General features: G+C 47.0%; 1 protein-coding gene and 2 pseudogenes across 1 annotated transcript; 2 read left to right on the forward strand and 1 right to left on the reverse strand.

Annotated features, from left to right (window-relative positions):
* Positions 1-12,107: 12,107 nt before the first annotated feature.
* On the forward strand, positions 12,108-24,432 carry LOC117052621 (annotated as a pseudogene).
* Positions 24,433-31,341: 6,909 nt separating this feature from the next.
* Positions 31,342-36,168, forward strand: LOC117052622 (annotated as a pseudogene).
* Positions 36,169-43,156: 6,988 nt separating this feature from the next.
* LOC117052649 (uncharacterized protein K02A2.6-like) lies at positions 43,157-45,412 on the reverse strand (the record flags this gene model as incomplete). Its single annotated transcript, XM_033159655.1, has 1 exon — positions 43,157-45,412. A coding segment is annotated over one exon (2,256 nt), but the record flags the coding sequence as incomplete, so codon positions are not given.
* Positions 45,413-69,128: the final 23,716 nt, after the last annotated feature.

Here is a 69,128-nt window from a genome sequence, read left to right on the forward strand (position 1 = left end):
TATTTTTATTAGTGTTGTATGATCAATGGTTTGAATTTATACTTTTGTAATATTTGTGTTTTTAATGTGCTCTACCCTTTTAAGGCATATTTTATATATTAAGAAGTATAGAAATGGTTTAAAGGTAAAATAAAAAATGAAACCATTAGCCTATGCAAGATTATTCCTAATTTGTATGTGTTCAGCTCACCTCCTCTTCCTGGGTTGCAAGGGAAGCCAGATTGCTATTAACCTCCTGACATCTATTCACAGCAGCTGACCATGATTCTTTGTCATTGGAAAACAAATAGATGTTCCATTTAAAGACCTTCCATCCTGAATTAAGCTTCTGCCGAATATCATCTTTGATCCAAGCCAGAAATACAGGAACCACAGAAAAAGAGCAAAACAGAAGGAGATTTAGTGTGTAGTAGTTTCTGTGCAGATATTTCTGGTGTTTTTCTTCTAAATAATAAATTAGAAACTCAAATGAATTACATGCATCTATTTCCTAACACTCTCTCATAATGTATTTAAAGTAGCAGCTTATAAGTACACGAGAAGAGCTCTGCAGGATCAGGTCAAAATGGGCCCATGTAGGCACTGTGCTCTAAACCACTGAGCCTCTTGGGCTTGCCGATTAGAAGGTCGGCAGTTCAAATCCCCGCGACAGGGTGAGCTCCTGTTGCTTGGTCCCAGCTCCTGCCAACGTAGCAGTTCGAAAGCATGCCAAAAAATGCAAGTAGATAAATAGGTACTGCTCCAGCGAGAAGGTAAACGGCATTTCTGTGCGCTGCTCTGGTTCACCAGAAGTGGCTTAGTCATGCTGGCCACATGAACTGAGAAAACTGGCTGCGGCAAACGCGGCTCCATCGGCCTGTAAAGCGAGATGAGTGCCGCAACCCCGGAGTCGTCTGCGACTGGACTTAACTGTCAGGGATCCTTTACCTTTTTTAGTCCAGCAACCTGCTTTCACAACAGCCAACCAGATACCTCCTTGGGAAGCCCACAAGCAGGACCTGAGCACAACAGGACCCTCCTCACTTGTGATTCTTAGCAACTGGGCCTCAGAGGCATCCCTGCCTCGAGAACGTGGCCCTGGTTTCACTATGGAATGGCATGGTGAACTAGGCAGCTGCCATTATGACTCCCAAGCCTCCTCTCCAGTGTTGTGGAGCTGACTGGCTCCTTGGTATTCTGGTGAGCATAGTGCTATGAAGTGAGCCAGATGAAGACTAGACCACAGGTGACTCAAGACTTCTTCTTCTTCATTTGTACCCCACCAGGGGTGAACGAAGGCATCATGACAAGTGGGGGGGGTGTCACTGCATGCGGCAGCACTATGTACGACACATGCACTGTTTGTAGCGATGGCGCACATGCACTGAGGTTTGCTGCCGGCGCCATACGGACAGTGCCGGGATCTTCTTCTGCAACCGCGGATGGAAGATATTCCACATGCGGCTGTGGCGGCGCAATGGCTGTTCGCACCTCTGAGAGCCCCCGTGGGGTGCCTTCTTGTCACCCCGCAGTCATGGCACCCGGGGCGCAACACCCTCCCCCCATTGTGATGCCACTGTACCCCACCCATCTGACTGGATTGCCCCAGCCACTCTGGGCAGCTTCCAGCATATAAAAAACATAGGTAAAGGTAAAAGGACCCCGGGGCATTAGGTCCAGTTGCGGATGACTCCGGGGTTGCGGCAATCATCGTGCTTTATTGGCCGAGGGAGCCAGTGTACAGCTTCCGGGTCAAGTGGCCAGAATGATTAAGCCGCTTCTGGCGAACCAGAGCGTGCACGGAACGCCATTTACCTTCCCGCCGGAGTGGTACCTTTTTATCTACTTGCACTTTGTGCTTTCAAACTGCTATGTTGGCAGGAGCAGGGACCAAGCAACGGGAGCTCACCCCGTTGCGGGGATTCGAACCGCCGACCTTCTGATCAGCAAGCCCTAGGCTCTCTGGTTTAACCCACAGTGCCACCCGCGTCCTATAAAAACATAGTAAAACATTAAACCTTAAAAGCTTCCCTATACAGGGCTGCCTTCAGATTTTTCCTAAATGTTATATAATTACTCATCTCCTTAACATCTGGTGAGAGGGCATTCCATAGGGTGGGTGCCACTACTAAAAGGCTCTCTGCCTAGTTCCCCGTAGCTTCGCTTCTCGCAATGAGGGAACCACCAGTAGGCCCTCGGAGCTGGACCTCAGTGTCTGGGCTGAATGATGGGGGTGGACGCTCCTTCAGGTATACAGGTCCGAGGCCATTTAGGGCCATTTAGACTTGCACTGAAGTAATCCAAACACTGCTTGGAGAACATAACCATACCTACCACAGGTGAGTGCAAGCTCCAAAGAAGGATCATTGGGCAGCTTGTACTGCATTCTCTGGTTGATGACTAGTGAAGTTATTTTAGATGGTTCAGAAATAAATGGCTCCCACTGTGGGGAAGGACCTTTGGAGCATCTGAGGAACCACTGTGCCCAAGTGACTATAGACATTGCGGATAATGCCACAGCTTCAGCGTGACCTTGACTCTGCAGTTGCTGTAGTTGCAGGTGAAGTACCCAGTGCCAGAGTCTGTGATGTGGACAAAGTGCTACTGCAGGGGTCAACAAAGCTGTTAGTGCAGGGGTCAGCAAAGTTTTTCAACAGGGGGCCAGTCCACTGTTCCTCAGACCTTGTGGAGGGCTGGACTATATTTTTTTTGGGGGGGGGGAGAACGAATTCCTATGCCCCACAAATAATCCAGAGATGCACTTTAAATAAACACACATTCTACTCATGTAAAAACACACTGATTCCTGGACTGTGCACGGACCAGATTTCATAGAATCATAGAATCATAGAGTTGGAAGAGACCACAAGGGCCATCCAGTCCAACCCCCTGCCAAGCAGGAAACACCATCAAAGCATTCCTGACAGATGGCTGTCAAGCCTCTGCTTAAAGACCTCCAAAGAAGGAGACTCCACCACACTCCTTGGTAGCAAATTCCACTGCCGAACAGCAATCACTGTCAGGTAGTTCCTCCTAGTGTTTAGGTGGAATCTTCTTTCTTGTAGTTTGAATCCATTGCCCCGTGTCCGCTTCTCTGGAGCAGCAGAAAACAACCTTTCACCCTCCTCTATGACATCCTTTGATATATTTGAAAATGGCTATCATATCACCCCTTAACCTTCAGTGTGGGCCAGTGTGGTGTAGTGGTTAAGAGTGGTAGACTCGTAATCTGGGGAACCAGGTTCATGTCTCCACTCCTCCACATGCAGCTGCTGGGTGACCTTGGGCTAGTCACACTTCTTTGAAGTCTCTCAGCCCCACTCACCTCACAGAGTGTTTGTTGTGGGGGAGGAAGGGAAAGGAGAATGTTAGCCGCTTTGAGACTCCTTCGGGTAGTGAAAAGCGGGATATCAAATCCAAACTCCTCCTCCTCCTCCTCTTCTTCTTCTTCTTCTTCTTCTTCTTATTCTTCTCCAGGCTAAACATACCCAGCTCCCTAAGCCGTTCCTCATAAGGCATCGTTTCCAGGCCTTTGACCATTTTGGTTGCCCTCTTCTGGACACATTCCAGCTTATCAGTATCCTTCTTGAACTGTGGTGCCCAGAACTGGACACAGTATTCCAGGTGAGGTCTGACCAGAGAAGAGCTTAGAAGGCAATTGGGCTGGATACGGTCCCTGGGCCTTCGTTTGCCTACCCATGTGCTAGTGACTATATGCCTGGCCACTTGCCTTGACTTCTGTCCCTCTTTGCTTATTAACCTAACAAAGTGGTTAATGCTTCATTGCATGAGGAGATGGTCCCTGCTGCCTTGAAAGAGGTGGTGGTGTGACCACTAGTCACGGACCCCTTAGACCAGGGTTTCCCAAACTTGGGTTTCCAGCTACAGCTCCCACCATCTCTAGCTAGCAGGACCAGTGGTCAGGGATGATGGGAGTTGTAGTCCCAAAACAGCTGGAGACCCAAGTTTGGGAAACCCTGCCTTACTTAAATCTATTCTGACCCATCACTAATACCTTCAGCGGTGGGGGGGGGGAGGTGATGAGAAAAGTAGTGGTGAGGCAGCTACAGGGATTCTTGGATGATACAGATTTAGATCCGTTCGAATCTGGATTCAGGCCTGGTCATGAGACAGTCACCCTTGATTACATTGAGGAGTGACCTCTGCAAGAGAGCAGAACAAAGGGAGCACTGTGAGGAGTGAGCTGAAACGGTTACACGAACCCCTTGCAACATCAAAGGTTATGGACCCATTAATTAGCCTTTCTGCAAGCGTCGATGCAAGGAAAGGGCTGCTGGCCACAGCAATAAATCCAGCTGGGAGTGCTGCCAGGGCTGGCTACGTGCTCGCTGGTGAACAGGCCTTTCTCCAGAGCCGGTGCGGCTGAATTCTACGGTCATGAGTAGAACCCCCGGGGGAGAATGGCTGCTGCTGAGGGTGCCGAGTCCTTTTCCTGCCCTTTTGCCCCACTGAATGGGCACAATTTCCTGGAATGGCAGGTGAAATGTAAAGCCTGGATACTTGCCAGGGGGCTTTCAGATTGCCTGCAAGGTGCCCCAGTTGCTGCAGTTGCTGGGGCTGGTGCTGCTGCAGGCTGCCCAACGCAGGGATGAGAGGGCCAGAGGGATGTTCATCATGTCCCTGGAGGGTTCCCAATTGCCCCTGGTGGCGGGTTTGGACAGTGCCCATGGCATTTGGACTGCTTTGCAGAATACTTACATGAGACAAGGCAGCTGTATAATCTAAGGCTGTTGCCTGGGCAAAGCGTCCAAGAGCATGTGCAGGAGGTGATCGCCACGTTAGAAAAGCTGAGGCTTTTGGGCATTGCCTATACTGAGGAGCAGGAGGCCTACATTCTACTCAGTTCTGTTTTTGATGAGTATGAGAGCCTTTGCCTTACTCTGGAAGCTATGCCAGCCGCAGATATTAATCTGCGGTTTATCACTGGACACTTGACGGAAGAGCAGAATAAGTGGCGCAGAGACATGGGCAATCGTCCTGCTGGAGGCTGCCCTGTTCCCAGGAGTGTGGGGGCGGCTAGGAGCAAAGCCCATGATGAGTCTACTGTGCAAGCCTATGCTACTACACGTCGCTGCTATATTTGTAACTCGAGTAGCCACCTGCATAAACAATGCACTGCCAGAGGCGCTGCCAAGGTCGACGCGCAGATAAAGGTTCTGGCAAGCCTGGGAACTACCAGGGGTGGCAAAGGTGGGGGCACTGGAGGAGGAGGCCCACGTCATCTTGCTGCTGCCATGGCTACCGTCAAGGACGTTCCTGTTGCTAAGTTACAGTATCTGATCGACTCTGGATCTTCCCACCATTTGGTGACACCTGGTGGCCACGTCCGGAGGGGGGGGGGGGAAGGGTGGGGGGGGGGGGGGAACTGCAAGGACATTGCTGGAGGCAAGCAGGTTTCCCTTGCTGATGGTTCCAAGAAAAAGCTACAGACTGAAGCAACTGTATTTGTTGATTTCTTACAGGCTGATCTTCAATACTTTGTTCTTCCAGGCATGAAGTTGTGTTTGCTGTCTGTGTCTTCTCTTTTAAGGGATGGGTATAAGGTTCACTTTGAAAATGATGTCTGTACCGTCTCTAAGGGGGGTAAACTGTTGGTCAGTGTTCCATGCAATGATGATGGGGTTTTTGTCTTGGAAACAGTAACAGTACATCTGACACAGCCCAGGCACTGTGTGCGAACATGCTGATGCATCGTGATTGCTTGCATTTGTGGTACAGGAGATTTTCTCACAGGTGTTGGCAGTACATCAAGAAGGCACCAGGTAACACTGAAGGCTGCGAGTTTTCGCCATGCTCACGGTTTCTCAATTGTGCAGCATGCAAACAGGCCAAAGTGAAGACGTGCCATTACCCCAGGTCAGATAGGGTCACCACTGAATGTTTTGCTCTGGTTCATGCAGACGTCTGTGGACCCATGCAGACTGCCAGCATGGGCGGAGCCAAATACATTCTAACCCTGACCAACGACCACTCGAGAGTGGGCTGGACTGTTCCCCCCACACAAGGGGGAGGCGGCCAGCATGATCAATGAGTGGGTCATGGCGGTTGAACTTGAGTTTTCCTGCAAAGTCCGCAGCTTTCAGTCCGACCGAGGTTCAGAATTCCTTGGGTCCGCACTGCAGGGGTTTTTCATCAGAAAGGCATCAAGCACAGGTTGTCAGCTCCATATGCTCCTCCTCAGAACGGGGTTGCTGAAAGGAGGAACAGGACGCTGCAAGAGGCGGTGTCAGTCATGCTTTTCGATGCTCAGTTGCCTCAGAAGTACTGGGCAGAAGCATGGAAGTGTGCCTCTTTCTGCTTGAACCGAACCTACAGTTCGGTGATAGGAGACACGCCCTACGCTCTGTTGTATGGCAAGAAGCCAAAGGTCCATTTTCTGAGAGTTTTCGGTTGCGAGGCTTATGTGCTTCTTCCCAAAGCCAAGCGCCGGAAAGGTGGTCCTAGGTCCCGAAGATGATCTTCGTCGGGTACGAGCCAGCCTCCAAGGCCTGGAGGTTCACTTTCCCTGAGGGGAGGGACCAGTCAGGGATAGTGCTCAGCAGCAGTGCTGAGTTCTGTGAGCAAGAGGGGTGGAAGCGCATTCATGGAAATCCAGAAGTTCTCACGGATGTTCTGGAAGGTCCTGAAGACGTGGGACAAGCAGGTGCGCCACCTGCTGCTGGTGGTGGTCCAGGTGGTGGTCCGGCTGGTGGACCGGGTCTAGCTGGCGGACCAGCCCCGCTGTTGGTCCAGCTCTGGGAGGTGGTGGTGCTGCCACTCCTGGCCCTTCTGGTGGTTTGGGCCGAGCTCCCGGCCATGGCCAGGTTGCACCACAATGGGGAGCTACTCCGAAGCAAGAGCCGAGGAGTGCACCCATCTCTCCAGTGGCCAGGACTGGAAGACAGTTCAAGTGCAGTAGGACGTCTCCAGAAGCTGGTCCAGGGGAACGGCCCAAGTGGAGCAGGTCAGTAGGAGAGTCGCCAGACACCAGGGACTCACAGGCAGAGTCCAGCTCATCTGGGTCAGAGGGGGAATCCGAGGTAACTGCGGCGGTCCCAGAGGACCACGAAAGGAATCCCTCCTGACAGGTTCACAGCCACTAGCGTGTGGGCTTGTATGGCTCAGTGTGAGCCAGAGAGCTTCGAGGAAGTGCTGCAATTGCCAGAGTCAGAAGCCACGAAGTGGCACGAGGCAATGCAGAAGGAGATGGACTCCATGAAGGCACTGAAGGTGTTCTCCACAATGACGCTGCCCGAGGGCGAGCATGCGGTGAGCAGTTGCTGGGTGTTTAGGCTTAAACCCACAGCACTGGAGAGCCTCAGTACAAAGCTAGGCTAGTAGCCAGAGGTTTCACACAGAGGAAGGGCTTGCATTACACAGAGATGTATGCGCTGACTTCTAGGAGTGAAACTCTCTGCTTTTTGTTAGCTGTAGCTGCTCAGAGAGGCTTTGTAGTGCATCACTTCGATGTTGACGTCGCTTATCTGAACTTGTCTTTGGAGGAGGTTCTGTACATGCTACCTCCACCAGGGTTTGAGGGCAATAAGCCGACTGTTGTGTGGAGGCTACACAAATCCATCTATGGCCTACGTCAGTCCGCCAGAAACTGGAATTTGTGTCTCCATGAAGCTTTGGAAAGCATGGGTTTCCAGGGGAGTCTTGCTGACAATTGTCTTTACCTGGCGGGTTCCAGCCAGGAGCAAACTCTGGTGCTTTGTTACGTTGATGACATCATCTGCCTTACTAAGTCAGAGAGTCAGGTGCAGGAGTTTGCAGAGGAGCTTAGTAAGCATTTCAAGCTCAAAGAACTAGGTCCAGTGAATGTCTACCTAGGAGTCAAGATTGACACGACAGAAGACGGCAGTTTCTTGCTGAGTCAGGAAAGCAAGATTGAGCAGTTGCTCGAGAAGTTCAGGATGTCTGACTGTGCCAGTGTCAGAACACCCATGGAGACTTGTTTCATAAAGGACAGTCAGTCCAGGAACACTCTGCGTTCCAGAGCCCTGAGGTGTTCCAGTCAGCTCTAGGAAGTCTGTTATATACTCTCCAGTGGAGCAGACCAGATATAGCCTTTGCTGTAATCTGCTCAGCAAGGAGGCTGCACAGCCCAGTGTGCATGCCTGGAATGGCATCAAGAGGGTGCTTAGGTACCTGCAAGGTTCCAGAGATTGGCATCTCAAACTGTCAGCAGAAGGTGGAGCACAGCTCTCTTGCTGGTCTGACAGTAGCTGGGCCAATTCTGGATGACAGGAAGTCAGTGTCTGGACTCGTCGTCAAGTACGGGGAGGCTCTGGTCGGGTGGAAGTCCAGAAAGCAGAGTCTTCTTGCCCTCTCCTCTCAGAAGTTGAATTCAGTGCGTTATCTGAGTCTGTAAGGAGATGGAGTTTTACAAGTGTTTGGTCCAGGAGGTCAATGGGGAGTGTTGCCTACCCATCACGGTTTGGGAGGACAACCAGCCCTGCCATGAAAGTGGCAGAGACTGGGCAGTACAAGTCCAGAACCAAACATTTGGACATCCGGTTTCGGAACGTTTGTCAGAGTATCCAGACAGGCTTTGTGGAAGCTGAAGTACTGTCCAAGCCAAGAGAACCTAGCGGATGGGTTCACCAAACCTTTTGAGGTTCCAACGTCATTGGGAATTCTGTGATGGTTTGTATCTCATGTAGGTTACGACCTACACTGTGCCCTGTGTGCCGGACGAGAGGGGTGTGAGGAGTGAGCTGAAAGGGTTACACTCAGCTCCAAGCTGCGTCAGGCTCACAGGATGTGACGTTCTGATGTGACGTTCTGTTCTGTTATGTTTGTAGTACTGGTGCTTTTCCCAGTCTTCTCCGTTGCTGTTTCACGGAGGGCAGACATGCCGGCTCTTTCTCTGGGAGTGTGATTTAGCTTTGCTGTAATAAAACTGCTTTGCTGAAAGAAGCAAGAGTCGTTCTGAGGTTCGTGACAGACTGTATTCTCCAGACATTTTTGCAGCAGGTTAGCTTCCGGGAAGCTGCGTATTCAACTCTGCTAAATTGAAGGAATTTCGAACTGCGCAACAGAAGCCTACCGGGCTCCATTCCAGCCAAGATTATGGTTTCTGGATGTGGGGGTTTTACTGCACGAACCCCTCGCAACATCAAAAGGCACAACCTAGCTCCCGTTTCTTGATCTCTTTGTGGCTTTTGATACTACTGCCCATGGGATCCTTCTGGGCCAGCTCCATGGAATGGGAATGGGGGTGCACTTTACTGCAGTGGTCCAGAGAGTAGCATTGAACAAGTGCTTTTTGCCCTCCTAGTGGTTATTTTTATTTTATTTATATTATTTATTCAATTTATATACCACCTTTTATCAAAAGATCCCAGGTCAGTGTACAACACTAAAAACACATTACAGAACGTCAGTGATAAAAACATAATTTAAAGCAGGGGTAGGCAACCTAAGGCCCATGGGCCGGATGCAGCCCAATCACCTTCTCAATCTGGCCAGTGGACAGTCTGGGAATCAGCGAGTTTTAACATGAGTAGAATGTGTCCTTTTATTCAAAATGCATCTCTGTGTTATTTGTGGGGCATAGGAATTCGTTCATTTTCCCCCCTTCAAAATATAGCCCCCCCCATGGTCTGAGGGATGGTAGACTGTCCCACGACTGAAAAAGATTGCTGTCCCCTGATTTAAAGCATACCGACAGACAGCCTAATAATAAAACAATCATAATAACAACAGTCCTCTAACCCACACTTTCACGAGCCACAGATTATTTAACAGCCATTGGCCTGGGTAAAGGAATGTTTTTGCCTGGCACCTAAAGACATGTAATGATGGCACCAGGTGAGCCACTCTGGGGAGCAACCACAGAAAAGGAATGTTTTCTTTTTGCCACCCTTCGCACACACTCTGGGATGGGGGGACCAGTAGAAGGGCCTCAGAAGTACAAGCTCAGGGTCAGGGTCAGTTTGCATGGGGAGAGGCAATCCTATTGAAGTCCTGAGCCAGGTAAGGCTTTATAGGTCAACACCAACACTTTGAATTGGGCCCGGAAACTACGCAGCAACCAATGCTGTTGTGCCAGGATTGGTATTATATGCTCAAACCGTCTTGTTCTGGTGAGCAATCTGGCCATTGCATTTTGCACCAGCTGGAGTTTCCAAAACAGTCTTCAGAGGCAGTCCAAGTATAACACTTGCAGTAATCCAATCTAGGGGTACCAGGGCGTAGGATGCAGACGTCAGGCTATCCCTGTCCAACAAAATAAAATAAAAAATTTCTTAGCACCTTAGAGACCAACTCAGTTAGGGATGCAGCTGGGCCACCAGCCGAAGCTGACAGAAGGCATTCCACACACCAAGCCCATTTGGACCTCAAGAGACAGGTGGTTACCACTATTGAGTGCCACAGGGCACTATTTTAACCCCAATATAAGTATCTAAAGAAGTGTGCATGCACACAGAAGCTCATACCAAGAACAAACTTAGTTGGCCTCTAAGATGCTACTGGAAGGAATTTTTTATTTTATTTTTGTTTTTGTTTTAACCCAAATATTATTCAATGTTTATATGAAGCTGCTGGGAGTGGCCATTTGGAGTTTTGGGGAAAGGTGCCATCAGCTCTATTTCTCAATAACATGTGAATCAGCAGAAGCCAGGACAGGGCCTTGACTGGTGCCTGGACACAGAGATGAGATGGATGAGAGGAAATAAGCCAAGCATGAATCCTGGAATACAACAGCACTGTGTGGGAGTAGTTCACTTGGCCATGAAATTGGTACAACTGCCTGTCCTGGGTGGATTTGCAATCCTTCTAAAGGAGCAGGTATGCAACTAGAGGTGCTTCTGGGTTGAGCTTTGTCACTAGAGGAACAACTCCATAGCTAGAAGTGCCTTTTACCAGCTGTCCTTGGCTACCCCAAGCAGCCCACCCCCACACATTCAAGAGCCATGTAGAAAAGTGACCTTCAGGAGGCGCAGCCTCAGGGAAGGCTCATTTTCCACTCTGATTCTTCAGCATGGTGGTCTCAGCATCACTTACCAATTTCAAGTTGCAGTTCTTCGTTTAGCAGAGTCAAATTGACAAAGTAGTCTGATAAGTTCACAACCATTGCAAATTTCCCATAATCTAAAAGGTTTACAAGAATCCAGGTCAAGATCTTAAATCACAATCTACATCTATTTCAAATCACCTCCCTACATCCTGCCATGCAGGGGAGCATCAGGCTTAATAGGCCCATGGGCACATTTGCATATGCTGAGAAAATCAGGACACGGGCCTTGTGCCTCCTTCCCAAAGTCTGGGAAGCTTCTGCCCACCAACTCCAGAATCCTGTTCTCACAGTGGCCAACAGTGGGAAACTGGCAAGCAGGATCTGAGCAGAAGAGAAACCCCCCCCCCCCCGTCCTGTGGCTTCAGAAGTATTTCTGCCTCCAAGTGTGGAGGCAAAGCAGTGTTAGCAAATCAGCTAGGCGCTGGGTGCATTTTACACCATTTGCAACCAAGTGAAGATGCCCGGACTCCAGGACAGCAACTGATGTCTCCACCACCTGGAGGTGCATGACTGGGGAAGAAAATGTGATGCTCTGACAGGGTGCAAGAGCTCTCCCACTTCCTTACAAAGCTGGGCAAAAGCTTCCCAGGCTTTGGGGAGGAAGAGAGAGGGCTCTTGCACCCTGCCAGAGCATTGCGCCTTCTTCTTAAGCGCTTGCCAGCTTTATAGCTCGGTGGTGCTGGTGGTAGGAAAGCAATGGTTCCCATGTTTCTTTGGGGGAAGTCAAGCACTTTAAATGTGTGCTGAATGAGATTTAAATGTATGTAAAGTAAAAGGTAAAGGTAAAGGACCCCTGGACAGTTAAGACCAGTCAAAGGTGACTATGGGGTGCGGAGCTCATCTTGCTTTTCAGGCCGAGGGAGCCAGCGTTTGTCCACAGACAGCTTTCCAGGTCATGTGGCCAGCAAGACTAAACCACTATTGGTGTGGATATGACCTTGTGCTCCTCATCAGCGTAAATTGAAGGGGTACTACTTTGATGGGGTCCCTGGCAAAAATTTTTCAACCCAGCCTTGCCCATCTCCTATTTTGAGTATTTAAGGGCCAAATGCCCATGTGTGCATGCCAGAAGAAGCATGCAAAGCCCAGGGGAGGCGCAGATATGGTGAACACGGCCAGGTGCAGCTTAGAGGACCAGGAGCAAAGTAGCTTATGATGAGCCTTGTTGTGTATTAATTAAGACATTCTGCCAGCCGGGTTGAGTGATGTCATTGGTCAGTTTAAGAGTACAAGCACAATCCACAGCCTGATTGGGTCCCGCCGGAAAGTTCGAATATTATTGGTTCCCGCTTAAATGTATCTATCCTCTCTGTACCAGTGTGCCTTTAAATAGAGCTCCCCCTGCACCCATTCCCCAGTCTTGTCCTGTCCTGTGGTTACCTTACAATAAAGAGCTGTTCATGAAGAAGTGTCGCTGGATTTATTGTTCCACGAACCCAAGACACAACATATTGGCGACGAAGGTGGGATTCAGGCTGTCTGAGGGCTTTCGACCCTAGCGACCTGATTGTGGTGACAAGACTCCCTGTGACTGACAGGGACAGATCAGTCCCACTGAATATGGCAGCGTCACGGTTCATGGAACCATTTCAACCCGGAGCAACGGAGGCGTGGGATGCTTACCTCGAACGTTTCAAATTCAGTGGGCTGCAAAAGGGGTCACTGATGAGGATAAAAAGAAGGCATTGTTCCTGAGTTGCTGCGGGGCAGAGACCTTTGAGTTGGCTCGGGCAATTCTGGCCCCCACAACACTGCGGGAGGCATCGTTCACGAATATCACGGAACACCTCTCGATGCACCTTAATCCTACAGCATCTAAGATGACATGGCGCATCGAATTCCATAAAAGACAACAATGACCTGGAGAGACGGTGGCAGTTTTTCTCACCGAATTAAGGAAGCTGGCAAGACACTGCAAGTTTGCCAACTTGGAAGAAGCCCTGCTGGATCGGTTTGTGTGCGGTCTTTGCAGCAGCAAAGGCCGCAGGCGGATTGCAGCAAAACAAGACATGGATTTCACTACGGCGCTCCAAGAGGCAATTGCAACAGAAAATGCTGAGAGAGAGGAGCAAAACCCGGGCCAGCGAGCTGAAAAGAGAGCTGGAGAGACAACCCACACCATGGACGACCAGGAAGTCAGCCCTAACCAAAGCCCGGTGCGGAGAATAGAGATGATGCGACAAGAAAGCACAGCAAATAAAGACCATCGGGGGGTATGCCCTGGCTATGGCGGATCACCTGAGAGAAGAAATTGCCGGTTCCGAGAAGCAACGTGCCATGTTTGGGAAAAACGGGGCACATAGCAAGGGTCTGCAGGTCGAGTGGCACGTCTGGGTCCATGAAACCAAGGGGTCAGAGGATGTCCACAGCGGACTCACCAACTTGACGACTGCAATTACCTCACACAAATTGAGGGCAAAACTGTGCCATTTCCAGCCCAAGGAAAACCAGCTGTGTGGGTCCTAATTGAAGGAAAGCCGTGTAACATGGAGGTGGATTCCGGATCTGGATTCTCCATAGTTCGGATGACATGGCCAGAGCGTTATTCCCTAGAGGTAAGCTTCCTCTGTTGGAGCCTTTCCCGGCTACCCTACAATCCTATTGTGCCGGCCGCATAGACATTATGGGTATGTGCACAGTTAACGTACAGTTCCGTGAGAGGAAAGTCGTATTAAAGCTATTGATCGCAAAAGGGAAGCGCACTAGCCTGCTGGGCACGGACTGGTTCCTGGCCTTAGGTCTGGGAATCTCAGGGCTCCACACGGTCCAGATAGCTCCCGAGACATTTGCCACCCTGTACAAGGAATTTGGGGAACTATTCAATGGAGAGTTAGGATGTTATAAAGGGGCTCCAATTGACCTAGAACTGGATCCGGGGGTTGCACCAATCTGCCTCAAACCCAGGCGGGTTCCATTTGCGCTACAGCCTCAAATAGAGACTGAATTGAGAAGCTAATACAGCAAGGGGTGCTTTCACCAGTGGATTCGCACCCATTGTCACGCTCCTGAAGGCTAATGGAGAAATACGAATTTGTGCGGATTACAAATGTACGATTAATAAGGCTATCAGGGGCAACTCTTACCCGATTCCAGTAGTGTCCCAACTATTAGCGAAGCTGGCTGGGGGCAAGCTGTTTGCAAAGATTGACTTGGCACAGGCATACCAGCAGCTTCCGGTGACTCCGTCGTCCGCAGAAATCCAGACAATTGTGACTCACAAGGGCGCCTTTAAGGTGAATAGGCTACAGTTTGGGGTTTTGCGTGGTGCCTGGCATATTTCAAAGTCTAATGGAGCGCCTATTAAGGGGCCTGCCGGGAGTCCTTCCGTATTTTGATGATGTGTTAATGCGGGAAAGGATGCTCAAGAGCTACTGGGACGCATCCAGAAAGTTCTGTGCAAATTCAGGGATGCAGGTCTAAAACTAAAGAAGGAGAAATGCAGTTTCGGGTGGCAGCTGTGAACTTCTTAGGATACAGAATTGATGCTGCTGGTATCCACCCCATGGAGGACAAGATTAAGGGCTATCGCCGCAGCACTGACACCTAGTAACAAGGCTGAGCTGCAGTCCTTCTTGGGCCTCATCAATTTCTATCACGCCTTCGTGCCACACAAGGCATCGATAGCCGAACCATTGCATCGGCTGCTACAAAAGAAGTGTGCGTGGTGTTGGGGACAACTGCAACAGAGAGCTTTTGATACGGTGCAGGGCATGCTGTCGAAGGGCAGTACACTTGCCCACTACGCTGCTGCTAAACCATTGGTGCTGGCGTGTGATGCCTCACAATATAGCGTGGGGGCTGTCCTGAGTCACAGGGAGGCGGACGGGTCGGAGTGTCCAATCTCCTTCTATTCCAGAACCTTGAACACCACGGAGCGGAAACTATGCCCAGATTGATAAGGAGGCACTGGCTATAGTCACAGGAATCAGAATTTCCATGACTATGTGTACGGCCACCCTTTCATAATTCAAACGGACAAGCCTTTGTTGGGTCTTTTAGCCCTCATAAACAAACGCCTCAATTTTTGTCCCCACGCATGCTCCAATGGTCCATCTTTTTGAATGGATTTCAATACGAACTGTGTCATGTGAAGGGTAAGCTGTTGTGCCATGTGGATGCACTAAGTCGTCTACCACTACCTGGAGCAGCTGACGACGACCCAGCCCCGGCCGAGCACATCATGATGATGGAGACACTTCCCGGACCACCCGTGACAGCCATCGAAATCGCTGTGAGAACAAGGAGGGACCCCGTCCTCGCCCGTGTCCTTGTTTGGGTGGGGAGGGGATGGCCAAGGGGGACACAGGAAGAGAAATTTAGACCCTTCACGGCGAGACAAAACGAGCTGTCCCTCCATAAGGGTTGCATATTGTGGGGTGACAGGGTGATTATTCCAGGCTCCCTACAGAATGAGGTGTTAGACACACTACACATGGGTCATCCTGGCATGGTTCGGATGAAATCCTTAGCCAGGTGCTATGTGTGGTGGCTAAGCATGGACAAGGACATTGAACAATGGGTGCGCACCTGTCAGGCATGCCAGGAGGTGCACCCAGAAATGCCCAGGGCACCAGTGCATTGGTGGGAGCGGGCCAAGAACCCTTGGAGCCGGCTTCATGTAGATTTTGCAGGGCCTTATCAGGGAAAGGTGTTCTTGATCGTAGTAGACGCCTACTCGAAGTGGCTTGAGGTTTCGATTGTTCCCAACATGTCCTCAGCTGCTGTAATCAGGGCCCTTCGCATTTTGTTTGCGACGCATGGGTTACCCGAGACCATTGTGTCAGACAACAGGGCGGCTTTTGTGTCCCAAGATTTCAGGGCATTCCTGGCTGATAATTTCATGAGAGGTGTAACGTCAGCTCCCTTTCACCCGTCCTCGAACGGACAAGCTGAACGGATGGTACGCATAGCCAAGGGTTCAATAGCACACCTTCTGGAAGGAGATTGGTCTGCTCGCATTGCGAGGATGTTGTTCCTGCAGCACATGACACCGTGTGTATCTACAGGCAAGTCACCTGCAGAGTTATTAATGGGGAGGAGGTTAGCCACAATTCTAGACTTCGTCCACCCTGACAAGGTGCCAGGCCGCTCTGCAAGAGAGCCACCGGCTGCCGAGGGTGATAGAACCCGATACCTGACATCGGAGGATATGGTTTGGGTCCGGAACTATGCAAGGGGGCCAGCATTGGGTGCCGGGGGTGGTCACCCGACCAGTGGGCCAGTGTCATATTTTGTGACGTTAGAGGATGGCAGAGTAATGCGCCGCCACATTGACCAGCTAAGGCACCGGGTTCCGAGCAGGGTGAGCACGAATGGGGAGGAGTCGCGCACAACTCTGCTGGCATTCAGTGAATCACAGCAGTCAGGCCAGGAAGGCTCCGGGCTATAGGAGGTGGAGGGCTCAGAGAGTCAGGAAGCTGAGATCACCACAGGTGAACCTAACCCGGTGACAGCTGGTAAGCCTAGGGAGTCAGCTAGTGAAACTGTTCCTGTTGAAGTACCTGATGTTACTGGGGAGGGAAGTCTGACACGGATAGTCCTAAGAGTGACACATCGGGGGTTAGGCGATCCGGTAGGATTCGAAGAGCACCGCAACACTTGAAAGATTACGGTGCATGGTATCAACATGGTGCGGGGGAGTGTTGTGTATTAATTAAGACATTCTGTCAGCCGGGTGGAGTAATGTCATTGGTCAGTTTAAGAGTGCAAGCACAATCCACAGCCTGATTGGGTCCCGCCGGAAAGTTCGAATATTATTGGTATCTATCCTCTCTGTACCAGTGTGCCTTTAAATAGAGCTTCCCCTGCCCCCCATTCCCCAGTCTTGTCCTGTCCTGTTGGTTACCTTACAATAAAGAGCAGTTCACGAAGAAGTGTCACTGGATTTATTGTTCCACGAACCCAAGACACAACAAGCCTCTTACTCAGTCAGGGTTCTTTGGTTGTGGGAAGTATTAGCACCAGTCTAGATGCTTAATTTTACACAATGCTTACAGTATAGCATCACTCTCAGGCACTGTAGGGAATTAATATGGCACATAGATGCAGACATCTGGTGCTGCTTTGATCATTGAGCTGCAGGTGACTGTGGTAGACCCTGAGGAAGGGTCTTAAGCAGGGATTTCTGAGCTCCACAGGGAACCATCTGTTATATAAGCATAAATAGACAACACATTTTTTCCCAGAAAAATCTGCAATATAGATAGATGATAGATAGATAGATAGATAGATTTTATTTTTAAAATGCTGAGTCAGTCCATTACAGGTTTTGTGACGAAAGTCATTTCCAGCCTAAAATATGTCTGGGATTCACTTCCAGACCAGCGCTGTTAGCTAATGGGTCACAGTCTGTGCTCCTATCAGCTCGAGGCAGACAAGCAGCAGGATAAGATTACAGAGCAAAAGGGGAAAGCCAAGGTGAGGCTACTCCAGCACTCAAGAGGATGGGTAGGCAACTAAGGCCCAGGGGCCAGATCCGGCCCAATTGCCTTCTAAATCTGGCACGTGGATGGTCCGGGAATCAGCATGTTTTTACATGAGTAGAATGTGTGCTCTTATTTAAAATGCATCTCTGGGTTATTTGTGGGGCATGGGAATTCATTCTTTTCTTCTTCTTCTTCTTCAAAATATATTCTGGCCCCTCACAAGATCTGAGAGACAGTGGATTGGCCCCTTGCTGAAAAAGTTTGCTGACCCCTGCTCAGGAGGGTGTCTTGAGTGGTGTTACTTTTTATAGCACCATAAGAGGTTTCCTTTGCAAAGGTAAAAAGGCAAAGAAAGAAGAAACTTTGTGGCAAGGCAACTGAAGTGAAGTGGGAAAAAGTAGGGAGAAAGGGGGAGAACCTCAGCTCTTCAATCATAAAGCTTTCTTATCTGCCATCACCTGAATACCCGTGCAAGAAGGCGCTGGGCTACTCCGTTAAGATAAGGAAATAGCAGAGGAAAAAAACCGCAGTTCGGAGTCGGATTTATGTGGAACATTAAGTAAACTAAAAAGCGCTGTAGTTAACAGACTAATTAGCTAATAAAACAATTAAATAAGGTTGGGAAAGTCGGAAAGAGGGGATTTAACCCCATGTGGCTGCAATCTGTAAACCCCATGTGGCTGCACCAAGATTCCTTAAAAAAACTGACACAAGCTGATTAAAGGTGTAATACAAAGAAGAAAAGGAGCAGGTTGGGAAAAGACCGGACATAAGCGTTTTCAATTAAAGAGAGAAAGAGACTCGGAGATATATACACAGGGGAAACAGCAGCAACCTTGGAATGAAGTGCAGTTCCGGAGAAGGAGAGACAAGATTCTTTAACATTCTTTAACTGGAGATTTCGGGGGGTGAATGCTGACTACGAAAGAAACATCAGTAAGGAAAACAGTACGCTCTGCTGGGGTTAAAAGAATGAGCAGAGGAGTGACATCAGTGGTTGCAAAGACATCAGTGGGGAACAGGCAGAAGAAAGGAAAAGACAAAGGAATGAAGACAGAGAAAGTGAGAAGAAAAACTTGCAACGGAGGCCTGGGCCTGGACAAAGGACAAAGGAGCAGATGACTCAGCAGAGTTAAGCCGGAACTTAGCAGAAGTGATGTCACGATAAGCACACCAGGAAACGGAAACAATGAGAAGCAAGCTTTACTGAACAAAGAGAGAACACGGAAGACATAAATACTCCTTAAGGTCGAGACTCACATCTAGTGGACAAAAGTAATAAAACACAGCAAATTCTCTCCCCTCCCTCCCCAAACACCAAAACATGAGTCAAAGGCAACGGATTGAGTGATTTTAAATACACTAAATAATTAATTTAATTCAATCTAATTAATTCTAACACCCTGGTTAATTGATCTCCGAAACTAGATGAAGCCTTAAAAAAATATTTTAGCCCTCAAGGAACGACCCACCGTTTATTTAATTAATTAATTAAAGGGGGGATATATTTATCCAATTTATTGAATATATTTGATTTGTCTACTTATAAGTTGTGGGAATGTCCTCTAAGAAGAACCAATATACGCTAAGCTTTGCAGAAGCAGCAGCACCCAGCATCCAACCGAAGAGGCCATCAACAATTGAAGGAGACTGCAACACAGACTAAAAGGAACTGATTTTAATGAGAAAACTTATGTGAAAACCTTAAAATATAAGAGGATAACATCAAGGAAAACATCAAAGCATTGGGTGGCAATGGGAGGGGTTTGAGAAAAATGCAACCTTAATCCTAGACTTAACACAACAAATGAATGATCTAACAAATAAAAACAAAGAAATGGAAAAAAACGATTCTTGAGATTAAAGTAAAGTAACAAAACAAGAAGACATGGTGTCTAATGAACAAAAGGTGAGGAAAATTTAAGGAAAAAACCCACAGAAGAAATTAATGAGTTAAGAAAGGTCCAAGAAGAAATCTTAGATGCTATGGCTATACTTGAGATGCGTCAAAAGGAACAAATTCTGTGTTTTAGAGGAATAGAAGAACAACAGGATGAAGACACCTAGAAGAGATTAATCAAAGAACTCTCGACCTGGTTAGGAGTGTTGGAAGATGACCTGGTCATGGACTTTGATAAGATTTTCAGAATTAAACTTAGCAAATCTAAACATAAAAAGTGGCCAAGGGACTGCTTAGTCTTTCTAAACTCAAGACTTCTAAGAGACAAGATATTAGAAAAAATAAAAAATAATAAAAAATAGACGGTCAAAGCTAAGAATTGATGACAAGATAGTGGAAATAATGAAGGAAATACCAAAATGCCTGCTGAAGAAGAGACACAATTATAAAACATTATCTACCGCCTTGAGAAAAAATGGTATACCATTCAGTTGGGAATTCCCTGAGGGGATTAACCTTGACTTTTAAAGGTAGAAGGAAAAGTTTTTTTTTTTTAAATAAAAATGCTTTATTTTAATGTTTCAAATTATAATACATACACATATTTCCGACAAAACATACACAACCTACATACATTTTCCAACATCTTAAAAACCAAACACTCCATCATACTTTCCTTATCTTCATCACACTCTACCCACCACCTTCCAACACCCCACACCCCACCCTGTGCATGACTTCCAGTCAACTCAGCTATAATTTCTTTCTGTTTCTCCTCTTTCTTTCTTCTAACACACTATTATTCCAATTTCTCGTTTATTTACAGTTCCCCTTTGTTGTCTAACTTATTTAATATCCAATAGTTGTAACGGAACTTGTTCATTATAATAGGAGATTTGACTTTTCAACATAATTTTTCAAGTATCCTCTGAACGCTTTCCAATCTTTGTCTGCCCTTTCTTTTGTGGTCCTTCCAATTTCTTCCATTATTTTAGACATATTGTGATATTCTAGAAGTTTGGCGAGCCATTCTGTTTTTGTTGGGATTGCTCCACTTTTCCAATTTTTTGCTATCAGTAACCTTGCGGCTACTGTTGCATATAAGTATAATGTTTTATCTTCCTTCTTTAAACTGTCTGGTACTATTCCCAGTAGGAAACCTTCTGGTGTTTTTTTAAAAGAGTATTTAAACATTCTTTTCATCTCGTTATATACAGTTTCCCAAAATCGGACTATGTTGGGGCAATTCCACCATATGTGTATCATGGTGCCTTTTCCTGCATTGCATCGCCAGCAGACATCTCCGCAGTTTTTATTTATTTTGGCTATTTTTCTGGTGTTAAGTACCACCTGTGTTGTATTTTCAAATAATTTTCTTTCAATATATTACATCTAGTAAAATTCATATCTTCTTTCCATAATTTTTCCCATTGCTCTAACATAATATTCTTTCCAATATCTATTGCCCATTTAATCATTGATTCTTTAACTAATTCATCCTTTGTCTCCCATTCTAACAACAAATTATATAATTTGGATATATTTTTTGAAGTTTCTTGTAATAAATATTTGCTAAATTTAGAAGTTCCTTTTTCAAATCCTATTTTTTTATCTTTTTGTAATCTGTATTTAATTTGGGTGTACTGAAACCAGTCTGTAATATATGCCTTTATTTCTTCATAATCTTTTAACTTTAATAAGAAGGAAAAGTTTTAGATCAGTGGCAGACACGGGAATCTTCTGGAGGAAACATAGAAAAGAATTAGGAAGTGAAGCCACCTTGGAAGTACAGGAAGAAAGTTCAGAATAGTAGATATATATTCAGATAGGAACCTAATCTCAGGTTTGATGTTGGTTAGTATAAAGGTTAAGAGCTAAGGAAATTATTCTTATTGCTGTGTAGGCCAATATAAAGGTTAGGAGCTAAGGAAATTATTTTTATTGCTGTGAATTGTTAACTTTCTAATAAACTGGATGGATCTCAAATGTATATCATGGAACGTTAATGAGCTGAATAGTAAATCTAAAAGAAACAAAATAGAACATAAGTTTTAAAAAAAGAAATGGGATATTATATGCCTTCAAGAAACCCATATAAATAGAAAACACAGAAGATTTTTAATCAATAAAAGATTGGGTTCAGAATTTATTTCTGCAGGCTTAGAGAAGAAGGGTGGAGTAGTGATATATGTTAACCCTGCCCTAGAACCAAAATTACTATTCAGAACAAAATAAAAAATAAAAAATTCCTTCCAGTAGCACCTTAGAGACCAACTGTGTTTGTTCTTGGTATGAGCTTTCATGTGCATGCACACGTCTTCAGATTCAAAGACAAGGAAGGCAGAATATTAGGAGTCAAAATAACATATGGGAAAGAGAAATTAATTATTATAGGAATTTATGCCCCAAATAGTGAGAAATCAGAATTTTCTAAGAATTTAGAAGAAAAAATCTGGGTTCATAATAATGAAAATATAATTCTTGTAGTCGAAACAAAATAGGGTTAGGGTTAGGGTATCTGAAGAAGTGTGCATGCACATGAAAGCTCATACCAAGAACAAACACAGTTGGTCTCTAAGGTGCTACTGAAAAGAATTTTCTATTTTGTTTCGACTATGGCAGACCAACACGGATACCCACCTGTAACTAATTCTTGTAGAATACTTTAATGGTGTGGCCTCTGTAGATTTAGACAGAACAGAAAGAGATAAGGTTATGAATAGTGGGAAGCCACCTCCTACAATTTTTCAATTAGTAGAGAATCTAGATCTTTGTGACATATGGCGGATTAAACATCCAAATGGGAAATATATTACATACTTTTCAGAATCCCAAAAATTGGGAGGTAGAATAGATAATATCTGGGTTTCCAAGAAAATTGTATTAAGAATAAATAAAGCAGAAATTTTGCCCAAAGTAATGTCAGACCACAACCCGACTATGCTGGAAATAACACAGAAGAAGGAATATATGAAAAGGTGGATATTAAATGACAGTATCTTGAATGATGAAGAAAGCCAAAAATACATCAGATTTTTTTTTTCCAAATTAATAACAAACAAGGGATGGACATTAACATAGTTTGGGATGCCAGTAAGGCATATATGAGGGGGTTCTGGATCCAACAATCTGCTATGAAAAAGAAAAACAAAGATCAAAATTTCAACGTAATGTTAAAAGAAATAAGACAGAATGAAAAAGAACTGGCAAAAAAACCCCTAAGAATGAGGAAGCTAAAGTAAGGATTAGGATATTACAAATGCATGTTGAGAGTCTATTAAATAAAGAAGTTGTAAATAAAATTAAATGGCTCAAACAAAAGACTTTTGAATCAGCAAATAAACCAGGTAAAATGTTAGCATGCTTACTTAACAAGAAACAGAAGGATAAAATAATAAGTAGCATAATAGAATAAGGAGAAATCACAAATGACCCAGAAAAAATTAAAAAGTGTTTCGTGAATTATTACAAAAAGTTATATAAAACAGAAAAGATTGATGAAAAGAAAATAGGAAAATTTCTTATAAACAATAGACTGCCAAACATAACAGAGGAAGAACAGAAATCCTTATATGTCCCTATTAATATTAGTGAAATAAAAGAAGGAATTGTGACTTCTAAAAGTGGTAAAGCCTCTGGTCCATGTGGTATATCTATAATGTATTGTTAAAAAATGGAAGAGACAATATTACTGGAGCTGGAAAAATTATGAACAAAAATTTAGAATGGGGACAAGTGCCAGAATCATGGCAAGAGGCCCTAATTACATTGATAATGAAATATGGATCCAATTTAGAGGAAATTATAGACATATCTCCCTTCTAAATTCAGATTATAAATTATTTGTAAAAAAATTGCTAACAGATTGAAAAAGATCCTGGCAAGATTAATAAATAAAGATCAGTCAGGGTTCCTATCCATTCTGAAGGAAATCAGCCACGAGTGCTCACTGGAAGGCATAGCTGTCAACTTTTCCCCTTTTTAAAGGGAAATTCCCTTATTCTGAATAGGATTCCTCGCAAGAAAAGGGAAAATTGACAGCTATGCTGGAAGGACAAATCCTGAAACTGAGGCTCCAAGACTTTGGCCACCTCATGAGAAGAGAAGACTCCCTGGAAAAGACCCTGATGTTGGGAAAGATGGAGGGCACAAGGAGAAGGGGACGACAGAGGATGAGATGGTTGGACAGTGTTCTCGAAGCTACTAACATGAGTTTGGCCAAACTGTGAGAGGCAGTGAAGGATAGGCGTGCCTGGCGTGCTCTGGTCCATGGGGTCACGAAGAGTCGGACACGACTGAACGACTGAACAACAACAACAAAGATGCAAACATAAAAGGATATTGACTAGGCAGAACATGATCACTTAATTTTAAATCAATGTAGGCTTTGCATTTATTGATCACAGATAATTGAGAAAGAATGTTGGTAGACAAGTAATGAATAGCATAACTAATAAAGAAACTAATGGACGTTGAGGGATGGCAATCTGTAACCACATGCTCTTATAATGGGGTGGGTTGATCGGCACTGGCTGAGGAAGAGGGGTGCGGGGGGAGCGCGCCGCCCCCGGCAGCGCTATCCCAGTGGGTGCCATTGTGGCTACCCCCGCCCACGCTGGGCACCACACCCCCATGAGTGGCGTGCCACGCCCCTGGGACCCTCACCAGCCACGCCACCATTTGCTCTCCACCCACTGGTGCCAGAGCATGAAGCTCCGCCACTGCTGATTGGAAGAGCCTAAGGATGTCTGATTGGTTTAGAATGACAACTGTGGGTTGCAATTGCTATGGGAAGTGTGCTATAATTATTTGGTTGGTTATTTGTAATCACATGTCTAGGTTAGAAGTGTTTAAGAGTAGATGTTTGTGAAGATCATTTCAGTCTCCCTCAGAATTTTTAGGAGGCCGACCCGATGGACTCCTTTATTCAGTAAAGTCCTATCTTTTCACTTGGAGCCTCCAACCCTGTCTTTCGGGTTTCTGTGAGGGACACATCCAGGCTAGGAAACTTAAAAAAATAAAAAATAAATCTCTAACACAATCACATTTCATTGGCAATCCATCCTTTCCCCCTGCAGCTTTTCTTCCAGCTGAGCAATTGAAATAGGCTTTTATTGTTGTGAACCACTATGCTATATTTTTATGATATAGTGGTGAATCAACATTCTTAGAAATGAAAAAATACTGGGGGAAACAACCCTAAGCAGTGTTGGGGAGACACATGAAGAGACAGAAGCTTTCTGAAAACTGACCAAAACAAATTGCTTACCGTTCAGACTGCTCCACTTTGGGTAGTAGGTATTAGCAAAATCCCGAATCCTCTGGTGTGCTGCTAACTTTTGCGAATGCTTTTTATAATTGAGAACATCTAAAATGAAAGGAGGAATGGAAGAGTGGGCATACCAACACACTAGTTTTATGCCAGCTGGAAGTGTGGCTGTACCCTGTGTATACCTTGGCCCTGAATGCCTGAAGCGGCTTGTGTGCAGAGCAGGTGGAAGGAGGAGGAGAGGTCAGGTCGGGGCGACAAAGGGGGCCAAGCTGTGGTGGAATTGCACCATGCTAGACCGGGTGGGCAGTGCCTGAGGAGGGGCACCAGCGAGAGGGAAGGAAGAAGGGGGTAAGGGAGGGAGAGGTTGCTCCTTCCCCCTTCTGCCTGTTGCTGTTCACGCTGGGCCAGGCTCCTCATCAGTCACACCAACAGCAACGCAAGCACCATTTGGGGCTGGCTGAGCTCAAATATGGGGGGGAAAGGCGTCCCGTTTGAAGTCCGAACAGGACAGGGGACTCTTTCATCTAAAACAAGGGCGATCCCATTTTTCTAGGGACAGGTGGTATCACTGCTGATTGCAACATGAATCTACATCTGCCTAGTTCAGGGGTAGGCAACGTAAGGACCATGGGCCACAAGGGGCCCACGGGGGTCGTTTAACTGGCCCACGAGCCACCTCCGAACCGAGCCGCCCACTCAGCGAGTCCCCGCGTGCTGTGCTAAACCGGCGCAGTGCGGCGCGGGGACTTGCTTCTGTGTTGGCAGAAATAGCATCTGCGCAGAAGTTCAAAATTGCAGGTGCAGATGCCAGAAATCGTGGGCCCACGGAGGGATCTCCGCTGGAGTGAACCGGCCCAGGCAAGGTAAAGCTTGCCGACGCCTGGCCTAGTTGGTCGCTAAAAGTCTCTGAGCTGTTCAAGGGTGTGTGTGTGTGTGTGTGTGTGTGTGTGTGTAATTGGACTCTCATCTCGTTCACTGAAATCAAAGGGAAGAAAAGGGGCTTCTTCTAGATGCCATTTCTCTCTCTCTCTCTCTCTCTCTCTTTTCAAGGGTTCTTTACACTGAAGTTAAACCAGCCAAGGAGATTTTTAGGAGGGAGTGTTCCTTTGCTAGAAGAGTTAAACTTACACACTGTGACCAATGCAACTGTGCCGAGGAAGAGGATCGTGGCACAGCAAGCGGCGGCAGCTTTACCCACAGGGGAGTTGACCCATGTTATTCCCCGTTTCCAAAGATCGTCGGTCTTACCTTAGAGGACAAGAGGACAGAAAACCCCACTTTTACCACCCCACAGGAAAGCGATAGGCACAGTCATTGCAAAACAGAACTGCACACCCTGCCCATCATAGTGATGACAGGTGGATGTGACTTTGAGGGGAAATCCATCATGAGCAAAATTGGACTCCTTGATGGGCCAAGATTGGCTTGCAGGCCAGAGGTTCTGCACCACTGGTTTAGGGGGACACCTGGGCTCTCAACAGCTTTCTCCTTGGAGAGCTGACTAGACGCCCAATAGCTAAGCAGTATCACACTCCTCAGTTGCAGGCAACTCCACAGGAGGCCAGGAAGCCTGCACCAAATCCTTTGCACTGCACAACATGCACTTACTTTGAGTCTTGATACCTGCCTACTCTTAGCAAAAGCAATGCTCCCACATCATCTCTGACAAACCTCCCTCACAGTGTTGCTATGGTGAGAAAGGAAAAGGAAGAGTTGTGCACATTGCCTTGAAGTCCTGGGAGGAAGGACCAGATGGAAAAGAGGTGAATGGCTTGGAAGTCTGTGACCTACAGCGCCAAATCCATTATGCGCATGCAAGCGCGCACACTATTGTGGGTTTGATTCCTATATGAGCCACTTGCAAATTCCTGCATTGCAGAGTGCCGGGGTGGCAGTGGGGTTGGACTAAATTATCCTTGGGGTCCCCTCTGACTCTACCACTCTGTGATTCTGTGTGACCCTTTTTCAAGGACATCAAGGCAGTGAACCTCATTCCTCTTCTTCCTGTTAATGATTACAACAAGCTGCAGGCACCAGCAGCTTTTTAAGCAGAAGCTCCATGGCCATCTGTCATGGATGCTTTAGCTGAGATTCCAGCATTGCAGGGAGTTGGACTAGATGACCCTTGGGGTTCCTTCCAACTCTATGATTTTATGAAAAATATTAAATGTCAAGGAAATGTTTGTGTAGATACCCTACCTCATATTCCCATGCTGTAATATGAATTTGGTTAATTTTCTCCCTCTCTCTCTTAATCAATATATCATATATTTGGGAGGGGGAATAATTTAGGATTGCAGTTTTAGCATGAAACATACCATGACTTCCCTTTCAGAGATTTTACCAATTGGGACACACCTGGCTAGGAATACATTTTCTCCTATCTATGCCTTCCTACCCCACAATTGTTTTTCTTATGGTGCCCCCACTGGAATTTCCTTCCATGTGCTATGGAGCATACGGACCCTTGGCTGCTGGTTGTGCTGGTGCATTCTTGGCAGCAGTTTCGGGCTTTTTACGTTGAGGAGGGTTCTTTCCCCCTTTCCCCTTTTTACCTGAAAAAAGAGCAATGGAAACCTAATGTATACATGCTTATCTTTTTTTTTTTTAAAAAAAAGCTTTATTAAGTTCTAAAACAATTACAAAAAAGAGACATAAAAATACATTTATACATATATACGTAAAGTTATGTGTAAAGCAGTAAACAAAAAACAAAAACAAAAGACAATCAGTGCCCCCCCATATCAGCTTCCAGCCTTCCTGTTATTGCTTGTACTATGTTTTTTTGTATAACTAATTTTTCCCCCTTCTTACTTAACTTACTCTTGAGACCCTCTTAAACATTTGTTAGAAGATTGGCTCTTTCCACTATGTTTCCCATATAGTTCTTAAAAGATTCCCAATCTCTTTCTACTGCTTCATTTGTCACTCCTTTTACTTCTCCTATTTTTCTGGCCAAGTTCTGATATCCTAATAATTTTATTTGCCAATCTTCCAAGTTTGCTATTATTGCACTCTTCCAATTTTTTGCGATCAGGAGCCTTGTTGCCGTTGTGGCATACATTAATAATCATTTGTCCTTTTCTTTTATTTCATCCCCCAAGATTCCTAGTAAAAATATTTCGGGATTTTTTTTAAAGGAGTATTTGACTATTTTTTTTTATTTCATTATATATTTTTTCCCATTTTTTTATTTCTTTGCAATTCCACCAAACGTGCATGAATGAACCCAGTTCTTTATTACATCTACAGCAGGTATTATTGCTGCCCTAGTAAATCTTAGACAATTTCATCGGTGTTGGGTACCATTGATATTGCATCTTGAGTATGTTTTCTTTTAACTCATAGTTGGGGGTGAATTTTATGTCTTGATAATTTTATGTCCATATTGATAAGCATGTATATATATATATATAAAAGCTGGAAGTGATGGCAGACCTGGGCCCCTGAGGAACATGCTGCTCACTGCTGCCCAGGAAGAGCAGGGTTACCACTGCCTGATCCTCTCCAGCCCCCCTTCCCCTTCCCCACCACCTTCAGCATCATAGGGTTTCCCCAGGCCACCTCCAGTTGCCTCTGATTCTGCCCCTGATTCTGGACTGCTCTCTGCCACCGACTCTCCCTGCTCACTAAAGCTTGTTGCCAGAGGCGTAGGAAGGTCAGGTGGTACCCGGTGTGGAAAATTTCTTGTCACCCCCCATTGATTCCCCACCACCACCTGGAAAAATGGTTTTATGAAGTCGGGCTCAGGGTGGCTAACATCAGATACATAACATTGGTATAAAATCAAACAATAATTAAATTACCTCCTAAAAACATCTCAAAATCAAATTAAAGTCTAATTAGATGGCTTTCCACAGGGTTAGGGTTGGGAACAGTAAGTGCTCCACTGAACTGAAATTTCAGCCTTCATGACATAGGAAAACAGCCAAGTAAACAGCTATTTTGGTGGAGGAGGGTCAGGATATTAACCGATATGCATGAAATTTCATATATAGCTATATAATCCCTAGTGTAGTAAGATAAGACCTTTGGAGCAGGCATTTTTTTTTAAAATAATAGGGCAGTAATTGTTCCTTGATAATTTGTCACCCCCTCCATTATGGAACATGGGGCGGACCGCCCCCTTGCTACGCCCCTGCTTGTTGCTTCTTCATCTTCCAACACCTCCTCCTCCCAGTCTGCCCCCTCTTCTCCCTCTGACCACTCATCGTCACCCCACCACCAACCCCCTGGCTCTCAGCCTTGTTCCCTTGGCAGTTCACTAGTTGGTACCTCCCGCCACCCCTCTGCATCTAGGCAGTCCATGACATTTCCCTTCCCTGAGGAGTTCTACCAGGGCGACACTGGGACTCCATTGCCAGCCCCTGGACTAGCTGTAACAGGAAGGGAGGCAGGTTGGTGGGGCTGGCTGAAGGGAAGTGCCCCGTTTGCCTAAAAGAATCAGCTTCCTCTGGGGGCCCAAATGGGAGCAGAGAAGCTCCAGCTTAGCATTCTACAAGCACATCCCTCCCTTGAGAGGCAATGGCGCAGAAGGGAGCCACCTCCACCTTCTCAGGGAGGAGCTGCAGCCAGAGACAAAATGACCCGCATGCCTGTGAGAAGGAAGAGGGAAAAGAGCACAAACAACTTACCCGCCTTGGCCATTTTAGGTTGTCATTTTGATCGCTGTCTCTGGTTGTGGATTGTTGTTCTCTATTCTTTCCCTACAATCACATAATGTGGGCAGGGTATGGAAGAGGAGGAGGAGGAGGAGGAGGAGGAGGAGGAGGAGGAGGAGGAGGAGGAGTTTGGATTTGAAACCCCGCTTTTGTTGCTGTTGTTCAGTCGTTCAGTCGTGTCCGACTCTTCGTGACCCCATGGACTCTTCGGGTTTATCACTACTCTTTGGGTAGTGATTACCCCGCTTTATCACTACCCAAAGGAGTCTCCAAGTGGCTAACATTCTCCTCAGTGGCATAGGGAGCCGCTTTGCCACCCGGAGCGGCAAACATGGGAGCACCCCCCTGGGGGCGGGGCGCCATTCCCTAGCGCGTGTGCACTGACGTTATGATGCACGCACAACATCCAGGGTGGAGTGCCCATGTGCAGACATGCACACTCCACCCAAGATGCCGGGCACGAGCAGCCGGCACCCCTTCCGTGCAGGCACGGTGACGGCAACCTTTAAGGTTGCACAGGCATTTGTGCTGCTACTTGTGCGCTGCAGCCTTAGAAGTTGGCACTGCCGCATGGAAGGGGTGCCAGGCAGCGGCTTGGGAGTGTGGGGTGGTGGTGGCGCCGAGTGTCACCCTCCCCCCAGGCTGGCACCCGGGGCGCTCTGCCCCCATCGCCCCCCTCGGTACACCACTGATTCTCCTTTCCCTTCCTCCCCCACAACAAGCACTCTGTGAGGTGAGTGGGGCTGAGAGACTTCAGAGAAGTGTGACTAGCCCAAGGTCACCCAGAAGCTGCATGTGGAGGAGCGGCGAAGTGAACCTGGTTCAGCAGATTACAGCTCTACCACTCTTAACCACTACACCACCCTGGCTCTCCACTGGAGTGGAGAAAGAATTTCTTGGGACAAATATAGCATTTGAAAACCGGTCGCATGAGTTCTCCATATGTCGCGAAGTTGGCATTAAGAAAAAAGACTTTCCACACCCCACAATCAGTGGCGGAGCTGGGGGCTTTGGCACCTGGAGCAGGGGGGAGTGGGGTGGGGTGGCACGCCACCCACGCGAGCATCCCAATGGGGGTAGGGTAGAGGTAGAGCAAAAGCAACAGGCAAAGGTGGGTGTGGGGTGGGGAGCAGGAGGGTGGCTAGGCTTTTCGCAGACAAAGATAAAGCCAAACCACCCTCCCGCTCCCCACTCCCCACCCGCCTTTACCTGTTGCTTTGGCAATATACATCCTGTACACTCCTGGAATGTTAATCAAAGTGCCCCCTCCTCCTCCCTCCCCTCCACCCCCTGCCCTTCCCCTTCCAATAAATCAGAGCAAACAGCAGAGGAGAAGAGGTTGCTTTTATCCCTTAGCAACAATCCAATCCATTTGTCCGTGAGCCGCTGAAGCAAGTGAGCCCAGTGCGGGACGAAGTGCCTCTTCACTTCTTCTCCCCCCCCCCAAACACAGCCAGTTACTGCAACCCAGAGCGAAACTTTACTTAACAAAACCAGGAGAATAACTAAGGGACCCCCTCACACTCCTCTCTCCCTACATTCATAAGGCCACTACTGTGGGCAGATGTTGCAAGAGGAACCAAGCATTCGGTCTGCAGTGAAGCCGGATCCAAGCCCTGGTTCTCTCAAAGAGCAAAAGGGAAGAAATGGCCGTAAAACAGAGGCTGGGGTGGGGTGGGGTGGGGTGGGGTGAGGAAGAGCTCCAAAAGCACAGCCCATGAAACTGGCCAGAGAGAAATGGAAGGACAGCATCTGCCCACCCTTTCTGCACCCCTAAGAAAAGAAGAAGGGGAGCGCCTCTAGGAGGGTGTGTGCTCGGTGTTGTGTACTGAATTGCAGGCACAGCACAGTAACAGAGCAGCCAGGAAATAGTTAAAGGAGGTAGTGATTGCTTTTAATTAGCTTCACCTGGGTTGGCTGTGCTAGCCCAAGTGCCTATATATAGCAGCAGGGTTTGTGTTTGTGTGTGTCTTTTACTTGCTTGCTGCCATGAATAAATATGTTACTATTCTATCACTGGCTGGACTCACTTTATAACACTGGCGACGAAGGTGGGATCTAGCCAGTGAAGTGCCGCCATGACAGAGACCAACAGCAACGCCCGGGAGGGATCGGCTGGTAATATGGCAACACGTGGCTCAATTGAGGAATTTAATGTCAATGAGCCAGGAGAATGGAGTGATTATTGTGACAGACTTAAGTTTTACCTCCGTGCTAATAGAATTACCAGTGCTGAGGAGCGAAGGGATACGTTCCTCAGTGTGTGCGGAAAGGCTACTTTTAAATTAGCAAAGAACCTTATCTCCCCGGCCACGCTTGAGTCAAAGACTTTTGAGGAATTGACTGCAGTGCTTGGGAACCATTTTGAGCCGGCGCCTTCACAATTGGCCTGCCGGCAGATGTTTTACCAGCGGTACCAGCAGAGTGGAGAGTCGGCGTCATCGTTTGTGGCCGCCTTGAGGGAACTCACCCGCTGTTGTGAGTTCCACGATCTGGAGGAGATGCTGAGGGATCGTTTTGTGTGTGGCCTGTGTGATGAGAGGCTGCAGAGGGAATTGGTTGCCAAGAAGTCTTTGACCTTCCAGGAAGCTTATGACTTTGTCATCTCCCAGGAGGGGGCAGACCACACAGTTCGAGAGCTCCGTGGTGGACAGGCGACTGGTGTGCATGCGGTGGAGACTGATGACACAGAGGAAGGCACGTCGGACGAGGTAACGGGGGGAGCATTGAAGGTGTTTCAGTCCTCCCGTCGGCAGCAAGGAAGTCGACAGCTTGATCACCGCCGACTGCTGGCCCAGTCGCCCCCAAGAGCTGTGGCAGTTGCGGAAAAGCACACGAACGACGGTTTTGCAGGTTCCGCAACGCCCAGTGTCGGAAGTGTAAGAGGATGGGCCATATTGCCCGAGTTTGTCGGGCTGGAGACCGAGTGCTGCAAGATGGAGTGGAGAGAGATCGAGGGACTGGAGATCGTTCAAGAGAGAGACTGGGGTGCTGGGGCTCAGAGCCTGAGATTGTGGGTCAGTGTTCTTCGACCCGTATTCAGCCCCAAAGTGATAGTGTACGGCCACCACCAAGGATCACAAAAGTGGTTCGCATAGAGGGGGTGCCCTGTGAACTGGAAGTGGACTCTGGGTCGGGGTTCACGATTGTTTCAGAGCCCACTTTCCGCAGTTTTTGCCCTCAAGCGGGCCGTGATTGTCTTCGGCCCCTAGATTTCTTTTTAAGAGACTTTAATCAGAATCCGGTGCCCGTCCTAGGTGTTGGGGATTTTCGCGTCCAGCACAGAAAATTTAAAGGCAAACTGCGAATTGTGGTTGCAGGGGGCCGGCGGCCGGACTTATTGGGGCGTGATTGGTTTGAGGCCTTCGGCATCCGCCTAGAGGGGGCCCACAGAATAGAGTCGGCACTGTCTTCTTTTGAGGCATTGTGCCAGGAGTTCGCAGCTGTTTTTGACAGACAATTGGGACGATACACAGGGCCACCGGTGTCCTTCGATCTGGACCCGGCTGTTTGCCCTATCCGACTGAAGCCGCGCCGTGTGCCCTTTGCATTGAAGCCGAGGATCGATGAAGAGTTGGACAAGCTTGTGGAGCAGGGGGTGCTGGAGCCCGTCTCGCATGCCCGCTGGGAGACCCCAATCGTGTGCCCCTTGAAGGCAAACGGCGCAGTACGGATCTGCGCGGATTACAAGTGCACTCTGAATAAGGCGCTGCAGCAAAATGCCTACCCGGTGCCAGTGGTAAGCCACGTGCTCGCGTCCCTGGCAGGGGGGCAGATTTTTGCAAAATTAGACTTGGCGCAGGCCTACCAACAGCTCCCGGTAGACGACGCCACAGCGGAGGCGCAGACAATTGTTACTCACCGGGGAGCATTAAGCGTTTGCAGTTTGGGGTCAGTGTGGCCCCAGGAATTTTTCAGGGACTGATGGAGCGACTACTTAAGGGAATCCCGGGGGTAATTCCCTATTTTGATGATATACTAGTTGCCGGGGTGTCCTCAGAGGAACTGATTTCCCGCCTCCGTGAAGTTCTGGCCCGCCTTGCAAAAGCTGGCCTTAAGGTTAAGCAGGAGAAGTGCTTCTTGGGAGTTCCCCAAGTAGAGTTCCTGGGGTTCCTGGTTGACGCCAAGGGTATCCATCCTACTTCTGCGAAAGTTACTGCCATCAGGAGTGCGCCAGCCCCACAGTCAAAGAAAGAGCTGCAGTCGTTCTTGGGGCTTCTCAATTTTTATCATGCCTTCCTTCCACATAAGGCGTCTATCGCGGAACCACTACATCGTCTGCTTGATGACCGGGGAACTTGGAAGTGGGGGCAGCGGGAAGCTGCGGCTTTCGCCGCAGTAAAGGACTTACTTTCGTCCGATAGTGTTCTTACCCATTTCCGTGAAGATCTGCCTTTGTCGTTGGCTTGTGATGCATCTCCTTACGGGATTGGAGCCGTGCTGAGCCACCGGTTACCGGATGGGCGGGAGGCTCCCATTGCTTATTTTTCTCGAACTTTGTCGTTGGCCAAGAGGAACTATGCCCAAATTGACCGGGAGGCTCTGGCATTGGTCGCAGGGGTAAAAAGTCCCATGATTATGTTTATGGGCGCCCGTTTGAGCTTGTGACTGACCACAAGCCGCTGCTGGGGTTGTTTGCGCCAGACCGTCAAACACTGCAGATCTTGTCAGCCCGCATGTTGCGGTGGGCCATGTTTTTGTCAGCCTACACGTATGAACTGGTGCATCAAGCGGGTAAGGCTCTGGGCCATGCAGACGCCCTCAGTCGGTTGCCATTGCCGGAGCCGGCTGAGGATCCATCGCCGGCCTATGGCGTTATGTCCTTGGAAGACCTGCCACAACCCCCTGTTAGTGTTGCAGATGTGGCTGCTTTTTCAGCCAAAGATCGCACTTTGGTGCGTGTTTTGGACTGGGTGTGGAGGGGGTGGCTGGAGGGCAAGGTCACAGAGGAATTCCAGCCATACGAGTCCCGGTGAGATGAACTGTCAGCTCATAAAGGGTGTCTATTGTGGGGGAGCCGGGTTGTGGTCCCCCCAAAGCTGCGACAGCGAGTGTTGGAAGCACTGCACGAGGGTCATCCGGGAATTGTAAGAATGAAGGCATTGGCTCGCAGCTACGTGTGGTGGCCGAAAATGGATGAGGCCATTGAAGAATGGGTGCGGAAGTGTTGTCCGTGCCAAGAATCAAGGCCAGCAATGCCTCAAGCCCCGGTGCACCCATGGGAAGTTACCAAGGAGCCATGGTCACGTTTACATGTGGACTTTGCAGGGCCTTTTCAGGGCCAGACATTCTTGATTGTGGTAGATTCACACTCCAAATGGTTGGAGGTTATACCAGTGACCCGCATGACCTCAGGTGTTGTTATACGGAACCTGCGAGCCTTGTTTGTGACGCACGGGCTGCCTGACACTCTTGTGTCAGATAATGGGGCACAGTTTACATCAACTGAGTTCAAGGATTTTATGGACGTTAATGGAATCCGCCATGTCACCTCGGCCCCATTCCACCCGTCTACAAATGGTCAAGCCGAAAGGATGGTGCGCACCACTAAGGACGCGCTGCGGCAGATAGTCTACGGAGATTGGCACCAGAGACTCTCATCCTTTTTACTATCACAGCATGTAACACCACACTCAACAACTGGGAGGAGCCCAGCAGAGTTACTGATGAGGAGGCGCCTGACGACCCGCTTAGATAGACTGCATCCGGATCGTGCGGCGGATCGGCCGCAGAAGGCTATCAAGGCACCTCGGGTTTTCCAACAGGGGGACCCTGTTTATACTAAGAACTATGGGTCCGGCCCTGCATGGATTCCAGCCACAGTTTCCAGGCCAACTGGCCCTGTGTCATACGAGGTTGAGGCAGACGGCGCAGGTAGTCTTCGCCGCCATGTCGACCAACTACGGCAGCGGTGGCCCGTCCAGGAGGATGAATTGTCCACAAGGGAAGTGGAGCAATTGCTGGGGCAGGTCAACAGAGAACCAGCAGTCACCCATCCCCCTGAGGCCGTTGAAGTCCAAATGGGGGACAGTGAGACAGGGCCGGTAGAGGCTGAGAGTGGAACCGAGCCACGGCTAGAAGTTGAAGAGACCCAGGCGGGGGGCAGCCCCCGGGAGTCCGAGCTCAGACGGTCCCAGAGGGTGCGAACCCGTCCGCAATATCTGAAGGACTATGACTGTGGGTTGGTACGGGGTGATGGGGGCCAAGTGTTTCATTGTGTGTGTCATGCTCGATGTTGTTGTTTTTATCCACAATCGGGTTGTTCTTGGCTAAGAGGGGAGGGGTGTTGTGTACTGAATTGCAGGCACAGCACAGTAACAGAGCAGCCAGGAAATAGTTAAAGGAGGTAGTGATTGCTTTTAATTAGCTTCACCTGGGTTGGCTATGCTAGCCCAAGTGCCTATATATAGCAGCAGGGTTTGTGTTTGTGTGTGTCTTTTACTTGCTTGCTGCCATGAATAAATATGTTACTATTCTATCACTGGCTGAACTCACTTTATAACACTCGGTTTAAAGGGAGCATTGACCCTCTTGGAGGTGGCACAAAGAACTGCCCATTGAGAGAGTAATGAAGATTGGATCGGGTGGAAGGGAGAGAGGGAGGAGGGGGCGAGGGGCCATCCCAAGCCATGCAAAAACCTTGCAGAAGCGCATCCAGGGAAGCAAAGCCTAGGTGCAGGGATATGCCCAGACAAAGACCGAGCAGCTGGCAGAGCACACGGAGCGCCGCTCCTGTACTGCGCCGTGCAGCACCTGTCCAGCCCCAGGAGCAGCACCAGCAGCCCAGACACCAGGGCTCTACCCTGGCTGCTCGGGAACAGTTCCAGCAGACGAGGCGGGAGGAGAGCGCCCGCGGCCAGAGCTACATGGCGAGTGGTGAAGGCGGATCCAGATTGAGCCCTTAGCAAAGCTGCCCATCCCCTCCGTCCACCCACTCACTTGGCGCAACAGCCTACTACAGCTCTGTCTCCAAGCCGGCATTCGCCTTGGCTTCGCAGAGGGCATGGAGCCGCAATGGCAGTGCCCGCGCATGAGCATCCCAGTGGGGGTGCGACCACCCACGGCAATGTCACCCCCCTCAGGAATGGAACCCGGGGCTGACTGCTCCCCCACCCCAACCCTATGCCACTGCCCACAATCCAGTGCTGTGGGGTTCTGGGGTAGTGGAGACCCCCAGCATCCACACTCAAAGATCTGAGGCTTTGGGGGAAAGGGATATTGCATCCTGAAACCACAGTAGGGGAGAGTACCCAAATCTTGCTTGCGGGTTTCCCACAGAAATCTGGTCAAACACTATGAGAACAGGATACTGGAGGAGCTGACCATTGGCCTGATCCAACAGGGTTCTCCTCACGTCCTTAGGGAGGGGCTCCCTCAAGATGATGCAACAAGAGAGCCTCTGCCAGTCAGTGTAAACAGTCCTGAACAAGGTATACCAGCTTTCTATGGTGCTGTGCTCCCACACCACACAGCTCTTCAGCTTCCTGCTACCAATCTCTGCTAAACGTCATTATGAATCTGTGGAGCTAATTCACACATCACTAATGCCTTTTCTCTTAATTCCAGGCTGAGGGCATCCTAGTTCAAAACCTGTGCAATGATGCCTCTTGTTTCTCATTCGTGCCTCTGCCCCCAGGCCACTATCTTTTGTACAGTCTCCAAGATATGCTATTATGTCTCACCTCCCCTTTTCGTGCATACTTCAAGCAGTTGGTGGAGATATATTTGAAGGGAAAACGTGCACATTGCAACCTTTTAACTGCTGTAAATTAGCTAGGGAGTTGGCCTAAATAACTTTCAGGATCCTCCTCCCTCAATTCTATGGGCTGCATTCAACTGAATCCTCAAGAATGGCGAAGATGGGAAGGAGGGGGAAATGAGCAAACTCATAATAAAATAAGATAAAGGAGAGCTGGACAGTGGGCAGCACTCTGAGGTGACCCCGACCACTGGTCCTGCTAGCTAGGGATGATGGGAGTTGTAGCCTAACAACAGCTGGAGGCCCATGTTTGAGAGACCCTGATGTAGACGATGAAGAAGTCCAAAGTAGAAAGTAAGAAATACAATATAATCTAATGAAGACAAATAAATAGAATTCTACATTCAAAGATGCAGCAAAAAAATAAATAAATAACGTTAATGGGTGCCATTTCTTTAAAAATCAGTGTCATGGACCTTATCTAAGCATATCTCAATCCTAGCTCTCTTGCCTTTTCCCACCAGGTGTTGCTCACTCACCTGGCTGTCTCCCGAGGCACCTCTTCACTTCCCTGATGCCCACTTGCTTAGTCTTCCTATTTTCCCATGGGGCATGAGGGGCCAAGCAGAATGGCTCCATTGTTGAATGGGCAGAGCACTTGGCCAATCAGGGACTGGAAGAAAGCAAATCGGGGAAGTTCTGGAATGTTCCGCATCACAGAGGAAGATGGTTGAGGCTGTTGACAGAGGGATCCCAGGTGGAGAGAAAACAAGTGCAACGGGGTGCCATAACATCCCAAAAGGAGCAATATGAGGCAGAGGAATGTTACTACTACATAGTCAGATTCTAAATTGTATCCTCAAGCCTTTAAAAAGTGTTTTATACTGTACATTAGTGTTACATACATGTTTTAAACAAATAAATGTCACATTTATGTTTTGCATCAGGAGATGGAATTTGAACACTAGGTCTTCAATATAATTTTTAATCATGTGTATATTTTGATAGCAGAAAGAACAGTGAACCCCCAAAGAAATGGAACTGCTCTAAATAGTCAGAGTTAAATGTAAAAGAATTGGCATTATAATAACAACTCTGTGGTGTTGAAAATCTGGAGCACCAGGGGAACTCACTCTGAGGCTCAGCACCTGATTAAAAATAAATCCTCTTTTACAGAGCTCCTGAAGGTGCAGGAGTCCTACCATCCAATGCACACAGCACCTTAGCTGTAGTTGAAGCTGTTTCTGAGATGTATGTTTGGTTGAAAACACAATATTTACTGTATTTTTTCCCCTCAATCTCCGCTCCAGAAAGTTAATTGAACTTACCAGCTTTGGGAATGGGAAAGGAAGCTCTTTCCGTTGGAAGAGTAAAATTGCAAATGGAAATATATAAGCCGAAATCACATTTCTGTATTTGGGTTATGGCCACACTGGTCATAAGGCAAATGAGGAGTAGAACCCAAAGTGCAACCTGGGTTGTAAGCAGCAGAAGAGCACCTAGGAGTAGCCAGGCTGGAGGAGGAAGTGAGTTGGGGGAGGGGTTAGCAGCCTGCAGCAGTTCTATGCAGCTGATTGCAACTTCTGAGAGCTCATGACCAGGAGCTCGTGACCTTGAAGATGTATAAAGATACCCCTTTAGTGCCAATGAGAACATTTAGGGGCTCTGGATGTGTCTGAAACTGGGAAGGAATGAGTCTCTGCTTTGGGGGCTACTATGTTTGCACTTTCAGGCACCTACGTGAAACAGAAAACAAAAAGTTATGGTTATTGTGCTTTCCCAGTGCGAGTCAAAGGGAGGGTTGAAACTTACATTTTCCAAATATTGCTTCAGATTTTGGATCCAAGGTGAGCCACCTTCCCTGGATCCAAGGTTCTGAATTGGGCACTGGAGCAAGAAGGGGGGGAGGGTCTCGCTCAGCCCTACTGGTTAACTATATAAATCCATTGATGGACACACACACACACACACACACACACACACACGGGAAAGAAAATAATGTCACAGTGATGATGGATCTATGTCTATTGGTCAAATAAACAGGCTCATGCATTTGCCTACTCAGAGGTTAGGCTTATTGCAGGATTGCAGCTTTGATATTATGTACTGGGGTGTTCTCACAGGTGTTTTTTGTTTTTGTTGTTTTTTGTACATGAACATTTTATTGCTTCCAACTCTCCTGTGATCAGAAGACAGGTGAAGGAGCACCTTTATAAGGTCTGTGCTCCAATGAAGGGAACATACTAGATAAAAAGGGGCCGTCTTTAAGTTGCTATTTTACAAATCTGCAACGTTTTAGTGTCTCCCTGGTGATGAGTCACTCTCTGGAAACCTTTGAAAGGGATAATCTAGACACTAATTTCTTCTTTCTGGTTGTGCTTTTTGCAGGACTTTATAAACTACGAAGGAGATAAGTTTAAGAAACACTTCTGAATAGGACTAAGGAAGAATAAGAAAAAACTGAATGGATTGGAAGGGCTTGATGGTTCAGCAGATCTTGAAGTGTGAGTTTGTAAATAAATATTCTTAATGCCTTCATTGCAGACAGTCTCCCAGAAATCCATTTTCATTTGTCAACTTTTTATTTGTCAATATGGTCTAGAAACGTATCTCTTGTCACTTTTGTTTGCACTCAGATTTCGAAACTTTCCCATGTTAGTTCAGGCACAGGGATCTGCTCTTCATTATGCATGGACCTAGCTTAATCCATTAACTTCAATAGGTCTGATTAGAATTAGCATTGAATACCACCTATGATTTGTTTCGTTTCAAGTAGATGGCAAGTGGAAGCCAATGGGTTTTCTTTGGGGGTGGGGGAGGTTAACTGATAGTGGTTTGTTTGGAGAGAAACAAAACATGGGTCTGGGTTCACACTTTATAAAAAGCCAGACACTGGTTTGTTTCTGGCTTGTTTCCTCTGCTAACAAGAGCAACATTCTAAAACATTGGGTTTTTAGTTTTAAAAATTGTAAAGGGGGTGCAAGGGGGGATATTTAATAGCTGCAAGACATTTAGTGACCATTTGAAACTGTTATCATTGATTGCTTACCGGTAGTTTGCTCAGGAGCTCTTGGTGAGAAACGTTTCTTGGTGAGAAACGTATCTCCGCAATGTTCCTGAATACATATACCTGTATTTATTGCTCCAACGAAGAAAATAAAGCCGACATTTAGTTTGAATTGATTTGTGCTGCCTTTTTTTTCAGATTCTGGGATACTGAGATGAAGCAGCCCAGCGCATCACCAGAGGACAGGATCACACTTCAAAATGACCTTAACAGATTAGAGAACTGGGCCAGAGCAAACAAGATGAATTTTAACAGGGAGAAATGCAAAGCAGTACATGTGAAAAGGATCTAGGAGTCTTGCTAGACCACAAACTTGACATGAGTCAACAGTGTGATGCAGCAGCTAAAAAAGCCAATGCAATTCTGGGCTGCATCAATAGGAGTATAGCGTCTAGATCAAGGGAGGTAATAGTACCACTATATTCTGCTCTGGTCAGACCTCACCTGGAATACTGTGTCCAGTTCTGGGCACCACAGTTCAAGAAGGATGCTGTCAGGCTTCACTTGCCTTTGATGTTGCTCATGAGAAACGACCAGCTCCAGCGGTGAGCTAAAAAGCTGTTTATTAATCATTAAGAGTTACAGAGTGTTGAAATCATGACTGCTCCATTACTTTCAGTTTCCTGGACTGCTATCTTCCCGCGCGTGCCAGCAGAGCCAGCCTCTCAGCCCTCTGATATGATATTGACGCCTCCGCCTCCCCCTCTGCTCCCCCACTTGTCTGCTACCGACAGTGTGTGACATTTCTCCCTCTTCGGGAGACGTATCCTGGTGGGGGCTGGTAGAGTCAGATGAATCTGTAGAGATTATGGGCAACTGCTCTCGATATCCCAACAACTCCCTTTTACTGGCTGAAATGCTATCTTTTCTCTCCTCTGCAGTTTCCCCCTTTCTCTCCCCCCACTCCTCCTGAGCCATCCCTCTTTCCCTGACATATACTGACAAGCTGGAACGTGTCCAGAAGAGGGCAACCAAAATGGTCAAAGGCCTGGAAACAATGCCTTATGAGGAACGGCTTAGGGAGATGGGTATGTTTAGCCTGGAGAAGAGAAGGTTAAGGGGTGATATGATAGCCATGTTCAAATATATAAAAGGATGTCATATAGAGGAGGGAGAAAGGTTGTTTTCTGCTGCTCCAGAGAAGCAGACACGGGGCAATGGAATTGAAAGATACTCGGAGTCGAGTGTGAATTTCATGCTCTTTATTCAGCTCATAGTAGTGAGGAATGTAGTTCCCCCAAAACGTTTGCTTTATATACACTATTTACACAATGGGCCCCACGTGATTGGCTAATTCAGGGATACTCCTGTATGCCAATCAGAGTGCAGATTCACTTCCACCTGGAGCTGGATTGGGTGGCTCCTGTGGACCAATCAGACTGCTGCAATCTCAATCCTATTGTTCTGGGACCAGTCAGACTGCTGCAATCTCAATCCTATTGTTCTAGGACCAATCAGCCTGCTGCAGTTTGGATCCTATTCAACTCAGTACATAACACCCCTCCCCTCTAAGTTCCAGTAGTGCCTGGGAGGTTGCATCCATAGTCCTCAAGGTACGCTGGTCGCCTACGTGTGCGTTGCAGCCTGGGCTGTTCCCTGGCCAGGGGTTCTGGTTCTGGCTCGTGTTCCGAGGCTGCTGGTTGTGACGGGGCTGTTTGGTCTGGCGCAACCAACTCGCTCTGTCGTGGCTCTGGTTCTGGTGCCCTTTCGGCCTCGCGGGTCCTCTCAGTATTTACTGATTCTGCCTCCCCTGCCAGCCCCTCCTGCTCTACGGGTCTCAATGCCCCACTGTTCCCTTGGGACTCCTCTGACCTGTCCTCCTCCTGGTTTTCTCCTGGGAATCGTCGCCGTAGCTGGTCGCAGTGACGGCGCCAGCAGTGCCCCCCCTCTGTTAGCACCTCGTATGACACGGGGCCTGTCACCCTGGTGACTGTGGCGGGTACCCATGCCGGGCCTGCCCCAAAATTCTTTGCGTACACTGGATCCTGGGCCACAAAGGTCCGGGGGTTCCTGCCTTCACCCACCACTACCTCATCCTGAGCTCTGTCGGGGTGGAGGCGGTCCAGTCTGATTGCAAGGCGCCGGCCCATTAGTAGTTCAGCGGGGCTCCGGCCAGTCGTTGAGCTGGGGGTGCTGTGCTGTGCTAGAAGGAATGTGGCAAGGCGGTTGTAGAGAAGTTTTCCCCCACCGCTTGCCGCCGTATATGGTTGTTGGCGTTTTCCCCCACCCCTTTCAGTAGCAAGTAGGGGGAAATGTAGGGTTTCCTCACTCCCCCGCCTCCAGTTATCCCAGCCACCGGCGTCCGGAGTGAGGAAAAATCCCCTTTTTTAGAGCAAACAGGAGACAAGAACAGGAGTTCTCTAAAACATCTTTTAATTAAAGGTTAGCAAAACACAAAAGGCACAATTTCCAAAAAAACAAGGCACATGCTTAAAAACAACAAAACATTCTAATTAACTAGGCTAGACTAGACTAGATACACATACTTAATCCCTCTCCCTCAGGCAGGGTTTGATACTTAACTGCTTTAGCATCTGAATGAGCTGGCAAAAGTCCTTAGTTGTTCCCCCAAACCATAATAGGCTAGTAGGTGTGAGAAAGTCCTTCGACGCCTCAGCTCTTCAGCAGCAATCTTCCGGCAGTAGGCAAAGCTCCAAGCTCCAAAGCTAAGCCCTTAGCTCCTAGCTCCCCCTTTGCATGACACAGCCCAGCATAGATAAGGGTTTAACCCACGTGGACCCTCTATTCAGTATCCAATAGAGGACCTGGCCTCTGATCCCGTTAGCCAATTACTGCCCTTAGGTCGTTAGTCTCAGCTGTCACAGATGAAAGGGCAGCTGTGAGTCTGGGCTGTTACCTCCTTGATTACTCATCCACTTAATGAACACCAGCTGGCCCTTGCCTAGTTCTCATCAGGGCCAGGGTGCCTCTCTGGAGCCAAGACTTACATACCTCCAGTGATCTACTGATTGTACAGACCTTAAAGACAACTCCTTTACATTCCCAAAGGGCATTCTCCCATGGTACAGCGATACCCACAATTCTGATTACCCAGAGGTCTTTATTTCCAGAACCAAAGATTTGGTATTTCACTACAGCGGTACTCCCAGTCCCCTTGCGTCATGCGGCGTAGGTTGTCCTTGGTGGTCCGCACCATGCGCTCTGCTTGGCCATTGGTGGCAGGGTGGAATGGTGCTGAGCGGATGTGGCGGATGGCATTCTGCGCTGTGAAGGTCTGGAATTCTTCTGACGTAAATGCGGTTCTGTTGTCTGAGACGAGAGTGTCAGGGAGTCCATGGGTTGCAAACAGCCTGCGTAGTACCCGGATGGCTGCGGATGTAGAAGTGGATGGTACCAGTGCGACTTCCAGCCATTTGGTGTAGGAGTCCACCACTATGAAGAATGTTTTCCCCTGGAAGGGGCCCGCGAAGTCCATGTGCAGGCGTGACCATGGTGCTCGGGCGGACTCCCAGGACTGCACTGGGGACCTTGGGGGATCTGGGCGGGATTCTTGGCAGGCCTGGCAGTGTTTGACCCAGGTCTCTATCTCTCCGTCAATCCCTGGCCACCATACATAACTCCTGCTGAGGGCCTTCATTCTTACTACCCCTGGGTGTGTCTCGTGAAGGGCTGCAAGGACCCTTTTGCGAAGGGGTTCAGGAACGACGACCCTGCTTCCCCATAACAGGCACCCCTTGTGGGCCGACAGTTCATGTTTACGGGTTGTGTAGCCAGCGAATTCTGGCCCGGGGCTGCTGCTGGGCCATCCCCTCCACACCCAGTCCAGGACCCGGGAGATGACCCTATCTTTCTTGGAATGGTGTGCAACTTCTTGTGCCTGGATAGGGCGGTCGGGAAGCAACTCCAGGCTCATAACCTCTTGTGCGGGTGCTGGGTCGGGGCCTGTTTCTGGTAGTGGTAGCCTGCTGAGGGCGTCTGCGTGGCCCATCGCTTTCCCAGGGCGGTGAATCAGTGCATACTGGTAGCTGGCAAGGAAAATTGACCACCTGAGGACACGAGGAGACAGCACTTGGGGGGTCTGCTTTTCGGGGGCAAACAAACCAAGCAACGGCTTGTGATCAGTCACCACGGTAAAGGGCCGCCCGTACAAGAAATCATGGAATTTTTTTACTCCCTTCACGATTGCCAGACCTTCCTTTTTGATTTGCAAGTAGTTCCGCTCGGCTGCGGTGAGTGTCTGGGAAAAGTATGCCACTGGCACCTCTCTTCCATCTGGGAGTTGGTGTCCAAGGACAGCGCCGATGCCGTAGGGTGAGGCGTCGCATGCTAGCACCACCGGCAGCCTCTCATCGAAGTGTGCCAAGACAGAGTTTGAGACGAGCAAGTCCTTGACTGCCTGGAATGCGGCCTCCTGGTGCTGGCCCCACACCCAAGGGGCCCGCTTGTCCAGGAGTCTGTGTAGGGGCTCTGCTACTGCTGCCTTATGGGGAAGGAAGGCATGGTAAAAGTTCAATAGCCCCAAGAAGGCCTGAAGTTCAGTCTTGCCCTTGGGCGCTGGGGCATCACAAATGGCCTGTACCTTGTCCCCAGTCGGATGGACCCCTTCTGCATCCACCATAAATCCCAGAAAGTCCACCTGAGGCACTCCTAGTAGACACTTTTCCCTCTTCACCTTGAGACCCGCCATCTGGAAACGGTGCAGAACGGTGCGAAGGCGGTCCTCAAACTCCACTGCCGTTGGCCCGGCAATCAACACATCATCGAAGAAGGGGGTGACACCAGGAATCCCTTTAAGCAGCGAGTCCATTAGATTCTGGAATATGCCTGGTGCCACGCTGACACCGAATTGCAGACGCTTTACCTTGAACGCTCCCCTGTGCGTCACAATCGTCTGTGCCTCTGCTGTGGCTTCATCTACTGGCAGCTGTTGATAGGCTTGGGCCAAGTCCAGCTTGCCATAAAAATTTGACCCAGCCAGGGTGGCGAGGACATGGCTGACCACTGGCACTGTGTATGCGTGGGCCATGAGGGCCTTGTTTATGGTACATTTGTAGTCTGCGCAGATGCGGACCGAACCATTAGGCTTGACGGGTGTGACAATCGGGGTTTCCCATGTGGCATTAGGCACAGGCTCCAGCACTCCTTGCTCCACGAGCCGGTCCAATTCCTCGTCTATACGGGGTTTCAGGGCGAACGGGACACGACGGGCCTTGAGCCTGATAGGTCGTACTGCGGGGTCCAGCTGTAGGGCAATAGGGGGGCCCATATACTGTCCCAATTTCCCATCAAAAACCGCCGGAAACTCCTTGCATATGGCGTCCACATCCACTTGTAAGCTAGTGCGGTTTACCCCGGTGACGGCTAGCCCCAGTGGTCCAAACCATGCCAATCCCAGTAAGCTAACGTAGGAGCCCTTGACCACGAGCAATTCCAGTTGCCGCGTCCGCCCTCGATATTGCACCCTCAAGGTCCCCACCCCCATTGTGGGGACCTTACGTTTCTGGAAGTCCCGGAGGGTGAATGGGGCTGGCCTCTGATTTGAAATGAACAGACGTGTTTTAGCTTTGCTCTTGTAAATAGCTTGCTCAATAAATTAGCTTAGTTTTTTTAAGCTGCCTGCCTCCGGAGCGTTCTTTCTCATTAGCATCAATCAAGCCCTACCTGACAGCATGCCCACACTCCTTGCCTGTTGCTTGTGAGAGTTATCTTTTGGATCGGCTGTGAAGAGGTGAGATGAGCTCGGAGGAGGCGCGATTGCTTGCTGCTGGGGAGCAGCTGAACGTTCTCCAGAGACGTGTGGAGGCTTTGGAGAAATTAATTGGGCAAAGATACGAGGAGCTGAAAGGAACCCAGCAGCAATTGGCAGCGGTCCAGGCACGGAACGGTGAGCTGGAGGGCCATGTGAAACTGCTCAATGCACGGCTGGAGGAGCGCCGGCAATTGGAGCAGCACGGGCAGCCGTGGGCCGTGGGAAGGAAGCTGGTGGGACTGGTGAGCAGGTTTGGAGGCAACCCTAGTGACTATTTGGATTTTAAGACTGAGATGCAGTATGCCTTGAAACTGCAGGAGGGGGATTTCACCCACAACAGGGAGAGGATTGCGTATGTGATTACTCATCTGGAGGCGGGGGCCAAGGCGTGGGTTCGGCCTTTAATAGCCTCAAAGAATAAATGTTTGGAAGATGTAACACAATTCTTTCAAGCTATGGATGCGATGTATGTGTCTTCGGTCCAGAAGGACGTGGCTCAGCAGGAGCTGCTGACGCTTATGCAGGGAGCCATGACGGTGCGCGATTATTGGGCCCGATTCTCGATGCTGATCCATAGCGTGGGATGGGACTTGATGGGAGAACAGACTCAAGCTATGTTCATGGGGGGCCTCAATGAAGAGGTGAAGGACGAGCTGGCCCGTTCCCCGCGCCCTCAGGACATGAATGAACTGGCGCGGGTCTGCCTTTCCATTGGGGTCAGGTTGGAGGAGCGCGCTCGGCTGAAGGGGGTGCAAAGGGCGGAGCGTTACTTCAGCAACCGCGTTCCAGGCGGTGGTGGGAATGTACAAAGGATACAGTCTCAGCCAGAGCCCATGGAGATTGGAGGAGCACCGGCCAAGCTGCTGCAGGCGCCAGGGAGCGTGCGAAAGGTGGAAAGCAAGGCTCCTAAGACTGGACTCAAGGGCTATGTGTGTTCCCAGACTGGACATTTTGCCCGGGTGTGTCCCCAGAGGAGGGGATGGCAGGGCATGGCGGGAACGGTTCAGCCTGAACAGGTCAAGGCGGAGCCACAGGGAAACGAGGCAGCCTGGCTGGAGAGAGGAGGGGCCAGCAGTCAGGCGGAGCAGCAGTGAAAGTGCCCCGACCAGAGGCGCCCAAGCCTAGCATCGTGGTCAGAGTGACTCTCGAGCTCCCTAATGGCCATCCATTGGAGGTCCAGGTCTTGTTAGACTCGGGGGCCAATGCGGATTTTTTCAGTAGGGATTTCGCGCTGGAGCACCAGCTGCATTTGCTCCCGTTGGGCTTGCCTCTCCAGGTGTCGACGATTGATGGGAGAAAGCTGCTGGGGGGTGAAATCACCCATCAAACCCCGCCGATGCGCATGAAAATTGGGGGGCATGCGGAGGTCATAGCGTTTAACGTCACAACCTTGGCAGGGCCACCCATCGTGTTGGGAATGAGCTGGCTAAACCGACATGACCCCATGGTGGCCTGGCATCAGAGGTCCTTGACGTTTGGCTCCGCCCACTGCGTTGAACACTGTCTGGGTGGGAGGAGCAGCGAGAGCCGGAAGGTGGTGGCGGCGGCAGTCCAAGTCGAAAAGAGAGGCCAGTTGCCAGAGATTTATGCGGAATTTGCCGAGGTGTTCAGTGAAAGGGAGGCTGACCGTTTGCCCCCCCCACAGGTCCTACGACTGTCAAATCAACTTGGTGCCAGGGGCGAGGTTGCCGACGGGGAAGCTGTACGCTATGTCGGACAAGGAGATAAAAGACCTCAAGGAGTTCATCGACAAGAATCTGGAACGTGGTTTCATACGAGATTCGCGAGCAGTGGGAGGTAGTCCCGTTTTCTTCGTGGGCAAGAAGGACTCCTCCCAGCCGCGGTTGGTCGTGGACTTCAGGCGGATCACCTCCCTGATGCAGCCCGTGACGTTTCCCATGCCGCGGATTGACGATCTGCTGACGAGGGTGTGCGAGGGCAAGATTTTCACCAAGTTGGACTTACAGGGGGCCTACAACTTGATCCGAGTGAGAGAGGGGGATGAATGGAAGATGACCATGTTTACCCCCCTGGGTAGTTATGAATATTTAGTGATGCCCTTCGGATTACAAGCGGGAAGCGCCTGCTTCCAGGCCTTCATGCACCACGTGCTGGGTCCCCTCTTGTACAAGAGTTGTGTCTGCTATTTGGACGACGTGCTCATCTACTCAAGCAATGAGGAGGAGCATGTGCGGCACGTTAAGGAGGTGTTGAGGAGACTGCAGGAGCATCGATTGTATGCTAAGCTGGAGAAGTGTCAGTTTCACGCCAAGGAAGTGGACTTTCGGGGCTATCGTTTGACCGGCAGAGATCTGGCCATGGACGGGGAGAAGGTGAAGGCAGTGTTGGAGTGGAAAAGCCCCAGGAACAAGAAAGATGTGCAAAGGTTCCTTGGTTTCAGCAACTTCTACTGCAAGTTCATCCCCAACTTTGCCAAGGTAGCGGGGCCCATAAGTGACTGCTTAAGTGGCAAGAAGAAGTTCATGTGGTCAGAGGAGGCCCAAAGGGCTTTCGAGCGTCTGAAGCAGGTGTTTGCATCGGAAGAACAGCTGATGCATGTGAACGCACGAGCTCCGCTCAGAGTGGAGACAGATGCTTCTGATCGGGCTATTGGTGCAGTGCTTTTGCAGCAGGACAATGCAGGTGATTGGAGGCCATGTGCCTTTTTCTCTAGAAAGCTGAACAAGTCGGAGCGGAACTACACGGTGTGGGACAAGGAGCTGTTGGCCATTTATGCTGCTTTCAAGCAATGGAGGCACTTTTTGGTGGGGGCCAACCATCAGATACAGGTCTGCACCGACCACAAGAACTTGGAATACTGGCGCACGGCGAGAGTGTTGAATCAACGGCAAATTCGTTGGGCGGAGTTTTTTGCTGACTTCTACTTCAAGATCCAGTACGTTCCGGGGGAGCAGAACGTCAGAGCGGACGCCCTGTCGCGGAAGCCCGAGTACCTGGAGGATGAGGGTCCTCCGGAGCCAAGGCACATTTTCAACCAGCAGCAGTGGGCCTGCGGGGGGATTCTGGATCTCCGGGGGGAGATTGCCAGACTAATAAAAAATGACAGCTTTGCCAACAAGCAGCTCCAAGACATCAAGGGGGGTAACTCGAAAGGGGATTTCGTTGAGAAGGAGGGGTTACTCTATCGCAGGGTTGTGCTATATGTACCTGAGGGGGAGTTGAGGGCCAAGGTACTTAAGCAGGTCCATGACATGCCCACGGCAGGACATTTTGGTCAGCGCAAGACCATGGACCTGGTCACGAGGGACTTTTGGTGGCCGGGAGTGGGGGAGGACGTGAAGGAGTATGTGCAGGGGTGTGACATGTGTCAAAGGGCCAAGGGGGAGAGGGCGGCACCAGCGGGGCTTCTGGAGCCATTACCCATGCCCAATGGGCCCTGGGAGGTAATTTCGGTGGATTTTATCACTGATTTGCCCCGTTCCCAGGGGCAGACGGCAGTATTGGTGGTGGTGGACTTGTTCACCAAGATGTGCCATTTCGTGGCATGCCCGAGGGCCGTCTCGGCGGAGGAAACGGCCAAGTTGTTTCTCAAGCATGTTTTTCGCTTGCATGGTCTGCCCTCGCGGGTGATTTCGGACCGTGGACGGCAATTCACCTCTCGGTTTTGGCGCAAGCTCATGGACTTGCTGCAAGTAGAGGTGGCGCTATCCACGGCCAGACACCCTCAGACCAATGGACAGGCAGAGAGGGCAAATGGGGTGTTGCAGCAATATCTGCATTGCTATGTGAATCAGAGGCAGACGGACTGGGTGGACAAGTTGCCACTGGCCGAGTTTGCATATAACAACGCATAGCACGTCACCACGGGGATGAGTCCTTTCATGGCCAATTATGGGAGGCATCCAAGGGCCTTTCCGGGGAGGGATGAGGAAGTCTTAGAGGTGCCAGCGGCACAGGAGTTGGTGGGAGAAATGGCGAGAGTGCACCAGCAGCTGGTGGAAACATTGGAGAAGGCCAAGGAGGACTACAAGAGTGGTGCGGACAGACATAGACGGGAAGGGGAAAGCATCCAGGTAGGTGATCGAGTGTGGCTGTCTTCGAGAGGTCTGCCCATAAGGGAGGGTTGCAGGAAGTTGGCGCACCGTAGGCTGGGTCCGTTTGAGGTTATCCAGCAAATCAATCCCGTCACCTTCCAGCTGCGGTTGCCGGAGGTCATGCGGATTCATCCGGTGTTTCATAGGGCACTCCTATCCAAGTACAAGGAGGGGAGTCGCTTCCATGAGGGGGCCCAGGAGGAGGTGCCCATCCCAAGGTTGGGAGAGGAGGAAGCATGCAACGAGGTCACCGAGATCCTGGACTCCAGGTGGAAGGGAGGTAATCTGGAATATTTGGTGGCTTGGGAGGGGCAGCCGGAGTCGGAGAATGCGTGGGTCCCAGCTGATACCATCGAGGAGGAGTACCTGATACACGAGTTTCATGCATTGTTTCCGCACAAGCCCAAACTGATGCGGAGTGCTTTGGAGGAGATATTCGCCCCCACAGACGACAGCGAGGAGGAGTTCTGGGGTTTCAGATCGGGTGGTAGGTCAGACAGTGAGGAGGAGGAGGTAACAGGTGGGGTACCTGCGGTGTTTGAGGACATCTTCGCTCCCACTGATGAGGAAGAGGAGGAGGACTTCTGGGGGTTTCCCGCATCCCCCTCCAGTCGGGAGGAGAGGGAGTTGGGAGAGACGGGAGGAGGCGCAGAAGGTGAAAATAAGAGCCCGGCCTTGGGGGAGGAGGGGGGCTTTGAGGGGGGGTGGATGTCAGGGAGGCTCCCCCCCCCGGAACGACAGGGAAGTTTTGGGAAATATAGAGAAGTGGCTCCTCTTCTCAGCAGCAGTGATACTAGCTCGGATTCCCCGAATTCCAGTGAGGGGGAAGAAAAAGGGGGGGAAGCTAAGAGCACAGATTCACAGAGACAGCTTAGAGCTGAGAACTGGGACAGAGGTCAAAATCTTTCGTTGGCTGACAGGAGAAGGGGAGGGGGACGAAGAGGCTGGAAATTTCCCAGGATGCTTTGCTGGAAGGGGAATAGGAGGAGCCCAGTGCGGGCATCTGATTTGAAATGAACAGACGTGTTTTAGCTTTGCTCTTGTAAATAGCTTGCTCAATAAATTAGCTTAGTTTTTTTTTTAAGCTGCCTGCCTCCGGAGCGTTCTTTCTCATGAGCATCAATCAAGCCCTACCTGACAGCGGCTCTTTGCTGACCACTTCAGAATAGCAATACCTTTTAACTATTAGAAAGCAGGCCCCTGGTGGGTCTGGCACCACTGGTGAGAAGAAATCTCTCTCAGTTTCTGATTAAGTGAAGCAGGAATATGGAGGAACTCCTTTAGGCATGTTTAGGGTGCCTCTCAAGTTACTAGGGAACCACATTTGGGTCACATCCACACCATACATTCAAAACACATTCCTTTTCCCCAAAGGATCCCAGGAACTGTAGTTTAGGTAGAAATAAAGGTAAAGGACTCCTGGACAGTTAAGACCAGTCAAAGCTGACTATGGGGTGTGGCGATCATCTTGCTTTTCATGCCTAGGGAACCAGCGTTTGTCCACAGGCAGCTTTTCAGGTCATGTGGCCAGCAAGACTAAACTGCTATTGGTGTGGATATGACCTTGTGCTCCTCACCAGCGTAAGTTGAAGGGGTACAACTTTGACGGGGCCCCTGGCACAATTTTCAACCCAGCCTTGGCCATCTCCTATTTTGAGAATTTAAGGGTCAAATGCCCATGTGTGCATTTCAGAAGAAGCATGCAAAGCCAAGAGGAGGTGCAGGTATGTTGCAAGAGCTGTGTGATAGGAAGTGATCTCCTATACATCAATTCAAATGGGGAGACCTTCAGCTTTCCTTTTGGAGCGCACCTGATCCAGAAGAGGGCAAAAGGTAGCACCTCAGTCCATTTCAGGTGAGTCTCCTGACACAACTTTGCAATTTGGCTCTTACTGTAATAGTTTGGTTCATTCACTCAGTTTCCCCTGAACTTTTTGCCCTCCAAGCTGAAGGTAGTGACACCCAGGGCCAGCTATATGTCTAGGTAGGCCAAATCTTGGTATTATCTCATGCAGGAGTTTCTTAGTCACTTCTCTAGCTTTCTCAGATTGAGTGGGAAATGCTGTAATGTATCTAGAAAGACTAGATACTGTAAATGTATCTAGAAAGACTAGCAGATATTTATATCCATTGGCGTGTAAAATTTAGTATTAAAGATTCCATTGATGATATTCCAGTATGTTGCACTCCCGTGGGTGCTATTTGCCCTTGTTTAGCATTATTTTTAGCACACAACACACAGGCATTCATGACTACTTTAGCCAATTGTGTCAATAATGCATCCTTCGAATTATTTCAACAGCTAGTACAGCAGGAGCAATCAATCATCCATTTTGCATTTGATACTAGCCCTGAAGAATCAAAGTGGCTTTCTCAGCTTTTGCAAAATTTACTTCCTCTCTTGTATATCTGGGTTTCTCATTTTCCTGCAACACATCTGGAATCATGGGAGCTTGTAAATGTCCCGTTGGTTCTTGAGAAGCTGCCCATTATGCAACTTTATCAGCCATTGTGTTTCCTTTGTTTACAATAGAATTTCCCTTTTGATGGGACCAGCAGTGCATAACTTTTATTTCTTTGGGTTCCCAGACTGATTCTAACAATGTAGATATCTCAGGACTGTATTTAATCAACTTTCCTGTAGCTGTTAAAAGTCCTCTTTCTTTCCACAACACTTCATGTGCATGCAGGTCAGTAAAAGTATACTTAAAATCTGTGTATGCCTCTATATTGGCTCTGAACTGTCTGGCCAACTGCAGAGCCCTAGTTAGGGCTATAATTTCAGCCTTTTGTGCTGAAATAGGGAGGGCTCAGCTCCTACAGTCTCCCATAAAGTGACCACAGCATATCCAGCATGTATTTTCCCATCTAACACATAACTACTTCCATCTGTATAATATTCCAAATCTGAATTGTCCAAAGGTTGATCTTTCAGGTCAGGCCTACCGGTACTAGAGTAAAGTTCATCCATCACCCAAATGCAGTTGTGTTGATCTTGCCTCCCTTCAGAAATAGGCAGGAGAGTGGCTGGATTAAGGGTATCTACAACTAGTACCTTTATTCTGGGGTTATGACACAGCAGAGCCTGGTATTTAGTTATCCTCTCATTGGAAGAAGAGCAGATGCTGCTATTGCTCACAGGCAGGGTTGGAGGAAGAGGTGACCAAAATGAAGCTTGCTATTTGTTGCAATGATAAATGACGAGATGTTGCAATGATAAATGACGACGCGTCGAACAGAAGGGTGAGAATGAAGGGAAGGCCTCGAGCCAGGCATGAGGCTCCCATTTATTGAAAACTTCACAGCTAAGTTAACCATTAACATACACAGAGAACTCCAAAGACCAAATAAGGAAAGGTGTGCCTTCTGATACCAAATATGGAAAGCCCCTCCTAATACCACACCCTTTTCCTCTCTTCATTGAGTACGTGACCTGATGCATGCTTACAGCTCTATCACTCACCCCCTCCTCTAAACACCTCATGATCTCCAGTACTTTTCCACCTATTCCTTTGTTCTCCTGCTCTGCCTAAACATGTGTTTCCCAACTTGGTGCCCACAATGCCCACAGAGCCAAATGGTATGCCAAATGAAGCTCTGTAGCTTACCTAATTTAGTGTGGTATGCCAACACTGTATATTAATTATTCTAATTATTCTATCTAGACAAGAGCGGCGTGGTATGCCAACGCCTGGCTAAACTATAATTCCCACAGCTATTGTATAAGTTTGTATCTTTCTCAATATATATTTTCCAAAGTGCTGCTAAAAGGGGTCTCTCTCTCTCTCTCTCTCTCTCTCTCTCTCTCTCTCTCTCTCACACACACGGGGGCCTTTGGCATTCCAAATCTAAATGCAGCTAAGTGAGAGGCCTCTGGCATTCCAAAGATGCTTCTCCAAAGGGGTTTTTCTTTCCCCCTTCCCCTAAGGACCTAAAGACCCATTAGTGCTCTCTCTCTGAGTGTCTTGCCCTGCTACTCACTTCAGATAGTGAATAATGCTCCTAAGTTATCAGAGTCAGGAAGAGAGAGACAACCCTGAGAGCAAGGCAGAGCTCCTTATCGCATGTTGATGCATTACCCAGCTAAAAGCATAGGCAAAATATAGGAATTAGAGAGGCCTTTTCAAGACTCTAGGACATCGTACCAGGGTCAAGCTGGTTTTCCGTGTCAACATGTAAAGACAACGCATGCATGATGAGCTGCAGACCAAGGCCCCTAGACAGCGTGTTTATGATGAGCTGCAGACCAAGGCCCCTAGACAGCGTGTTTATGATGAACAGCAGACCAAGGTCCCCCTCTATTCCTGTATACGATAACCCTTGACCCCCCTTGCATGCACCCACTTTCAGGTTGAGATTCCTAGGGTGGGGAGGTGAGCTGAAAAACTGTATAAGAACTGGACTTCCGGTTCAGCGCGGCCATCGGAGGGAGCGCGGAATAGCCCCTCGGGGAATTCCGAGCAACGTAGGGAATTTTCGGGGGTTTCGCAAAGGCTCTGGGACCCCCAGACCCACGGGGGGGGTACCCTGTGGTCGGTGGCACCCAGCAGCACCAAAGCGTGCTCTCCTGATCAGCGGATTTTGCAGTAAATCCGCAAGACGGGATCGAGCTGCTGGCGCAAGGGAAGCATCGCTATCCCGACGTTGCGCAGCCTCTGGTTCCTGGTGAAAGCGCTGGATTTCCTTTAAATTAAAATCGGATTCGGACTTAAGGAGTGGGTATAATCCCAGCAAATTTTAAGCAATTTGGAACTTTGAATGAATTCGAACATCTGAAGGGCGCAATAAGGGAGTCCGCCCGACAGCGGTGAGGAAAATGGCGCAGGACAGAGCGTCACAGGAGTGATCTACAAATTGGAAACCTACCGAGTGAGTAATTGAATTTAATAGACCTTTTCTTTTTGGGAGAAAGGCACTGTGGACTTAATTTGGAAATATTTGGATTTTGGAGTATTGGAGAAACCTCGGGAGACCCCTGGAGAAGTCCCTGCTGAGAGGTTGGGGGGTGGAAGATCGCCTGCACCTCGGCTCAATAATTAAAGCCTACCGACCAATAGCTTGGAAAAGAAGTGCTGTGGATGGGGTAAAACCCATCCAGAGGGCACGGAGTTATTACTCTATTAATTTAAGCAAGCTGACGGCGACGGGACTGCAGTGGGGGGTTCTTTGGAGAATTGGATACTTTATTTCCTAATCCGGAGATATCAGTGGTGGAAAATCGCGTTCCCCTATCGGGGGGGGGGGGTGGATTATAAAACCCATCAGGGCTGGATTAATTGGTGGTATAAAGGGAAACCGAAACCCCCAGTCGGGGGGGGGGAGGATTACAAAGCCCATCGGGGTAGGATTATTATATATAAAGGAGATCGAAACCCCCGGTCGGGGGGAGGATTACAAAGCCCATTGGGGCGGGATTTTAAATCTCTTTGGTGGCTTTTGTTGATTTAAAGTAACTCAAACTTCTCAAACTTAAAACTTCTGACTCTTTGCGCAGGTATAATTGGTTTGACTTAGTGAATACAGTTTCAGACTCAACTTCTACTTCTTTGTTTCTTCTTGGTGGTGCGTGGGAAAACCAACAGTAACAATTTAACTTTCACTTCTGTAAAGAAGGGAAAGTAACTAGAAGTGTGCTAACAGCTGACACTCTGTAGTGACTGCCGGTATTGCTGATCTTGATTTTTGTAGCAAGCTGAGCTCCTCCTCTGGTGAAATTTGGTTACTGCAGTGGACAAAATAAGATTTGACTGTTCTCCCTCTAGTGGTTAAGCTTTGTTATTGCAGGTGGATTGTAATTTTTATTTTTAGAATGACAGGAAGAGAAAAAAAGAATCCAACGACCCCATTAGATAGAAGACCCTCCAGACAAGAGGAGGTAAAGGATTTGGAAGCATTGTGGCAAAAAATTAAAGAAGAATTTCGACAAAATGAACAGTGGATGGAGAAAAAATTGGAAAATGTGCAGGAAACATTAGATAAGAAGATAGAAGGTGCAGTAGGAGAATTAAAAACAAAAATACAAGATCTGTCAGTAAAATCCAAAACTATGGAAGATTCACTGAAGAAAACACAGAAAGAGGTGAGAGCAGTAAAAAAAGAGACAGAACAAGTGAAAGAAGAAGTGACAAAGGCAAATAAATCACAGGAAGAGATATGGGATAATTTGGCTTTAGTGGAGATGAGGCAGAAGCAGATGAATTTGAAATTTCGTGGTATAAAAGAAGTGGCGAATGAGGATATAAAACAGAAATTAATTCAAGAACTGGCCAAATGGATGGATCTGAAAGAGGAGGAAGTAGCATATACGATTACTAATGCTTTTAGAATTACAGTTAGATCAGCAAAGGCCAAGGCTAAGAAATTCCCAGGTGATTGTCTGGTCATGTTTAACTCTTTGGAAATGAGAAACGCTATTCTGAGATTGAGCTATACAAACAAGTTGATAATTGATGGAAAGCAAATCATTGTGTTTAAGAAGATCCCGACAAGATTGTTGCGAAAGAGGGATACCTACAAACCATTGGTGGCTTTACTCAAGAAGAAAGAAATCCAACATAGATGGGAATACCCGGAGGGGATCTCCTTTTATTACAAAGACAAAAGATTTAAATTGACAGACGCATTGGAAGTGAAGAAATTTACAAGAAGATATGAAGAAGATCTGGGGAAGACAGGAACAGCTGGACCAGCACCAAGTAAAAGCAAGATAGAGCAGGACAAGAAGAAGAAGAACAAGAAGAAGGAAGAGGAGGAGAAACTAGAGGAGCTGGGGGCGCATGGAGGAGTAGCAGAAGAAGAGGAGGAAGAAGAAGGGACAACAGAAGACGAGGAGGAGGAGGAAGAAGAAGAAGAGAATATTGATAATAATAATACCAAACTTTAAAAGACTTTTCAAACAGGAGAGAAAGAAGTCATGGTATTAAAGTTAATTTCGTGGAATGTGAATGGATTAAATGATAAAAATAGGAGAAACAGGATTGGATATGTTTTAAACAGAAGAAATTTGGATATAATTTGTCTTCAAGAGACTCACATTGCAAAAAAACATAGACATGTGTTAATTAACAAAAAGCTTGGAAGAGAATTTGTTTCCTCTGATGTTTTGAAAAAGAGAGGAGTAGTAATGTACATAAAAGAGAAGTTTGAACCAAAATTGATTTCCAAGGATGAGGAAGGAAGGATTTTAATAGTACAAATCACACTGCAAGGTGAAAAATTACTGGTAATTGGAGTATATGCACCAAACGACAACAAAGCAGATTTTTTCAAGAACCTGGAAGAGAGAATGACTGAATTCATGGACCAGAAACTGATAATGATGGGCGATTTCAATGGAGTAGTGATGCCGACATTAGACAAATCGTTTTCAAAGAAAACAGTAAAAGAAGGCAAACTACCAAAATCTTTTTTCGATTTGACAGAAAATCTTGGCCTTGTGGATATTTGGAGATTGAAACATCCAACTACGAAAGACTTTACGTTTTATTCAGAACCAAATCAAAGTTTTGGAAGAATTGATCATATTTGGATAACAAAGGAATTGATTGGTAGAGTGTCTAGATGTGAGATAACGCCAAGGACATTGTCAGATCACAATTCGATTGATTTAGAATTGAAGAGCAAAGAGAAAAACCCCATCAGATGGAGAATGAATGAAAGTTTATTCGAGGATCCAGAAGTAGTGAATAAGGCGAAGCAGGAAATAATTGATTATTTTAATTTGAATCTACGAAAAGGAACCGGGCTTGATGTGGTTTGGGATGCGAGTAAAGCCGTAATGCGAGGATTTTTGATTCAAAAGAATAGTCAGCAGAGAAAGAAAAAAAGAAACAAGAAATTTTGAGTCAATTAATGATTTGTGAGAAGAAATTGACATTGAAACCTTGTTGTTGTTGTTGTTCAGTCGTTCAGTCGTGTCCGACTCTTCGTGACCCCATGGACCAGAGCACGCCAGGCACGCCTATCCTTCACTGCCTCTCGCAGTTTGGCCAAACTCATGTTAGTAGCTTCAAGAACACTGTCCAACCATCTCATCCTCTGTCGTCCCCTTCTCCTTGTGCCCTCCATCTTTCCCAACATCAGGGTCTTTTCTAGGGAGTCTTCTCTTCTCATGAGGTGGCCAAAGTACTGGAGCCTCAACTTCAGGATCTGTCCTTCTAGTGAGTACTCAGGGCTGATTTCTTTGAGAATGGATAGGTTTGATCTTCTTGCAGTCCATGGGACTCTCAAGAGTCTCCTCCAGCACCATAATTCAAAAGCATCAATTCTACGGCGATCAGCCTTCTTTATGGTCCAGCTCTCACTTCCGTACATTACTACTGGGAAAACCATAGCTTTAACTATACGGACCTTTGTCGGCAAGGTGATGTCTCTGCTTTTTAAGATGCTGTCTAGGTTTGTCATTGCTTTTCTCCCAAGAAGCAGGCGTCTTCTAATTTCGTGACTGCTGTCACCATCTGCAGTGATCATGGAACCCAAGAAAGTGAAATCTCTCTCTGCCTCCATTTCTTCCCCTTCTATTTGCCAGGAGGTGATGGGACCAGTGGCCATGATCTTAGTTTTTTTGATGTTGAGCTTCAGACCATATTTTGCGCTCTCCTCTTTCACCCTCATTAAAAGGTTCTTTAATTCTTCCTCACTTTCTGCCATCAAGGTAGTATCATCAGCATATCTGAGGTTGTTGATATTTTTTCCGGCAATCTTAATTCCGGTTTGGGATTCATCCAGCTCAGCCTTTCGCATGATGAATTCTGCATATAAATTAAATAAGCAGGGGGACAATATACAGCCTTGTCGTACTCCTTTCCCAATTTTGAACCAATTAGTTGTTCCATATCCAGTTCTAACTGTAGCTTCTTGTCCCACATAGAGATTTCTCAGGAGACAAATGAGGTGATCCGGCACTCCCATTTCTTTAAGAACTTGCCATAGTTTGCTGTGGTCGACACAGTCAAATGCTTTTGTGTAGTCAATGAAGCAGAAGTAGATGTTTTTCTGGAACTCTCTAGCTTTCTCTATGATCCAGCACATGTTTGCAATTTGGTCTCTGGTTCCTCTGCCCCTTCGAAATCCAGCTTGCACTTCTGGGAGTTCTCGGTCCACATACTGCTTAAGCCTGCCTTGTAGAATTTTAAGCATAACCTTGCTAGCGTGTGAAATGAGTGCAATTGTGCGGTAGTTGGAGCATTCTTTGGCACTGCCCTTCTTTGGGATTGGGATGTAGACTGATCTTCTCCAATCCTCTGGCCACTGCTGAGTTTTCCAAACTTGCTGGCATATTGAGTGTAGCACCTTAATAGCATCATCTTTTAAAATTTTAAATAGTTCAGCTGGAATATCATCACTTCCACTGGCCTTGTTGTTAGCGAGGCTTTCTAAGGCCCATTTGACTTCACTCTCCAGGATGTCTGGCTCAAGGTCAGCAACCACATTACCTGGGGTGTATGAGACCTCCATATCTTTCTGGTATAATTCCTCTGTGTATTCTTGCCACCTCTTCTTGATGTCTTCTGCTTCTGTTAGGTCCTTTCCTCTTTTGTCCTTAATTGTGGTAATCTTTGTACAAAATCTTCCTTTCATATCTCCAATTTTCTTGAACAAGTCTCTGGTTTTTCCCATTCTGTTATTTTCCTCTATTTCTTTGCATTGCTCGTTTAGAAAGGCCCTCTTGTCTCTCCTTGCTATTCTTTGGAAATCTGCATTCAATTTTCTGTATCTTTCACGATCTCCCTCGCATTTTGCTTGCCTTCTCTCCCCCGCTATTTGTAAGGCCTCATTGGTCAGCCACTTTGCTTTCTTGCATTTCTTTTTCATTGGGATGGTTTTCGTTGCTGTCTCCTGTATAATGTTAACGAGCCTCCATCCATAGTTCTTCAGGCACTCTATCCACCAAATCTAAATCCTTAAACCTGTTCTTCACTTCAACTGTGTATTCATAAGGAATTTGATTTAGATTGTATCTTACTGGCCCAGTGGTTTTTCCTACTTTCTTCAGTTTAAGCTGGAATTTTGCTATAAGTAGCTGGTGATCTGAGCCACAGTCAGCTCCAGGTCTTGTTTTTGCTGAGTGTATAGAGCTTCTCCATCTTTGGCTGCAGAGAATATAATCATTGAAACCTATGGATACCCAATTAAAACAAAATATAAAAATATTACAGACTCAGTTCTCCATGCTGGTGAATCAAGAGATTGAATGGAAAATCAAGCAGATGAAACAGAAAAGTTTTGAATCAGCTAATAAGACTGGAAAGCTATTGGCTTGGCAATTAAGAAAGAGGCAAAATCAGAATGTAATTAGCAAACTGGAAATTGGAGATGGCATAACAGAAGACCCGAAGGAAATTAAAAAAGCTTTTCAAAGATACTATAAAAACTTATACCAGCAGGAGAAGGAGAATGGAAGGAAAATAGATTTATATTTGGAAAAATACAAATTGGATAAAATCTCGAAAGAGAAGGTGGATTATTTAAATACTCAAATTACGGCGACAGAAATACAAGAAGCGATCAAAAGAATGAAATTGGGGAAATCTCCAGGACCAGATGGACTGTCGGCAAGATATTATAAGACTCTCAGCGAGCAACTGATTCCGGTGCTGAAAGAAGTAATGGACAATATCATGAAAGGTGGAAAGATCCCTAGTACATGGAAAGAAGCATATGTAACTTTAATACCTAAGCAAGAGGCAGATCGATTAAGTGTTAAGAACTATCGGCCAATCTCTTTACCCAACAATGATTACAAGCTTTTCGCAGATATTATGGCCACAAGATTGAAAGGAATTTTAAATGAAATAATTCATAAAGATCAAACAGGTTTTCTTCCTGGCAGACAGTTAAAAGAAAATGTTAGACATATTGTTGATGTAATAGAGTATCTGGAAACCAGGAATGATAAACCAGCGGTATTAATGTTTGTTGATGCGGAAAAAGCTTTCAATAATATTTCTTGGCAGTTCATGAAGAAGAGTATGGTCGGAATGGGAATAGAGGGGTCTTTTCTGAGAGGAATTGAATTGATATATTCAGACCAAAGAGCAAAGTTAATAGTCAACAATGAAATAACAGAGAGCTTTGATATAACCAAAGGCACCAGACAAGGTTGCCCGTTGCCACCGTTATTATTCACAATGGTCCTGGAGATTTTAGCTAAAAGATTGAGAAATTGCCCGGAAATAAGAGGAATTAAAGTTGGTGCAAAAGAATTTAAGTTAAAAGCCTTTGCGGATGATTTATTGGTAACGGTAGAAGAACCCCAGAGCAGTGTTCCGAAAATATTAGAAGAGATGGAGAAATTTGGTCAACTTGCAGGTTTTAAATTAAACAAAACCAAAACAAAGATGATGGTGAAGAATATGGAGAAAGAGAGAGTAGAAGAATTAGAGCAAAAAACTGGTATAGTAGTATCAAAGAAGGTGAAGTATCTGGGAATCTGGTTAACTCCCAAAAATATTAACTTATTTGAAGACAATTACCAACCAGTTTGGAAAGAGATCAAGAAAGATTTAGAAGTTTGGACTAGATTTAAACTATCCTTTAGTGGAAGAATAGCTGCAATCAAGATGAATGTTTTACCGAGGATGTTGTTTTTATTCCAAACGATTCCGATAATTAAAGGGACAGGACAATTCAAAGAATGGCAAAAAACATTGTCAAGATTTTTTTTTTTTTAAACAGAATTTATTAACATTTTCATAATATAACACAAACCCAACCCCACACCTACAAATACAAAAACAAATACAAATACACATAAAGTCAGGATTCTTCTTCTTATTTATATACCTTGCAAAAAAAAAAAAAAATCTAGTTCTGAATCTTGACATTTGACTTCCCCCGCCTATTCACCTTCGGTTTTAAATCAATATACTATTTCCTTAACAACTTTTCTCTATAAAAAATTTTAACTTTACTTAAAAAGAAAAAAAAAACACAATTGTCTTAATCCTTGCATTATAACCTAAATCTTAACCAAATTATTCTTATAGCTAAACTTATTTCTTCTATCCTTTATCATGCTGCTTTTGACTTAAGATTCAATATCTCCTTACTTATTTAAAATAAACTTGTAATTAACAGACTTCACACTCCGATTTCGGATACCATGGCAGACCATTTGGATTATACATTTAATATTTCAACCCACTCCCCCTCTGTCCATTGTCTTTTCCTGTCTTTCACCAGAACCAAATCTCCAATTGTCTTCCTCTGAGTGTCCACAGATCCAGGCAACATCCACAACAAACCCCGCATCGAGCCTCAGGGTGTTCTTCACCACCATTCTGGGTTCCTCCGTTTCTTTTTCTTCTTCTTCTTGTAGAAATCTTAATTCCATGTCCCTTGCCCCCGGGCTGCCACCTCGGAGTCTGGATATTGTAAATTTTCCCGTTCCAAGGCTGCCACCCGCAGAAATCGGTTCCTTTTCCTTTCGAAGTTGCCCAGCCATTTCAAACCATCCTTCAAACGCCCTTCCCAGCTCTTTGCCAAGGTTTGAGTCCATTGTGTAAAACTTTTGAAAAGCCTCCTCTGTGGAAAGTAAGTCCTTTTCGTTAATAATTCCACTCAAAACTTGTAGTTTTCGATTAAGCAGTTCCAGCTTCAAGACAGTAAGCATTTCCTCATCCTTTAAACCAGAGTTCAATACCAATGCGAGCACAAAGTCCAGCATTTTAGGAGGGAGGGTGGGTATCAAGTTTCAGTTCCTGTCTCTTCCTTCCTTTGTTTCAGTTTTTTCCCACGACAGTCCAAGTCGCCGCCATTTCTCCGAAGCCGGAGTATAAAGACCAAATCTTCAAATGGAGATATTTTTCCCCCAGTTAACCCCCGAAGGGAAATCTCAAGAGTCTCAGTTTTCAAATTCCAGATACTTTCTATCGATTGTTGTAGCAGCAGTCACTTAAAGAGTTAATTTCTTTCACTCCCGAAGGGAGGGAGGTGGGCTGCCTTTCTTCTTTCCCCCAGATCGTTCCAGGAATACAAAGGGTCAATCAATTACTCACAGCCTCTGGGTTCTTATCAGCTCATTAAAGACAGGTAGAACGTAGACGCTCATCACAGGCTTTGTCGCCGCATTTACATCCCGGTTGGGGCATGTCCCCTATAGCCCGGCTCCGTCGTCCCTTCACCCCCACTCCCCCTTTACAGGGGGAGCGGGGGAAGGGTTCGGAGCCACAACGGGCACAGCCGGGGAGCCCAGGGTGCGGGACGCTCTTCCCGCACCCCAACCGGAGCCCCGCTATGCGGCTGCAGGGCTCCTAACCCCCGGGATGGACTGGGTGCTTCGCAGCCGAAGCAACCCACGACCACCCGCAATGGCGTCAGCCGCCGGAAGTCAACATTGTCAAGATTTATCTGGCAAGGGCAGAAACCAAGAATAAAATTCAAATTGTTGATAGATAAGAAGGAAAGAGGGGGCTTTGCTCTACCAGACTTGAAGTTGTATTATGAAGCGTCCTGTCTATGTTGGTTAAAAGAATGGATGACATTACAGAATACTGATCTCTTAGACCTAGAAGGACATGATAATAGATTTGGATGGCACTCCTATCTTTGGTATGACAAAGTAAAAGTTCATAAAGGTTTCATGCACCATGTGATAAGGAGAGCCATATTCGAAGTGTGGGATAGGAATAAGAGACTTCTGGAGAGAAAAACCCCATGGTGGATCTCACCGATTGATGTACTCACATTAAAGAAAGTCAATATGGAAGGTAAAAGGTCTACATATGGGGATTTGTTAATAAGAACGGAAAGAGGTTGGAAGTTAAAGCCATATCACCAGATTGAAGATACTTTTACAGGATGGATACAGTATCACCAGGTGAATAATCTATTGTTAGAAGATAAAAAAATTGGTTTCGAGGAGAAAAAATCTAGACTACAAATCGAGCTATTAGAAGGTAAAGGCAAATTTCTGACAAAAATGTATGACTTGTTGTTAGAATGGTATACTAAAGATGAGTTGACGAAAGAAGTGATGATAAAATGGGCCATAGACTTTGGGCATAATATAGAATATGATGCATGGACAAAATTATGGAAAGAGACGATGAAATTTACTGCATGTGCAGCTTTGAAAGAAAATCTTTATAAGATGATGTATAGATGGTATTTGACTCCAGTAAAATTGTCAAAAATGTATAGAATGCATGATAAGATGTGTTGGAAATGTAGACAGGAGGAAGGGAGTTTTTATCACATGTGGTGGACTTGTGGTAAGGTCAAGGCCTTTTGGGAATCTATCTACAATGAACTTAAGAAGATGCTTAAATATACTTTTCCAAAAAGACCTGAGGCCTTCTTATTGGGCTTGATGGGAGATGAAATAGCTAAAAGGGACAAAAGACTGTTCATGTACGCAACAACTGTAGCGAGAATACTGCTTGCCCAAAAATGGAAATTACAGGAATTACCAACGATTGATGAGTGGCAGACGAAGATGGCGGAATATGCTGAACTTGCAAAACTGACCGGCAGGGTCAGAAACCAGGACGACTCAAGGTTTCGAAAAGAATGGAGTAAATTTGTGGAGTATTTAAGATTGAATAGAGGAAGTTTGAAAACACTGGTAGGATTGGAATAAACCTTTGACATAGGTTAATATGGAGGAATAAAAACTGTGCGATAAGATTGGACTAGAAAACCAACTGACGTGGGGGAGGGAAGTCATAGCTCGGCGGAGCAATGGTTGAATATAATTTGTGTTAGATACTGAATTGATTGGTTGTATATTTGGAAAATTAATAAAAATTTATTTAAAAAAAAGAAAAAAGAAAAACTGTATAAGAACTGCTGGAAAACTGACTAGTTTTGTACTTGCTTGGGTGTCTGAACACCGCAAGTGCCTCTGCATGCAGAAAATAAATCTTTCTCTCTCTGAAGCCAGAAGCCTTGTGCCTCTTGACTGCTTCCATCATTTCTCGTCGGGCGCAACTCAAGGTACCCTGGGGGAGCAAATAAGGCTCCATAATTTCTCACCGGGCGCAACTCAAGGTACCCTGGGGGAGCAAATAAGGCTCCAGTGTGGCCATCCTTTTGCCACTGGATCCAATTGTCTAAAGAGGTAAGCTACCGACCTTTTCCAACTTTTCAATGTTTCGGTAAGTACTCCTGATGCCAACCCCATTCGCTCCTGTACATACGGTTGAAAGGTTTTATCTGGATTGGGGTTCCCTAGAGCTGCTCCAGACATCAGTTTGATTTTTAACTGATTAAATGTGGTTCTTTGCTCTGCTCCCAATTCAAAAGTGGAGTGCTGTGGTCTATAGAAATTCTTTCTCTCCAAGCACTCTGTCTAGGACAGATATGGGATTCTGCTAATTTACTGCCTGCATCTCTGCCCAGCGGGCTCCTTGCCTGAGACTCAAATTGTTGGTTTTTGAGGAACTTAAACATCCATGCTGAGTTGACTGGCTCTGTGATGGCTCAGGACTTACATGGCTGCCATGACAACCATGGGGCTGTCTCAACATGTTACTGCCATGGAATTCTACTCAAAATTGATCCGGAGTAGATTCCAATTTATATTTAGCAGAGTAAAAATTTAAACATATTGCAGTATCCCCCCCCCCAAAAAAAATAGAACAGAGGCAATTGTATTTCATCCAGCAGAGTTTTACTGCTACTGAAGGCAAATTAGCATAATGGTGGTCATAAATCCAATACATTCAGGATTGGCACGGTCCATAAGAAATCCAGACTTAACTTAAACTTACAATAGTTTATAATAAGTCTAAACCTTAACACTAGGCATACTATGTGCAAAACAACACACCAGAAGGTAAAGAGACAGAAAGAGAAAGTGAAAGGCACGCTCCTTTTGGCCCTACTTTTATTGCCAGCGTGACCTTGACTGAAAGAGATGGTAATCTGCTCTAGGAAGGCATTGTCAAAGTCCTCTGTCTGGCTTGGAGGGCTATAGCAGACACCCACAGTAAGGCCACTGTTCTTTCCCTCACCTACAATCTTTACCCATATATGTTCATCCTGCTTTCTATGCTCCAGGTCATGGATCTCACCACAAGTATACATCTCCTTTACATACAATGCTTCTCCTCCCCCCTTCCTGTTTGGTCTATTCCTTTGGAACAGGTTATACCCCTCAATTTCTACATTCCAGTCATGAGTCTCATCCCACTAGGTTTCAGTAATGCCTATTAGACCATATTTGCTATCTTGTATTAAGAGCTCATTAGTAGCATTGTATCAATGTAACATTTTAATGTGTAACTGTGTTGCTTCTATTTCTGTACACTTCTAGTATGTTCCCTTCATTGGAGCACAGACCTTGTAAAGGTGCTCCTTCACCTGTCTTCTGATCACAGGAGAGTTGGAACCAATAAAATGTTCATGTGGAAACAACAAAAGCGAAAGACCTGTGAGATTTTTTCTTTGCCTTTTATGCATCCCAGTGTTCCGCTAACCTGTTCTTCACCATTGCTGACATAAATTAATGAAGTATTTTTCTTAACACAATGCTTTCTGGACTCTTCCCATGATTGTTTCTCTTTGGAAAAGTAGTAGAAGGCCCTATTATGCATCTTCCATTGTGGGTCCTTCAGCAATCTTGTCTTGGGGGCAAGGCAGTGATGCAACAGTTGCAGAAAGAGAAAACAAAGGAGGATATTCAGTAGAAGCCAGCTTATGCGTTCATGCAGATTAAAAAGCATGAGCCTATCAGGTCAAAATGTATTGTTTGCTGAATTACAGAACACCCCAGTAAACAATATCAAAGCTGCAATCCTGCAATAAGCCTAACCTCTGAGTAGGCAAATACATGAGCATGTTTATTTGACTAATAAACACAGATCAAGTGCTTTGGAGACTCCCAACTCTGATTGCCAGATCTGCTCAGTTTCCAGACTGCCAATCGGAAAAGCCCTGACATTGGGGTGGAGGACAGGTCCCCTTACACCTCTTTTCCTGCCTTGTGCTGCAGCTCCCCCCTTGCAGCAGCCTTGCAAACTTTAGTAACTTTTTTTTTGGGGGGGGAAGCAACATAGTAGATATGAAACGAACATTTTCCCTGGGTTTATCCTTTCTGTGGAATTCCTATTAGGCATGGCAGATAGCCAATCAGGAAAGAGCATAAGTTGAGTGGGAGGTGTTCCTAGAATGTAGAAGGCTCTACATCACAAGGAAAGCAGTTCTAGGTATTAGGGGGGGGGTGAAAGAAACTCGAGAAGAAACAGAGGCAGAAAGAAAGTTGGAAGCAATACTGTCCCTACAAGGAAAGGTATGATATTTTGGTATTTTAAGTTCAGAAAAAGACAACCATGGCTATCATCCCATGGTTGTGGTCCTTACGGTGAACATCTCAGGGGCCATAATCTACATAAGATCTCTCTCTCCAGAATCGAAGACAGAGCTCCAACCACAGAGAGGGATATCTGATGTCAGATCTGCACTCCCTGCTGCCATGGAAATCTCTGCAGCCCTAGCCCAGCAATGTTAGAGGCTGGGATCCGATGACTAGATGCTAAAAATTGGAACATAGTTTGGTGAAAGTTTCTAATGTCAGAGGAGGGCCAGGAGATGACTTGGATCCAAAGGATCCAATGCCTTCTTGTTTAGGGAAGTTTTTAATGTTTGACATTTTATTGTGCTTTTAATTTTCTGTTGGGAGCTGCTCAGAGTGGCTGGGGAAACCCAGCCAGATGGGTGGAGTATAAATAATAAATTATTGTTATTATTCACCCAACATATTCCCAAACCAGGAACTCATGCATGCCTGCCCAAGTGTTGGTATCAATCAATCCCATTTATTTCCCTACAATTGTTTCTAATAGGAAGGAAATGGGCTGGAATTAAATAAATAAATAAACAAACAAATAAATAAATGGTCTGGATGTGAGCCTGTGGGGCATGGAATTGGACAAGGTGCTACAACCACCTTTGGTCCTCCCTCCTGCACACCTCCACACTCACGTCTAAGGCTTGAGTGGGCGGGTGTCAGGATGCTATCAGCAGCTCCCGACTGGTTGCCCAGGAAAGTATAAAGACAAGGGAAGGTTTCTAACTGTCCTTTTTTATTTCAAACTTTACAGAGAGAGGCTATAGAACCCAGCCTCTTGGATAATGACATTGTCCCAAGTGAATCTCAAACCCCCATCTCCCCCACTTCCTCATTCCTCCTCCTCCTCCTCCTCCTCCTCCTCCTCCTCCTCCTTCTTCTCATCCTCCTCACCACCTCTACAGGTGCTGCTATGTGCCCTCTGTCTTTGAGCTGTTTGCTCTCCTACTTTTAAGGCTCCACCATTTGGGGGAGGTGCCCTAGCAGCTGCCCCCGCAAGTGGCCCTGTGAAGTGTGGGTGGGGTGGGAATGGATGATGTTGATATAAGTGGGTCATAAAACCTTTGACCCATGTGGTGCTGCTGCCCGGAGCTGTAATCAATCAGCTTTACGATCCAGCCTGACTTTTATGGCCGTCCAGTCACGCTCCTCTCACAGGCTGCACGGTTAATTCTTGTCACAAGTAGCAGAGCTGGCACAGCGACGTGATGGCATCAGGTCTGCATCTTCAGTGGTGTCTTAAATAAATCAGCTAGACACCAGTGCTTCTAAACTAACAGAAGCTTTTTATTTCAGTAGCAGAAAATGAACAGAACATCCGAGAGATGCGAGCTGCATAGCTGCCACGTTCTCTCTCTCGGCACACGCAAAAGCGAAACCAAAATCTCTTCTTTTCTAAGACAAAGGAAAAAAGCCTGTATGCTGTGGGTGTAGCACCCAGAATCAGAACGCCTACTGGTGAACAGTTAACTCTGTGTTGACCAGAAACCTAACAGATGATGTTCTTCTCAATACTACAATCAAGCTGCCATGTTTTTAAATAATAAAAATGAACAGGGTGGTGATACAATGGCTACTGCAATCAGCACAAGATAATATCACCAAGGAAACTTTCTGTAAACAAACAATAAATGTCATTAAAAATGGCAAAAGTAGTTTCTCTCCCAAATCTGTTTTATCTTAAACTAGCAAGCACAATAAATATAGTCTCCACTTGTGATATACCAGTGGTTCAGTGCTCAGACAATCCAAAGTGTTGACGCTAAATCTCTTAGTCATTGAGCTGTCAAGATCTATTGTAACAGAGCTGCACTGAATTAACACGTAGAATAAGAAAAATTAAAATTAAAAATACATTGAGAATGCATAATTAAAGCATCCATTTGTAGTAAATGATATGAAAGAGAAGACAGTATGTAAACGGCTTAAAGCAGGGATATATCTACAAGAAGAAATGTGAGACTATAACTAATCCATTCACACATACATAGTTAATACCCCCAGTCCCACTAAAATAAAATAAAATAAAATAAAATAAAATAAA

This window comes from Lacerta agilis, chromosome 9 (assembly GCF_009819535.1).
Source record: "Lacerta agilis isolate rLacAgi1 chromosome 9, rLacAgi1.pri, whole genome shotgun sequence".
NCBI lineage: Eukaryota > Metazoa > Chordata > Lepidosauria > Squamata > Lacertidae > Lacerta > Lacerta agilis.